General features: G+C 40.4%; 2 protein-coding genes across 2 annotated transcripts in view; both read right to left on the reverse strand.

Annotated features, from left to right (window-relative positions):
- Positions 1-3,640: 3,640 nt before the first annotated feature.
- Positions 3,641-55,860, reverse strand: XK (X-linked Kx blood group antigen, Kell and VPS13A binding protein). The gene is made up of 3 exons (XM_059050028.2): positions 55,301-55,860; positions 48,237-48,499; positions 3,641-7,507 (listed from the first exon to the last, which is right to left on the reverse strand). Exons 1-3 carry the CDS (start codon positions 55,543-55,545, stop codon positions 6,681-6,683), a joined length of 1,335 nt encoding a protein of 444 aa, XP_058906011.1. The 5' UTR covers positions 55,546-55,860; the 3' UTR covers positions 3,641-6,680.
- An 11,173-nt stretch (positions 55,861-67,033) lies between these two features.
- LANCL3 (LanC like family member 3) overlaps positions 67,034-72,089 on the reverse strand; it is a 94,301-nt gene continuing 89,245 nt past the window's right edge. Inside the window, exon 5 of the mRNA XM_059050029.2 lies at positions 67,034-68,563. Coding sequence (XP_058906012.1) covers positions 68,404-68,563 — 160 coding nt within the window. The 3' untranslated portion in view covers positions 67,034-68,403. The remainder of the gene's footprint in view (positions 68,564-72,089) is intronic.

A 72,089-nucleotide genomic window follows, 5' to 3' on the forward strand; every position in this document is an offset into this window, starting at 1 on the left:
GTGAGAGAGTGGCAGGGACATATATACACTACCAAGTGTAAAATAGCTAGCTAGTGGGAAGTAGCCGCATAGCACAGGGAGATCAGCTCGGTGCTTTGTGACCACCTAGAGGGGTGGGACAGGGAGGGTAGGAGGGAGGGAGATGCAAGAGGGAAGAGATATGGGTATATATGTTTATGTATAACTGATTCTCTTTGTTATAAACCAGAAACTAACACGTCATTGTAAAGCAATTATACTCCAATAAAGGTGTTAAAAAATCTGCTGTATAAAAATAAAATAAAATTAAAAAAAATACCTTTAAAAATAAAAGGAAAAGAGTAGACTGTAAGTACGCCTGAGAAAAAATTCTGTCACTGAAAAAACTTTCTAGGGTAATAATCCCGAACAGGGAGTGATAAATTTGGAGATTGAGACTGACACATACACACTACTATATATAAAATAGATAACTAAGAAGGACCTACTGTATAGCACAGGGAACTCTACTCAATACTCTGTAATGGCCTATATGGGAAAGGAATCTCAAAGAGTGGATATATGCATACGTATAACAGATTCATTTTGCTGTACACCTGAAACTAACACAGCATTATAAATCAACTATATGCCGATAAAAATTAAAAGAAAATAATTCTCAACGTTTTCAATTACAAAGGACGTCTTTTAAGGTGACTTCCCACATGATGGTGGTTGAATTTTTAACACCTGTTTATGGTAGCGACTGGAGGGGTGATGACGAAGTTACTTTAAATACAGTGACACTTTTTTTTTTTTTGCGGTATGCGGGCCTCTCACTGTTGTGGCCTCTCCCGCTGTGGAGCACAGGCTCCGGGCGCGCAGGCCCAGCGGCCATGGCTCACGGGCTTAGTTGCTCCGCGGCATGTGGGATCTTTCCGGACCAGGGCACGAACCCGTGTCTCCTGCATCGGCAGGCGGATTCCCAACCACTGCGCCACCAGGGAAGCCCACAGTGACACTTTTAATCAGTCCTGTTCTATCACTCACAACAGCATCCCCATGGGTGTGAAAGACTATTGTACAAATGTGTGCCAGACATCTCTGGATAGTGTCAAACATCCCTAGTTAGTGGAGAGGAGCGCAATGCCTCTGCAGTTCTTGGAGGTCTGCAGCTCTACAGCTGGGCATCGTTGTTCTAAAACATTCTGCCACTCCATTTAAGAAGGTCACCTTGTCAGGAGAAGGCGACACCAGGGAAGCAGTCTCCTCTGCAGTGGGGTGGTGGTGGGGATAATCCTGAAGCACCACTCCAAAACAGAATTTCTAAATCCTGTTTTGTTTCTTGAGTGCTATCGCTCCTGAGAACCTGACTCATTAACTGTCGAATTTAGGTAATTAAAATAGGAAGCAGACTGATAAGAAATTAAACCAGTGTGCATAATGCAGATGTCTACGGAGGATGATATTCCCAGGACTCTAGGAAACAGGCTAATCAGGTTTCAATCAGGAACTCATCATTCGGAGAGAGAATTAATTCAGGATGGGAGGCAGGGAGAGAGCATACGCCCAGGCAGAATCTCAAAATCTCTCTGGATGAATCTCTCCTTGGCAGGAGGCAAATGCTGAAACCTCACACAGGGGAGTCTGGATGAGTTTTCTGATAACCTGCTGCCAAGAGATGCTGCTGCTGCATCCTGCTGCATACTCCTCAAAGATGCTCTGGGTACCAAACCCTGCTTAAACCTGCACTGTTTTAGACGTCCTTGGCCCGATAATTTCCAGCGAAACCACCACACAGAGAGGGTGATAGGGAGGCGTGAGGCATCCCCTCAGGCAGGCTTCTGCAGCAGACACACCTTCTTAGCAGGTTAGGGACCTAGTCTGATAGGGTATCTTGTGCGCTGGGAAAGAAGGGATCAGGGATGTTTCTGAATTCTCAGCTCTGTAGAAATCTCTGCTGATATGAAGTGCCTTTTTCGAAAAAGAGAAGAGGCTCAAAATATCACTCATATAGTGTAGAGTTGGTATTTCTGAGCTCTTTCCCAGCTGGAAAGATGTTCATACAGAATACAGTCTCCTGGAAGGGGGCACCCGGAGAAATATGGTCACGGAGGAGTAATATATGCTGTACTTCCCTCACCCCCTTCCAAATCTTTACAAACTTGCGCCTGAACACTGTAAAATGAACTATCACAGTGGGGCAGGGACAGGGCGCGAGCTACAGGTTCATATATTAAGCAGTCAAGACTCGGTGGTTAAAATGGAGATTCATGAAAAAGAATTACCCACAGTTTGCCAGTAAGCATCCCAAATTTATGCTTTTAAGCTATTAGTACTGATAACATGCATGTTTTCTTCAAATAGATTTTCAAAGTCTGCTATCATTTTCAGAGCATTCATAGGGAAGTTAAAATTTACTCATAACTTTAAATAAAGAGAACCCATAAAAGAGGGCTGAGTAGATTCACATTGTTAGGGAAGCTCTGTGAAAACAAATGAAGTAACTGGTACAATTGTTAAAACAGAATATGAACTTTAGATTAGATACTAGTATTGTATCCATGTTGAATTTCCAGAATTAGATCATCATTCTGTGGCTACGTAAGAGAATGCCTTTGTTCAGAGCATAAGAGAATACACACTGAAGTATTTAGGAATAAAGGGTCAAAAGAGGGAAAGTAAGAATTATAAAGCAAACATGACAAAATATTAATAGGTGAAACTGACTGAAGGATAAATGAATTCTTCGCACTATTCCTAAGGCTCTTCTATCAGCTTGAAATTTTTCAAAATACAACATTTACAAACACCAAATGAAGTAATTTTACATTGACCTACTTAAACACTACACTTGTTGACCTTCAGTTTTCTCAAGGGGTTGATTTACCACCAAGAGATCTTTTTCAAAAGATTTATCCTATAGCCAAGTCTTTCCAAATTGCAAGGTCACCTTCAGAGGAAAGGAAATTATTGCAACAATCCTTGTCTATCTCATGCTCCAAAAAGATCCCTTAAATAATTGATTGCTTTTTAGATTCCACGTATAAGTGAAATAATATGGTATTTGTCTTTCTTAAACAAAAAAACCCCCTCATAGATACAGAGAACAGATTGGCGGTTGCCAGAGGGGAGGGGAGTTAGGGGGTGTGGGTGAAATTGGTGGAGGGGATCAAGAGGCACAAACTTCCAGTTATAAAATAAATAAGTCATAGGATGTAATAAACAGCATGGTGATGGAATGGTAAATAGAATTATTGCAGTTATCATTTTGCAGTGTATACAAATATTGAATCATTATGTTGTACATCTGAAACTAATATAATGTTATATGTCAATTATACCTCAATAGAAAAAATAAGGTCTTTGGACACGCAGAAAAAACCTGATATTTTTTCCAACCACAGATCGCCATTTACAATTTGACTATTCGTTTACGTTAATATCAAGTCGCTCATTTGATATTTTATATTTCTGGATCAGTATACCACTTATGTTCGAGCAGAATTTTAGTATTCAGCAGTGCAGCTTTAACAAATGGAGTAAATGCTTATAAAACAAAATTTCCAGGTGAGGTTACAAAAATCATAATTAATCACAACAAAACCATTTTCAAATTTGTTTCTAAAATAGTCCCTGAAGTCAAAAAGCCATGAAAGGACGATATAAGGAATGAAAAGGAGAAATTGAAAAATTAATTTATTATATGAAGAAACATAAACAATATTTATTAGAGTGAATGGCTGTGGAGAAGCAGCCTGCAAAAGCTCACATCCACAATGTACTGGCTGAGGAGTACTGACACATACAGTCATAACCATAGCACTAATAATGTTCTAAGGTTTCCAAGAAAATGCTGTATTTGACAATCAATTTTAAAGTTTATTTTTCCCATTTACAAGGCTGAAAAAATTATACCCACATTCAATTAAAGTCTAGCGGGATCAGGCATTCAAATTGTAAAGCAAAACTAACAAAAGATGCTGCTATATCCTTTAAGAAAGATGACATACAAAAATGATAAGCTCATTTGTTATCAAAAGCAATTTCTCAGATTTCAGTGGGTATTTTTCCTCCAAGTACCATATGTTTGGGTGCTAATTTTTATAAGCAACTGATGGTAAGAGAAAGGGCAACTGTTGAGTTCTCTCCAAGAGTAAAGGCCATTTACACTTGCCCTTCCGTAAGGCCAAAGGCCGACATATTCACTTAAGACACTCATATGAATGACGCTACTTGTTTCTTCTCTAACAGTAAAAAAAAACACAAAACAATAACCTGTTATGGATTTGAATAACTATAAAAACAACTCTTTTAAACATGCATGGCACTTCAAAAATATTTTCAAAGCATTTTCACACCTATTATTTAAGTTGTTCTTCTGACAACCCTGTGAGGTAGCCCAGGCAAGTATATCATGCAAATTTTGTGGGTGAGGAAACTGAGGCGTAGAACAATTAACTAACTTGCAGGGTTGGACAGGGAGATGCCAACCTCTACACTGCACTGTCTCCAGTAATGAAGAAAGTCTAAACATGTTTGATGATCTTATTTCAATATATTTCGAGGAAATATTTCACCTCCATCCAGCCAAATGATAATGAATCAGTTGGAGTATCTGTTGCGACAAGTTATGGCATGTAATTAATTAGACAAAGCACGGAGAGTTTTAAAAATTGGAATTATTACTGAAAAAGACATTTTAACTCTCAAGATAGGAGGAAATTTGCTGGTTTGTTTGTCTTTAGGGCAACGTAGTTCTGCAGTCTGAGCTATAATTTTGCCATTTCAGAGGTATAATACAAATAATTTAAAAACAAGATTTCTCAGTTCACTATGACTTAAATTGTGGCCATGAAGAAAAAAAGCAGTGGTTTCTCTCCCCCAGAGTGACTAGACATATATGGCCCCAAAGCAGGGGTATCTGCATATCAAGAGTTAAAGATGAAAAAATGTCCAATTTAGTTACCAAACCTCTTTATCCTTTTAAATGTGGCTTATAATTGGGCTTTAGGAGTGTGACAGACCATCACTGTCAGTTTGGTTTGGGGTCACTCAATATGCTTACCTATATTCTACCTTAAAATGATTTTAAATGTATTTGAAGGCCCAGATTTTGTAGTGGTTCTTGAGACAGGCTTCCAAACCAAGGCTGGGGAAGTACCAGTCTCTCAATCCCTGGCTAATTCTGACCACAACTCCTACTCAAACTCACCATTTTAACCTGTCCCCTGACAAACTAGCTGTTAGAAACTCGATGGGTCAGAAAGTTCAGCCATTATGGGTCCTAAGACTGTCAACCCTGATCGACCTGCAATGTCCAGCCTCGTCAGTGACAGGTCACCTGCTCTCAGGTGTTTCATTATCAAGGCTTTTATGGTAGAAATAATGGTACTAGATCCAGGCATTTTTCCAAGACAACTGAGGATATACTACAAATCCTTTTATGAAAGAAATACAGTTCCAGATCAAAGGAGAATTTATACTGAAGATAGGAGAGTGTAGGAGGATAAAATTGAAGTTCTTATTCAAATTAACTCAATCATACCAAATCAAAATGCATTCAGTGAAAGATAAAAATCTTCTGGTCATGTCAGCTGTTTGCAAAATTTAAGTTTCTGAAGTCAACATCTAACTGAAGGTGGGGAACCCTTTTCCTTCAAATAATGAAAATTAAAATGGCCTATATACATATGCTAGGTGAGAAATGTTTGTGGTGTTTTCTAGAAGAACTTAGGTTAACCAAGGTAACTCTTGTCTAAAACTTTCCTGACAGGCAAGGAAGAGGTGGAGTAAAGATTATGAGTTTTATTTTCTTCTTTCCTAAGAAGGCAAATCCTAGCAAATTCTACTAGAAATTTCCCAGAACTGTAAGACAGGACTGAACCTCGATGAGGTTAAGCCTACCTTCTAGCAGATTCATCTTAAACCATCACAAGAAGTTAAGAATTCTGCTTATAAAAGCCTAAATCACTTTGATATTTTAACAACCCTCTTGATCCAGAGTTTCTTCAACATATTGAAAGAACACAACTTTCCTAAAATTCTAGGGCTTCCATAACCAAATTTAGAATTCAACTTTGCATCCATGGATCCTTGAGAATAAAGTCTCCAAATCCAGACTTTTGAGTCAATTAGAGATAGCAGGCCAAGGCTGCTACAGTTGGTTATGTACAAAGAGCCCTAATGAGATGAAAATAGAACATCTGTCTATTCAAAAACCAAACTTGAACAGCCCTCTCTGAAAATTCTGACAGGAATGTTGTGGCTGATGGCAAAACCCCAGTAACCATCTGTGGTCATCAGACAGCTCTTGGGTGAAAACTATGTTCAGGGATAATAAAACATTAGGCTACCTAGACCAGCAATCCAGAAAACTAGAAAACAAGCCAGCTCCTGCCCTCATTCTACCTGATGGATCTAACCAGCCCAACTCAGATATCATGGGTACTTTGTCAATGAAAAGGCCAGTAATGCCTGGGAGAACATGGTCAACTGCGAATGGTGGTGCCTTAGGCTGCCCCTGCAACACTCAGGGGTTTCCCTGGCTTCTCTCCATGGTTCCCACATGCCCGCCCAAGAGGTCTCCAAAGGGGAGAGACTCACAAGGAGTTGAGAGATAACTTCCTGCTTTGTTAACTGTGCAGGGCCCATCACTTGCATGAAGAACAGGGATCAACCCAGCAAACAATACATCTGTGCCTCAAGAGACTCAGGTCCCATTAAGCAGAAAAGAGCTCATCGGCATTCAAGATCTGGCTGGGCATAGAACTTATTTTACTGCTAGAAGGGGTTTCCTCTCTGTCTGCGGGTGACCTTAAATCTGTCTTTTCTGCAGACTCAGAGGATTTCCGCCGCCTGCAGTCACAGCAAGCACACTTTAGCCACTCCTGAAAGCTTTCAGAAACACTAGAGGAAAAGAGCTTTTTGCAAGGGTGGAAGAACTGATAGAACACGATCATGAACAGAATGGCCGTGCAGTACCCAACGAGCAACTGCAGGATCAGCAGGGGTGCGCACACATACACATAGATGTCAGTCTTGTAAAGATACCACATGAGGAGGAGGAAGGCATTCTCGATGAATCTCAACATGTAGTACACCAGCAGCTGGTACCAGTTCTGGGACTTGCTGATGAGGTCGGGGTTGTTGATTTTCAGCTGTACCGCTGACCAGCAGAACATGTTGATCCCGGCATAGAGTAAGGTGAGGAAGCACAGCACGATGGTGGTGCCCACCCGACTGAGGGCCTTCTCGATATTCTCAGGGAAGGGGGAGCCACTGCACCAGAAGAGGATCCAGGGGTAGAAGAGGAAGCTGAGGAAGTTGATGAGTATGTCTATCACCACCCAGGTCTTCAGGACAGAGGTAAAGAGGACCAGGACAATGACTCGAGTGGCAATCTCAAAGCTCCTCCAGAGGAAGATAGAGACATAGGCCAGGGGCTTCACTTTGACATCATATTCATCGTATTTGATCTTGATGGCTAGGATGTTACAGCGCAAGGCTCCATACACGATGGACAAGAGGGAGAGGACCATGAAGAGACCTGAGGAGAGAAGAGAAACAGCACTCTCAAGTCTCACCTACACCAAGAATGCTACTGTGGTGGCCGCTGGCAGTCCCCTACCCATATTCCTTGGACCCCTCTGTTTCATGTGCACGGGCTGGCTTCCAGCTGTCAGTGTCTGCTCACTGCACCTGAGGGCTTTACCCAGGGCTGCAGAAGCCTGCTGTGCCCAGGTGCTGGGCAGGCTGAAGTGCCCAGGAATTAATACCCCTGGGAGAGCCCTTCACCCCAATCCTAGCCCTGAGAAGAGCTGGAATGTAACAAGCCTAGTTCCCCGACCATTTGGGTAGAATAACTCGGAGGTGTGTGTTCTATACTGTTTACTGGTGTTTCCTCATAGGATTACTTTCTAGTCACCCACGGTGATCGCTGTCTAATAACGTTGTCACCTTTATTGGCCGCCTTCCCTTTCCTGTCGCACTTCCCTTCTCCCACGCTTCTTATACCTTCCTCCAGACAGACATGCACTCAAATGCTTGTCTCAGGGTCTGCTTCAGGGTCGAGACTAAAACACCTTTCAGACCCCATCTGCTCTGTCTGAATATGTGGAGTCCTTTACATGGTACGTTTTGTTTCCTCAATCAGCTTACAAGCTCCTGAGGAGTCACAAGTGACCATGTCTGATATTTCTTCTTGATATTTCAACATATACCAGTGTAGAAACTGAAACAGAAAGCACCCAATAATAAATTGTTCATGAGTTCCTCTCTATCTGTAGGACCTTTTAAATTTATATACTGACTATAGATTGCTCACTTTTCTTTGCTCTTCAGTTATATTCTTAAATTCCACATAGTGCTGAAGAAATGAGAACCTCACTGTTACTGAGAGTCAATCTGTTTTGGTCTAAAAGGCCTTAATGTTTCAAAAGGTCTCAACTCTGTTTATTTCTTAAAATGACTCATGGCTAATGGGTTTACCCGGTTTATACCGAGCAGCAGTGCTAGGGGACAAGATGTGGCTCATTTGAATGGAGCATGGTACTATGTTTCAGAGCATGATACTGCTGGCTGTGAGTTCTATTATCTAAAAAATGTACTACCAACCCATGAGCACAGACTGTGTGGTCAAATCTGAAATACAATCACTTTACTGCAGGCTGCCACGACCTCCAAATATTGGAGCAGGGAGGAACCGAGAGTCTGGCTGGGTTCTGTTTTCTCCCCCATAAAATTGAGATAATACCTTTCATGCCTACCTCCAACGTACGTATAACAAAATTGTCTTTACTTATAATTTAAAATGCATGGGAATAAAGGGTTCATTTTCTTATTTAAGTTCTGAATCAATGGAAAACATCTACATTTGATGGGCATAAAAACTCGGAAGCTTGGGTAGTTAGTTGCCTGGGAGAAGCTCAGTTTTACTCAAAGCATCAACTCCTCTCATAGTCTTTTGGCACTGATTTAAATCATCGATATCATTCTCTGAAAAGACTCATCTACTAATCAAATTTAAAAGATAGAAATACTATCACAGGAGTAGCCTGGGGAGTAATTGGACTGAGTTATTTTTTCTGAGAGGCTAGCTCAATGGAGCATTATAAAGCAGTACATACTGCTGATACACTGTTTGTTTTTATTGAAATACAGTTGATTTACAATGTTGTGTTAATTTTTGCTGTACAGCAAAGTGACTCAGTTATACATATACATTCTTTTTTATATTCTTTTTCATTATGGTTTATCCCAGCTGATACACTTTTATATGTATGGCTACAAATTTCTACAGACCTTAAGAATTTAGTATTGGATCCTTTTCTTTTAGTCCTTCTGTTTTTTCTACTACAAGAAAAATAACTTCAAATGTAGAATATGAGCTAAGCATAAATTATGTATTCATACACATGCAGTATTTACACTGTTATATTTATGGTACTTTATCTCCAAGTTACTTATTACTTTTAACAATGCAATGACCCAAACAATTTTTTAAGCGTCTATCCATTTTTCTCGTTAGGTCAATTATTTCCAAATTACGTTTTTTTTTTCTCTATCAAGAGAGTTAGCCAATTATTACCCAGTTGGTGCTTAGTAAGAATTAACTGCTGAAGCCTTCTGAGAATGCAAAGAAATTATTGTGAAATCACTGACTTCAATCATCATTCCCAATGTTGGGTGCTCCCTGCAAAATGTTGCCCTAGAAAGAGGCCAGGAAGAGAGATATACTTGGGAGACAAGAAGCTTGAACAAAATGCTTGGAATGTACATTTCTACCTCTAGAGTTAAGCTGTTATCTAATGAATGACTAGGATGACATTTATGCAAATACCTACTTATTCAGACTTAAATGGAGAAAAGTTCCTGACATCATTTCCCAACCTTCTCTTCCCACAGTCAACACAACAGGGCATCAGTTGGTGGTCCCGCCCTTTTAAGTGGCACGACATAGAAGTCTAACAGCCCCAAATAATCTTTTTTTCTAAACATCTTTATGGGGTATAATTGCTTTACAATGGTGTGTTAGTTTCTGCTTTATAACAAAGTGAATCAGCTATACATATACACACATCCCCATATCTCCTCTCTCTTGCGTCTCCCTCCCACCCTCCCTGTCCCACCCCTCTAGGTAGTCACAAAGCACCGAGCTGATCTCCCTGTGCTGTGCGGCTGCTTCCCACTAGCTATCTATTTTACATTTGGTAGTGTATTTATGTCCATGCCACTCTCTCACTTCGTCCCAGCTTACTCTTCCCACTCTCTGTGTCCTCAAGTCCATTCTCTACATCTGCATCTTTATTCCTGTCCTGTCCCTAGATTCATCAGAACCATTTTTTTTTCAGATTCCATATATATGTTAGTATACCTATTGGTTTTTCTCTTTTTGACTTACTTCACTCGTATGACACACTCTAGGGGCATCCACATCACTACAAATAACTGAATTTTGTTTCTTTTTATGGCTGAGTAATATTCCATTGCATATATGTGCCACATCTTTATCCATTCATCTGTTGATGGACACTTAGGTTGCTTCCATGTCCTGGCCATTGTAAACAGTGCTGCAATGAACACTGTGGTACATGTCTCTTTTGGAATTATGGCTTTCTCAGGGTATATGCCCAGTATTGGGATTGCTGGGTCATATGGTAGTTTTATTTTTAGTTTTTTAAGGACCCTCCATACTGTTCTCCATAGTGGCTGTATCCATTTACATTCCCACCAACAGTGCAAGAGGGTTCCCTTTTCTCCACACCCTCTCCAGCATTTATTGTTTCTAGAGTTTTTGATGATGGCCAATCTGACCGGTGTGAGATGATATCTCATTGTAGTTTTGATTTGCATTTCTCTAATGATTAGAGATGTTGAGCATCCTTTCATGTGTTTGTTGGCCATCTGTATATCTTCTTTGGAGAAATGTCTATTTAGGTCTTCTGCCCAGTTTGGGGTTGGGCTGTTTGTTTTTTTGTTATTGAGCTGCACGAGCTGCTTGTATATTTTGGAGATTAATCCTTTGTCAGTTGCTTCGTTTGCAAATATTTTCTCCCATTCTGAGGGCTGCCTTTTCATCTTGTTTATAGTTTCCTTTGCTGTTAAAAAAAGCTTTTTAAAGCTTTTAAGTTTCATTAGGTCCCATTTATTTTTGTTTTTATTTCCATTTCTCTAGGAGGTGGGTCAAAAAGGATCTTGCTGTGACTTATGTCATAGAGTGTTCTGCCTAGGTTTTCCTCTAAGAGTTTTATAGTGGTCTGGCCTTACATTTAGGTCTTTAATCCATTTTGAGTTTATTTTTGTGTATGGTGTTTGGAAGTGTTCTAATTTCATTCTTTTACATGTAGCTGTCCTGTTTTCCCAGCACCACTTATTGAAGAGGCTGCCTTTTCTGCACTGTACATTCTTGCCTCCTTTGTCAAAGATGAGGTGACCATATGTGTGTGGGTTTATCTCTGGGCTTTCTATCCTGTTCCATTGATCTATATTTCTGTTTCTGTGCCAGTACCATACTGTCTTTATTACTGTAGCTTTGTAATATAGTCTGAAGTCAGGGCACCTGATTCCTCCAGCTCTATTTTTCTTTCTCAAGATTGGTTTGGCTATTCGGGGTCTTTTGTGTTTCCATACAAATTGTGTCATTTTTTGTTCTAGCTCTGTGAAAAATGCCATTGGTAGTTTGATAGGGATTGCACTGAATCTGCAGATTGCTTTGGGTAGTACAGTCATTTTCACAATGTTGATTCTTTCAGTCCAAGAACAGGTATATCTCTTCATCTGTTTGTATCATCTTTAATTTCTTTCATCAGTGTCTTATAGTTTTCTGCACACAGGTCTTTATCTCCCTAGGTAGGTTTATTCCTAGGTATTTTATTCTTTTTGTTGCAATGGTAAATGCAAGTGTTTCCTTAATTTCCCTTTCAGATTTTTCATCATTAGTGTATAGGAATGCAAGAGATTTCTGCACATTAATTTTGTATCCTGCTACTTTTCATATTCTCATTGCCTATGTGAGTGTGTGGAGTGGAGGGGGGAGGTTGGAGGTCATTTTGCTGTTTTTATCTTTTATTAGAAGGTAAGACATCACTTTGGGTAAAGCTAAAAGTAAGGCTTTGGCAATATTCCAAACCCCTGCCACACTTACAAAGCTTCTTCCCACTGAATTCCAGCCAAACAAACTCCTTCTAAAGGAACTCTTCCTATTTCACAGAGAAATTGTTATTAGGAATGAATTTGCTAATTTCCTGACTTGACATCAAGACCTTAATCTTTGTGTTAAGTGGTGGAGAACATTTTATTCCTCAGGATTCCTCTTCGGAGGGGAATTCTATTTGTAGGACAAGGCAAGCACTTTCTGTGTGGCTTATCCTAGCATTCATTATAATAGCCTCTCAATTTTTTGTATGTAGGAAAATTTCTATTGATATAATAATAATGCTAAAAGGAAGAAAGGAGGGAGGGAGGGAGGGAAGGAAGGAAGGAAGGAAGGAAGGAAGGGAAGGAGGGAGGGGAGAAAGGGAGGGAGGGAGGGAAGGGGGAAGGAGAAAGGAAAAAGGAAGAAAAAAAAGGGTGAGGGAGGACCCTTCCCTTTACCTTACACTCCTTTCTGTCTACTGCCACACTCTCTTTGACACTTTTCCTCAACCCTCTTACCACTAATCAAAATACTCATTTTCCAATCCTCAACTCCTTGCAGTCTGGATTCTAGTCGTGCTCCTTTCTCATCTGTCTGTAACATTTGACATTGTTCATTCCCACTTTCTTGAAACTTCTTCTGTGGAAGTGATCATATCATTTTCTCCTAATCATCTTCTCACTTTTCTTGCCGTCCCTTCTCAATTTCATTCATAGGCACATCTTTCTCTTCTACTCAGGAACCATGGTTTTATTTTTCTCCTTCCTACCAGATTTCTCTTCCGAGATATCTTTATAGGTGCCTCAAAACAAAACACAAAACAAAACTTATATTTCCTTGAAAATCTCCTCTTACATTCCCTCTAGCAGCTCACAACACCATCACTCCAGATCATTCTATCCAGAAATTTACATGTTAACTAGGACTTTTCACTTTCCTCTCCCATCCCACTCAAATAGATCTCTAAGCTCTTGCTACTCAGTGTGGCTCATGGATCAGAAGCACTGACATTGACTGGCGGTCAATGAAGTGCTTTAGCTTAGACCCTGAGATTCTGAGTCAGAATCTCTATTTTAACACGATTTCCCGTTTTTCTCAGGCTTTAATGTATGACCATTAAAGTCTGAGAAGTACTGCTCTAAGTTCATTTCCTCCTCCCTTTCTGGCTCTGTCCCTTGTTAACTCTCATAATGGCTCTTACCACAGGATCTTAACTCATTTGTTTCTCTGCCAGCAGCCTTCCTCTTCTCTTCGTCTGCCTGGATAAACCCTACTTGTTCTTCAAGGTTCAGTTAAAGTGTTACTGCCTCAATGATGCCTTTCCTCAGCCTTTATTCAACTATATTTATTCAGTTGTGCTAAATGCTTCCAAGACTCTTCTAAGCTCAGTTAACTGCCACTCTATTGGGAACTCACAGTCACTTAATGCATACGTCTCTTTCCTCACTTGGTACCTTTGGTTTAGTGCAATCTCCTAGAGGCAGCTACTGTTTCATACAAATTTTTATTACCAGCACCTAGTACAGTGACTGGCACAAAGTTGGGAACTGATATGTCTGTTGAATAAATGAATTAAAAATTGTACAATCTGTGACCTGCCCTTTTTTTAAAAATCACTGAGTGAGGAATTGAAGCTCCAAATCTCTCACAGACACGACTGAAGTGAGCCATGAGAACTCTCAAAGCCCCTTCCCAGATGGTGACTTCTGGGGTTATGGGCTTCCTATGCAAATACATCTGCTTTATGTGCCTTTCTCAATCAAGAAGTTGCACGTGTTTCCAGCACTTCCAGAGAAATAGGATCCAAATTAGAAAAGGTCTTTGAGATTTAAGTTTACACTCTAAAAAAAAACTCTTCTAGGTACATGAGAGGCTTGCAAAACAGGGAGATTTAGGAACAGTGCAGTACTTTCTGACCACAGGAATAACTAAGGAAGCTACGTCTTGCTTCAGGATGTTGGGCCCAGCCAGGATTACGACAAGTCTGGATTATCTCAGCAGTGTTATCTTCCTTGTCAGTTATCCAGATCACTGTTCTTGCTGGATTCCATGACTTACTCTTACTTGAGTTACCTTTGACCATGTATTACAGGACCCAGTGTTCTGCTTTAATTCCACCCCAGGCCCTGACAACTGGTCAGCAAACTTTTTTTTTTAACATCTTTATTGGAGTATAATTGCTTTACAGTGGTGTGTTAGTTCCTGCTTTATAACAAAGTGAATCAGCTATACGTATACATATATCCCCATATCCCCTCCCTCTTGAGTCTTCCTCCCACCCTCCCTATCCCACCCCTCTAGGTGGTCACAAAGCACCAAGCTGATCTCCTTGTGCTATGTGGCTGCTTCCCACTAGCTATTTATTTTACACTTGGTAGTGTATATATATCCATGCCACTCTCTCACCCTTCCCCCTCCCCATGTCCTCAAGTTCATTCTCTACGTCTGCGTCAGCAAACTGTTAATGAAGAGAGTGAAAATGAGAGAGATCGTCATCACCATGAGCTTGTACCCACATCTGCCACCTTCTCTCCCCAGTTGCTGTCATAAATATTGCTTTGGTCCTTTATTGTAACAGCTTTATTGAGACATAATTCGCATACCATAGAATTCACAATTTAAAGTGTACAATTCAATGTTTCTTTTTTGTTAACAATAATTTTATTACCAGTTATTACTGAACAATTATGATGTCCCCAACACCATGTACTTTACATATATGATCACATTTAATCCTTATCAGTTGGTTCTAGTTTATACCCATTTTCCAGATGAGAAAGATGAGGTTAAATAGCTTTCCCAATGTCATACAGCTAGTAAGTGGTCATGCTGGAATTCAAATTGAGAACTGTTTGTCTCTAAACTCTTTTTTTTTTAGTTGGAGTATAGTTGCTTTACAATGTTGTTAGTTTCTGCTGTACAGCAAAGTGAATCAGTTATATGTATACATATATCCCCTCTTTTTTTGATTTCCTCCCCGTTTAGGTCACCATAGAGCACTGAGTAGAGTTCCCTAAGGAGGCAAGAAAATACAATGGAGAAAAGACAGTCTCTTCAATAAGTGGTGCTGGGAAAACTGGACAGCTACATGTAAAAGTATGAAATTAGAACACTCCTTAACACCATACACAAAAATAAAATTAAAATGGACTAAAGACCTAAATGTAAGGCCAGACACTATAAAACTCTTATTAGAGGAAAACCTAGGCAGAACACTCTTTGACATAAATCGCAGCAAGATCCTTTTTGACGCACCTCCTAGAGAAACGGAAATAAAAACAAACATAAACAAATGGGACCTAATGAATCTTAAAAGCTTTTGCACAGCAAAGGAAACCATAAACAAGATGAAAAGACAAACCTCAGAATAGGAGAAAATATTTTCAATGTTTCTCTAAAAGTAGATTCGCAGATATGTGTATCTACTTTTAGTATGTTTCATCATCAGAGTCACGTTTAGTATGTTTTCATCACGTCAGAAAGAAACCCTGTACACTTTAGCTCTCATTCCTCTACCCCCCTCCCCCACCCAGTCCTAAGCAACCACTAACTACTTTCTGTCTCTATAGATTTCCCTATCCTGGACTTCTGTATGAATGAAATCATATAATGTGTGGTCTTTTTGTGACTGGTTTCTTTCACTTAGCATAACATTTTCAACACTCATCTATCTTGTAGCAGGCATCAGTCCTTCATTCCATTTCATGGTCAAATAATATTCCATTGTATGGATATACTACATTTTGCTTATCCATTCATCAGCTGATGAAAATTTGGGTTGTTTCCACCTTCTGGCTATTGTGAATAGTGCATCTACAAACATTGGTGTATGATTTTTTTAAAAAAATTTGGCTGCATTGGGTCTTCATTGATGCACACGGGCTTTCTCTAGTTGTGGCGGGCAGGGGCTACTCTTGGTTGTGGTGTGCGGGCTTCTCATTGCAGTGGCTTCTCTTGTTGCGGAGCATGGGCTCTAGGCACGTGGGCTTCAGTAGTTGTGGCTCGTAGGCTGTAGAGTGCAGGCTCAGTAGCTGTGATGTGTGGGCTTAGTTGCTCTGTGGCATGTGGGATATTCCTGGACCAGGGCTTGAACCCATGTCTCCTGCATTGGCAGGCGGATTCTTAACCACTGCACCACCAGGGAAGTCCCTATGAATATGTTTTTTATTTCTCTTGGGTCTACAGGAGTAGAATTGCTGGGTCATAGGTAACTTTGTGTTTAATTATTTGAGGAACTGCCAGACTGTATTCCAAAGTGATTTCACCATTTTACATTCCCACCAGCAGTGTATGAAAGTTCCAATTTCTCCACACCCTCACCAATGTTTGTTATTATCATTAACTTCAATTTTTATTATAACTTTTTGATTCTAATCATCCCAGTGGGTGTGAAGTGGTACCCCTTTGTGATTTTGATTTGCGTTTTCATGATGACTAATGATGTAGAGCATCTTTTCATGTGCTTATTGGCCATTTGTACATCATCCTTAGTTGCTTTGGTTCTTAACTATAGAACAAACTCATAATAGATTTCACACTTTTTCATATGTAACCCAAAAACTCTACCAGAATTCAAAGGCCAGATTTGCATAGACTTATTTAAGAACAATATATTAGCTTCACCCTCAGGTGTTAATGAGCATTTAAAATGAAAAAAAGAGTACAATTCTGTCTTCTCGTGCTTTTTAACTTCCCTTAAAAAGCCATTAAAAAGCAAAAAAGAGGATTTCCATGCTGACAATGGCAGATTAGTTTGTTTTGGTTCAATATTTCTGCCAAGAACAACTGGACAAACACCTGTTTAAAGGCATCAGAGATCTACCAAAGACAGCAGTCAGTACTTTTGGGCCAAGATCTTAAAGAGAAGAAAAGTCCTAAGAGAAAATTCTGAAGCTGCTCTTCCCCTTGAGCCATTGCCCATATGATACTGGGTACAGTATTATGGAACGTGAACACAGCTTTCAGCAGTCTCTCAAATCTGGTGGGTGTGGGAGCAAATATTGATATTGTGGCCCTATAATGGTCCTAGAGACAGCCAAAGCTTTCTGGTGGGAACCCCGAAGACTAGACACTAGGAGTAAGGGTGACCAGAAATAGATAATCCCTCATAAAGGCTGAAGTACACATTTCAACCAACTCAAGTTATGACTGGATCAATTCAATCTATATCTAACCCAATTACCTGCCATAAACAAAAGTAAAATCTTCCTAGAGAAATAGAACTCATCCAGAGACTCAAAGTATCTCTTTTTTTTTAATATACGCATCTGACATTTAATTAAAAATAACATGGCAGGCCAACAACAAAAACAAAAAAATAATCTAAATCCAGGAATTAAAACATACCCATAGGAAATAGAGATATTGTAATTATCTCACATGGACTTAAAAATATTCATAATTACCCTGAGGAAACCATAATTCAAAAAGAGTCATGTACCACAATGTCTACTGCAGCACTATTTACAATAGTTGGGACATGGAAACAACCTAAGTGTCCATCAACAGATGAATGGATAAAGAAGATGTGGCACATATATCCACTGGAATATTACTCAGCCATAAAGAGAAACAAAATTGAGTTATTTGTAGTGAGATAGATGGACCTAGAGTCTGTCATACAGAGTGAAGTAGGTCAGAAAGAGAAAAACAAATATTGTATGCTAACACATATATATGGAATCTTAAAAAACAGTACTGATGAACTTAGTGGCAGGGCAGGAATAAAGATACAGATGTAGAGAATGGACTTGAGGACACAGGAGGGGGAAGGGTAAGCTGAGACAAAGTGAGAGAGTGGCATGGACATATATACACTATCAAATGTAAAATAGATAGCTAGTGGGAAACAGCTGCATAGCACAGGGAGATCAGCTCAGTGCTTCGTGACCACCTAGAGGGGTGGGATAGGGAGGGTGGGAGGGAGGGAGATGCAAGAGGGAAGAGATATGGGGATATATGTATATGTATAGCTGATTCACTTTGTTATACAGCAGAAACTAACACACCATTGTAAAGCAATTATACTCCAATAAAGATGTTAAAATATTCATAATTAATATGTTTAAGAAATTATGACAAGACAGAGAATTTATCAGAGACTGGAAATGATTCTAAAAACTCAAATGAAAATTCTGGAACTGAAAAATACAATAAGGGCCATTAAGAAATCAACAGATGGGTTTAATAGAATAGAAATCACTATAAAGATTATTAGTACTAAGCAGAAGGCAAGTCAGAAGAAAATGGAGAAACAAAAAAGCATGAGAGATTTATGGCAAAGTGAAAATGTTGGAAAGAGAGAGAGAGAGAGAAGAGAAGAAAAAGAATGGGTCAGAAGCAATATTTAAAGTGATAAACTCTAAGAATTTTCCCAAACTGCTAAAATATCAAACTAAAGCCCAAATAGGATAATTACGAAGAAAACCTCAAGTAAGCATGTTAAAACTGCTGAACATCAAAGTGAAAACCTTAAAAAGCAGTTAGAAACAAACGAACAACCAAAAATCAGATGAATTTCGAAGGAGCAACAATAACAAGAACAGCTGGCATCTCAACAGAAATAACGGAAGCCAGAAAACAAAGGCATGGTAACCTCAAAGTGGGAGGAAAGTAACCACTAACCTAGTCTTCCAAACACAAAGATGAAGGTAAAAGAAAGACATTTTATGACAAAACAAAAATGAGGGTATTTTTCACTAGTAGATCTACTCTAAAGAAAATACTAAAGGTAGCATTTCAGACCCAATGAAAATGATCCCACATGGAAGCATGGAGTACAGGAAGGTCTGAACAGGGACCAAAACTCAATTTTTATAATCAGCCAAAAGACTTGCATAGTCACTTGACACACACACACACATACAAAAAAAAAATGGTCACTAAAAACATGAAAAGGAAGTCAAGCTCATTAGCCATCAGGAAATGCAAATTCAAACTAAAATGAGACACTACTACATACCCACTATAATATTGAAAGTAACAGCAAGTGTTGGCAAGGATGTGGGGCAACTGGAACTCTTATACACTGCTTGTGGGAGTGTAAAGTGGTATAATGACTTTTGCAGTTTCTACTAAAGCTAAACATAGGCATTTCCTGTGACCAGCAATTCTACCCGAGTACAGATGTAACAGAACTGCATATATATATATATATATATATATATATATATATATATATACATATACTAAAAGGCATGTACGAGGATATTTTCAGCAGCATTATTTTTAATCCCAATCTGGAAAAAACCTAAATATTAATCAAGAGAAGAATGTATCAATTCATTGTGGTATATTCATACAATGGAATATTACATTACACAGCAATGCTAAAGAACAAAGTTCTGCTACAAGTCACAACATGGATAACTCTCACAAATATAATGTTGAATGAAAGAAGCTAGACCACTGATTCCATTTATATCAACTTTTTAAAAACCAGGAAAAATTAATCTGTGATGTTAGAAGTCAGCTTTCTTTCTTTTTTTTTTTTTTTTTTTTTTAGTATGCGGGCCTCTCACTGTTGGGGCCTCTCCCGTTGCGGAGCACAGGCTCCGGACGCGCAGGCTCAGCGGCCATGGCTCACGGGCCCAGCCGCTCCGCAGCATGTGGGATCTTCCCGGACCGGGGTATGAACCCATGTCCCCTGCATCGGCAGGTGGACTCTCAACCACTGCGCCACCAGGGAAGCCCCAGCTTTCTTTTTTAAATTTAATTTTTATTGGAGAATAGTTGATTTGCAATGTTGGGTTAGTTTCAGGTGTACAGCAAAGTGAATCAGTTATACATCTATATCTATTCTTTTTCACATTCTTTTCCCATGTAGGTTATTACAGAGTACTGAGTAGAATTCCCTGTGCTATACAGTAGGTCCTTGTTGATTATCCATCTTATACATAGTAGTGTGTATATGTTAACCCCAACTTCCTAATTTATCTCTCCCCCCACCTTTCCCCTTTAGTAACCATAAATTTATTTTCTAAGTCTGTGAGTCTGTTTCTGTTTTGTAAGTAAGCTCATCTGTATAATTTTTAAAGATTCCACATATAAGTGATATCATATGGTATTTGTCTTTCTCTGTCTGGCTTCCTTCACTTAGTATGATGATCTCTAGGTCCATCCATGTTGCTGCAAATGGCATTATTTCATTCTTTTTTATGGCTAATATTCCATTGTATACATGTACCATGTATTCTTTATCCATTCATCTGTCAATGGAGATTTAGGCTGTTTCCATGTCTTGGCTACTGTAAACTGTGATGCGATGAACAGCTGGGGTGCATGTATCTTTTCCAGTTATAGTTTTCTCTGGATATATGCCCAGGAGTGGGATTGCTGGATCATATGGCAGCTCTATTTTCAGTTTTGTAAGGAACCTCCATACTGTCCTCCATAGTGGCTGTACCAATTTACATTCCCACCAACCGTGTAGGAGGGTTCCCTTTTCTCCACACCCTCTCCAGCATTTACTGTTTGTAGACTTTTTTTTTTTTTTTTTTTGGCTGTGCCACATGGCATGTGGGATCTTAATTCCCCAACTGGGGATTGAACCCGCACCCCCTGCAGTGGAAGCACAGTCTTAACCACTGGACTGCCAGGGAAGTCCCTGTCTGTAGACTTTTTGATGATGGCCATTCTGACCAGTATGAAGTGATACTTCATTGTAGTTTTAATTTGTGTTTCTCTAATAATTAGCAATGTTGAGCAACTTTTCATGTGCTTTTTGGCCATCTGTATGTCTTTTTTGGAGAAATGTCTATTTAGATCTTCTGACCATATTTTGATTGGGTTTTTTGTTTTTCTGATATTGAACTGCATGAGCTCTTTGTTTATTTTGGAGGTTAATCCCCTGTCGGTCGCATCATTTGCAAATATTTTCTCCCATTTTGTGGGTTGACTTTTTGTTTTGTTTATGGTTTCCTTTGCTGTGCAAAAGCTTTTAAGTTTCATTAGGTCCCATTTGCTTATTTTTGTTTTATTTTGATTACTCTAGGAGGTGGGTCCAAAAAGATACTGCTGCAATTTATGTCAAGGAGTGTTCTGCCTATGTTTTCCTCTAAGAGATTTATAGTATCCGGTCTTACATTTAGGTCTTTAATCCATTTTGAATTTATTTTTGTGTATGGTGTTAAAGAATGTTCTAATTTCATTGTTTTGCATGTAGCTGTCCAGTTTTCCCAGCAGCACTTATTGAGGAGACTGTCTTTTCTCCATTGTACATTCATGCCTCCTTTGTCGTAGGTTAATTGACCATAGGCGCGCAGGTTTATTTCTGGGTAGAAGTCAGTTTTCTGCTTAGTGGTTACCTTTTGGGAAGAAGGGTTGGGAAAGTGACTGAGAAGAGGCAAAGGGAGGCTTCTAGGAGTGCAGGTACTCTTCTGTTTCTTGACCTGCATAGAGGGCTACATGGGTGTGTTTACTTCGTGATACTTCATCAAATTTCACCCACATGATGAGTAAAATTTTCTACATACATTGTATACCCCAATAAAAATCTTTATTTAACAACATTTAAGGGCTTCCCTGGTGGCGCAGTGGTTAAGAATCCGCCTGCCAATGCAGGGGACACGGGTTCGAGCCCTGGTCCGGGAAGATCCCACATGCCATGGAGCAACTAAGCCCATGCACCACAACTACTGATCCTGCACTCTAGAGCCTGCGAGCCACAACTACTGAGCCTGTGTGCCTAGAGCCCGTGCTCTGCAACAAGAGAAGCCACCACAATGAGAAGCCCGCGCACTGCAACGAAGAGTAGCCCCCGCTCACCGCAACTACAGAAAGCCCGTGCACAGCAACGAAAACCCAACACAGCCAAAAATAAATAAAATAAATAATTTTTAAAAATTATAAAAACATTTAGGTGCATTACTACTATACTTACTAGGCAACTCAATAAATTTTTATTAAATTGAATTTTTTTAAAGGCAAAAGACTATACTTTCATTATTGTAATGAAGTTATTTCAGGAATAGTTTTCTTCCCTACCTTGGCAAAATGCCAAGGGGAAAACAAAACATACTATAAACACCTACTTGAATCACTATAGCAAAACTGGTTCTACAGATGTAACCAGAATGACATCCTAATACTGTAAAACACATCTTAAACTTCTAGTGCCTAAGACCTTACTGTTACCAAAATGTCTCTTGACATTTTGGTAAACTGACATGTGTCAGTTTACCAGATGTTTAGTCAGAAATTGAGAACCTTCCTTTCAATACACAGTTATATTTTGTTTAGTATTCAGAATTGTCAGAACAAATTATTATGTCATGTCATTCACAGTACATGTGATGTGATTATTACTGTTTACAATCCCTAAAGAGCCCGAATGATGTTTGGTATTTTTCTCCCCGACATATTTCAATTTCTTACCTAAGGAAACTGGATGATAAAATCTCTTCCAGCTCATCTCTCTTATGCTCAAAAAAATTACTGTAGTCTTCTCATGCCAGGGACTATTGTAAGCACGTTACAGGTACTGATCACTTAATCCTAACAATTCTATAAAGTAGATACTGTTATTATCCTCATTATGCAGATGAGAAAATAGAAACACAAAGATGCTACATAATTTCCCAGAAATCACTCAGCTAGCAGAGTTGGAATTCATACCTAAGCAGTCTTGCTCTAGAGTCTTGGTCTTAACCAATAGGCAATTCTGGCTAAATAATTATTAAATATAATGAGGCCTATTTCCCTAGCAGTGGTCTTTTTTTTTTTAACATCTTTATTGGAGTATAATTGCTTTACAGTGGTGTGTTAATTTCTGCTGTATAACAAAGTGAATCAGCTATACGTATACATGTATCCCCATATCTCCTCCCTCTTGTGTCTCCCTGCCTCCCACCCTCCCTATCCCACTCCTCTAGGTGGACACAAAGCACCGAGCTGATCTCCCTGTGCTATGCGGCTGCTTCCCACTAGCTATCTATTTTACATTTGGTAGTGTATATATGTCCACGCCACTCTCTCAATTTGTCCCAGCTTACCCTTCTCCCTCCCCGAGTCCTCAAGTCCATTCTCTACATCTGCGTCTTTATTCCTGTCCCCTAGCAGGGGTCTTAGCTCTACTTTTTACCTCTTTTATCAATGGGAGGCAAGGAGCAGGAGTCTGCTACCCTTGAAACTGTCCAGGGCCTCAAGGAGTCTGAAGAATCTCCCCCTACCCCCTGCCTAGAGTATTTTGGGGAGTTGCCCAATTCTTCTTTACTCCAACTGAGCCCAAATTTCATATCTATTTTCTATTATATAAGTAGTCTGTATATAAAAACTTCCTGAAATCATGCTATCTAGGTACCTAGGAGTTGGTCAGCCTCATTGCACTAAGCTGGTTTCTGGGAATCACCTCCCAAGGCACAACCGATGATCAGAAAGAAGAGGGGCAGGTTCCCCTATCTGCCCTACCAATGTTCTTATCATCCTGCCTCAGGCAGAGAGAAGAGGCATCAGTGAGTTGAGCTAAAGAAAGGAACACCCTTGTCCTCCATAGCCAAACAAAGGAAGTTAGTACCTGACCTATGTGCAGGACCCTCTATCAGGTTTTCTAACAGCAAAATAGTTAGCAGGACCACTCAGAACCCCAAGACAACAGTTCTGCATTCTGTTGCGGATTCCTACCTCTGGCAAGGCAGAGCAAACCCTCTCAAAACACAGTTACTCATGTACAGTGAACTTTGTAGATAATCAGACACAGCCACTTGAGCCTCCACAACTGAAATAATCTCTTGCATTTTCTGCCTTCGCCAACACTTGAACCATAGACACTCACAAACACTTGCACACACATCCTTACCCCCACTAATCTTTTCTAGTATAATTTTCCCCCAAATCTATCTTCCCTTCCCTCTTTTCAGATGCTTTATTCTGTTCTTCTTATTTAATAGTCTTGTTTTATATGCATTCATAGCTATAAACAACATGAAAACTTTAAAAAAATATGTAGGAAATAAATAATTTTAAAAATGGATAAATAAATGGCTTGGAACTTGCAAAGAAGACCTCAGTTCTCCTGTGTATGACTGTACCTGTTCAACACGCCCGATTCTAAGCTGCACCACCAAGACCTACTTACTTTACAGAGAAATGAGTGAGGAATCAGAAGGTCCTATGCTGGATTCTTCAAACATACGCTCTAGAAGTAAACATGAGAAGCTACATAAGCAGCACTGCCAGGCTCCAGTGAACCCAAGCACAGCCTTGACAATGCACTTATATGCAGGGTGGGGAGGAGTGTGTGTCTCCTCACTGAATAGTAGTAAGTAACTTCCACTGGCTTGTGGCCACAGATTCCAGAAAAGAAAATCGGAGCCTATAACCAGGCAAAAGCCAAGCCTGAATGAAAAGTGTTGGTGGTATACAGAAGCATTTTTCCCCAGTGCATTTGGGGGTGAGTTCAGTTTTGGAGCAATGCATATGAACTCACCCACAAGTCTTGCACACTTCATATTGTCTTACACACTGACATCCACCATTACACAATCATATAGACCATTATTTAGACTGCTATAGCAGTTACATATACTATACTGAGTATAGCTGAAAATGCTCTTTGGTGTAGTAAAGATTAAATAAACAGTTAATATTCAACTATATATCTATCTCACATCTTTCTTGGATTTGCAATAGTCAAATAAATTCATCTGGGTATAGGTAGATGAGAGCAGTGTGGGATCCAAATCACAGACATCTAACAAGGAGTACAAGTCTGAGAAACTTTCATACTGGAGCAGTCAATACAGTACACCTAAATCAACCTTAGGGTACGAAGAAAACAAACTACAGTAAATTTTTTTTACTGCTTTATTGAGGTATAATTTACATACAAATAACTGTACATATTTAATGTGTACAGTTTGATGATTTTGGACACATGCAAGTAAAATTTTTAGAAACTGAAATTTATTTATTTTTTTAAACATCTTTATTGGAGTATAATTGCTTTACAATGGTGTGTTAGTTTCTGCTTTATAACAAAGTGAATCAGCTCTACATATACATATGTTCCCATATCTCTTCCCTCTTGCGTCTCCCTCCCTCCTACCCTCCCTATCCCACCCCTCTAGGTGGTCACAAACCACCTAGCTGATCTCCCTGTGCTATGCGGCCGCTTCCCACTAGCTATCCACCCTACGTTTGGTAGTGTATATATGTCCATGCCACTCTCTCACTTCGTCACAGCTTCCCCTTCCCCCTCCCCATATCCTCAAGTCCATTCTCTAGTAGGTCTGTGTCTTTATTCCCGTCTTGCCCCTAGGTTCTTCATGACATTTTTTTTCTTAGATTCCATATATATGTGTTAGCATACGGTATTTGTTTTTCTCTTTCTGACTTACTTCACTCTGTATGACAGACTCTAGGTCCATCCACCTCACTACAAATAACTCAATTTCATTTCTTTTTATGGCTGAGTAATATTCCATTGTATATATGTGCCACATCTAGAAAATGGAATTTAAAATAACCACAAACTTCAATTTGCCCATGTTTAACCAAATTTCTAATTAAAGGATGTTCTACTTTTAGGTAAAAGAGAAATATTCATATCCCTAATAGAATACAAGCTCAATAAAAACAGAAATTTTGTTTTATTCACTGATGCCTGGCACCAAGTACAGTGCCTGGCACACAGTGGGTCTTCAATAGATATTTGCTGAATAAGTTAATTGATAACAAGGAGTTATTATTAAATTTAAAAAAAACACTGTATTCAAGCCAGTGTTACATAGCTTCCTCATTTACCAAACCATATGCTACAAACAAGTTCCAAATGGTGCACCTCAATCATTGAAGAATGTTTCTAATATTTATGGGCTCTTCTCCAAAGAGAGGTATAAAGATAACAAATATAAAGCTGAAAAACACACAAGCAAAATATATTTCTGGATGGCCTATGTTTACCAGAAAATCAAATGCCCAGAAATCTCCATTCCCTTTGGATTGTTTAACTAAGTTTCATGGCACATTTGACACATTTGTTCTGCCAGTCACTCTTACTTTGAAAGAGAAGAAAATGGATGACCAACTCTCTGTTCAATGTATTATCATCCTTTTTACTAAGCATTCACTAAAATAATTCAAATGTATTTCTAAAAGGCTTAAAAATGAATAAGAAAACTTTGAAATCAAAGACTAATAAGCAAGTTTTCTAGATTCTTTCTAGGTATTCATCACTTTACACACACACACACACACACACACACACACACACACACACTTCCTTTAATTAACCTTGACATTTGGATCCTGGTCCACATACAAAAGAACAACTCAGAAAATGTTTACAGAAGCAAATGATAACAACTGCATGTCCTTAAGTAGCCAATATTCAGAAGGTCTAAAGTCATGAATTTTATTGTCTTACTTTTTCCTAAACATAGTGAATATATGCCATTGTAGTAACCTTGTTATAAGATGCTTTGAATTTATGTTTAACATTATCTTCCCTAGAGAAAATTCAATTTCATTCTATCCACTGAGCCCAAATTACTTTTCGGTCTCTTGAGGCACAATTAGAAATACCAGAAATAGCTTCCGACCTGAAGCAAGCATTAAAAACTACTTATCTCTGGAAATATAAAGGTTGGCTATCTAAATCTTCTTTTTCAGGCTCTTACATGCGAAAAACCTGCAGAATCAGCCTTAATAATGAAAGGTCAGCAACACCAATGACTATTACCCATATCATAATATAGCTGTGAGAGCCAGTGTGACCCTTTCTATGTGTTCCCCTTGTCCATGGGCAAATCTCCAGCTCTAAGCCAACCTAAGGGTAAGGCGATCTTTAACTGCAGAGGATGTGGAAGGGTTGAGTATGTCACATCTGAGAAATGAAAATGTGAATTAGGTTCAACTTTTTTAAAAAGTCTTTAGTATGTCCACATGCCTGACACCAGGCTAGGTACTATTAACCATGTGTTTAAGGCATTAAAAAAGGTGTTTGTAGGGCTTCCCTGGTGGCGCAGTGGTTGAGAGTCCGCCTGCCGATGCAGGGGACATGGGTTCGTGCCCCGGTCCGGGAAGATCCTACACGCCGCAGAGCGGCTGGGCCCGTAAACCATGGCTGCTGGGCCTGCGCGTCCGGAGCCTGTGCTCCGCAGCGGGAGAGGCCACAACCGTTAGAGGCCCGCATACCGCAAAAAAAAAAAGGTGTTTGTAGTATTGTATGAGGGATGCTATTATTTATGCATATTTTTCTCAAATTAAAGTTCCCATTTTGGGATAGTTTTAAAAGTAGACATACAAAAGTTGATTCTTTGAAAAGATCAACAAAATCGATAAACTCCTAGATGGACTAATCAAGAAACAAAAGACACAAAATGAATTATGAATACCACAAATGAGAGAATAGCATTACAGTCCTAGACATTAAATTATATAAGGGAATATTACTAAACAACAGTTGCCAATAAATTCAGTAACTTAGGTGAAATGGAGAAATTGGTAGAAAAATAAAAGCTTACCAAAAGTGACACAAGATGAGGTTAAAAATCTGAACAGCCATCTAGCCATTAAAGAAATTAAATTATTAGCAAAACTTTCCTACAAAGAAAAATTAATTCATCACTGCTTTACATCAAGACCAGAAAAGGTGCTGAAACACCTTACTCACCTTTTGTAAGGTTACAAGTTTCATTAAAATCCATTAAAGTTACCAGTGCTATACAAAAAAAGAGAAAAGTAGGCACATACTCCTTGTGGACTTGCTTTCTGGTGCAGGGACCCTCAAAGGGGACCCTCTGTAAGTAAACAATAAATTATAGTAATTAACTTTCATAAGTAATATAGTAAATTAACCTTTAATGAGCATTTCACCAAGGGTCTGCACCACATACCAACATTTTTAGATCATGTTTAATTTTCACAACAATCCTGTGAAACCTGTGTTGACAGATGCAGTTGTGATAGATGAAGAGCCAAAAGGTCTGTGAGGTGAGACTGGTCACACAGCTATTCGGTGGCAGAACAGGCCATCTGCCCAGACCTTAGTCCAGCACATTTAAACAAAGTAACAGCTGTGTTCCACTAATAGGCTGCCTAGAATGATGCCTCCTGAATTTCCCAGCCGCTGATGCCCCAGAGCTGCAGAGAAACTGCCAGCAAGAACGTAACATTATACACTTTGGGCTCAGGCCTCCCCAATCCCCCATTGCCTGATAGTGTCTTCCCATGTGTCTCTGCCACCTAGATTTCTCAATGAGCTCCCATATTTCTTCATGGAAATTCAATTGAGAGCCTACGTAGGCCAGCAAAAAGAAACGAGGAGAACGGAAAAGGAAAGAAAAGGGAAGCGAGAAGAGAGGGAAGGAATAAAACAGCCTTTAAAAAAAAACATTTCAAAACACTTTCATATCCATCATCTGCCTTATATTCCTACCCTCCTGAGGAGGCAGGCAAGACAATCATTGTGCTTTACAAAAGGAGAACCTGAGACATAAGAAGCCATGTAAATCAAAAGGAGGAGGAGGATGGAGAAATAGTGTTAGACAGGAGAACAGGGGTTGGCAAACTAAGTCCTATTTTTGTACAGCCCAAGAGCTAACAGTGTTTTAAACATTGTTAAAGGGTTGTGAAAACAAAAACAAAGAAGACTGTGACACAGACCATAGACGGCCTGCAAAATCGAAAATATTTTTTATCAATCCCTTTTAGAAAACTGTTGCCTGCAATAGAATACAAAGCCACAAAAAGAATGAACTAGCACTACGTTCATCAGCATGTATAGTTCTTGAAATATTATGTTGAGCAGAAAATGCAAATTACATAATGATATTTGCAGTATGAGCAAGTTTAAGACCTACGAAACCAATATATATTATTCGTAGAGACAGTGCATGTGTAGTTAAGTTATAAATCATGCATGAGAATGATAAAACTCTGAAATCATGACAAGGAAGGGTCACAGGGTGCCCAGCTGTACTAGTAATGTTTTGTTTCTTAAAGAAAAAAAAGATAATTCTGAAGCAAACATGTCATGTGAATATTCGATAAAGCAGGCAACTAGGTATATGGGTGTTTGTTATATTATTCTTTATTCCTGTCTACGTGCTTTAATATTTCATTAATGTACAAAGAAAACATATCTGCAGTTAATAAGTGAGTAGATATTATAGATATCGTGTGTGGTTTTCAGCAAGGCCTCCAGAAAAAGCCCAATAAAGCAAAGAAAGCCCTCTCATGATGTCCTTGTGAATGAGTCAGAGAAAATGCATATGCTAATATGAGTGCAGTGGAGATGGATTTGCAACCGCATGTGCAATCTGCTCTCATACGCTTCACTACGTCCTTTCAGGCTAAAGGGCAATTGTCAAGGCGTCCACAGGGCTGTGGTTTTGGGGCTTTCCTAGCCTCACTTTCTTGTTAACTATTGCATGAAGACATAAACTTATAGTTGGGATAATACTAGGAAGACAAGAGAATCATGATTCAAAATTATTTGGACAGGATGATATCCTGGGCTTGAATCCAAGAAAAGGAAATATAACAAGTAAAAATATCAAGCCCTACCTTTATATACGTAAAACTATACTGAGCAGGTACAGGATGGGTAAATCTTGATTTAGCTGCTCTCAGTATGAAAAAAGAACTGGGAGAATTTATAGGACCATCTATCAATATTAACCAACTGTGTGATTCAGCTCTTCCAAAAGCTACATTTGGGCACATAAATAAAATCACAGAGTTCAGATTAAAGCAAAAATAAAATAAAATAAAACACAGTCCCACTGCTATAAGCTCATCAAAATAAGTCTGCAATGTCACATGCAATTATGAATGCCACGTGTTAAGAAAAAAGTGACAAGTCAGATTGTATCTCAAGTACAGCAACCTTGATGGCTACCAAGCATGCCATTAGAGAAATGACTGGAGGGTCTGGAGATTGGAAAAGAAAAAGGAGACAGGAGAGTTGTGAATATGTGCATATTTGGAGATCTGCCATGTGGTAAGGGGAAGTAGTTTTTGTTAGTGGTGCTTTAGCGGGGAAAAATCAGGTCTAACCATCAGGCTGAAGACTAAAGGAGGCTAATTTCGATATAATATAAGTGAAAATGCTCTACTTAGTAGTGTCACCTTGGTGGGGTACTATCACGAAAGGGATTTAATTTTCTCCCCCAATCTCCTCTCAACTGTGCTTTGTGGAAATAGAATGTGGAAGAAGTGACAGTGTCCAAGTTCTGAGCCTAGACCACAAGAGGCTTTGCATGCTTTGACTCTCTCAGAGCCCTGCCACCACAAGGCCAGCCTGCACAGGAAGTAATCACTTGGAAGAGAGCCATTCCAAGTGCGGCCATCATAGACCAGTTATTCCCAACTGACCCCCAGGCTGAGTGTGAACTCATGGGTAAGCTCAGTCAAGATCAGCCTAGCCGGGCCCAGACCAGAACTGCCCAGTTGACCTGTAGACTACTGAACAACAATAAATGCTTATTGTTTAAACCACTAAGTCTTGGGTAGTTTGTTACTCACAATAGCTAGCTGATACAGTGGAGACACATGGCACCATAGTCTCTCCTCACCCAGGCTATTCACTCAAGTCTCCCTCCTTCAGAAACCTACAAATGAGAAGCAGGCCTCAGTCTCTATGATCATGAATGCTCCTAAACTCCAGGGCACCCACAACAAGCTATCTCTGAGGGAACCAGCAGTGGGCTGGACCTGAGGGCTCCCAGCTTAGAAGGCGGGGAGTCAAGTGCTTGGCTACCCATGTGATGCGCATCCTCCATCTTGGAATCTCACTTTAGGTGGATTTTAGGAGGGCAGGGAGTGGCCTCTACCATAAATAGCATATTACAGAAACCCCTATTCTCTCACCCCTTCCCCCAGGTATTTCCTTATAGAATCTGAGAGTGGGGATGCAGGGGGTTGACCCTGGTAGGGCTGGTTTGTCACTCTTGGAAAATCCTGAATAAAGGAATCTGGCCAATTCTTAGTAGCATTTTTTTCTGAATGTGGTGTATCCAGCACCTGGGACTAATATCATTTTTTTGATAAGTCTCATTTAACTTACTATATAAGGAAAAACATTCTAACAAGAGTGTTTTGTCAATGGAACAGTGCATTTTGAGTACTGAGAGCTCTACTACTGAACATAATCAAGAAGAGAGAGGCTGGTGGACCAACTTTGAGGGACACTAGGAAGGGATTTCTACACAGAGTGCAAAGTCAGACATGACCTCTTAGATCCCTTCTACCTCTTAACATTCTACAACTCTGTGCAAAGCAGTGTTGGCTAAAAGAACTAGCTGTGGGTCAAGCATCCAAAAACCTGGGTTTGGGTCTCAGCTTTAAGTTGGGCCCTTAAACTTCTTGAATCTTGGTATTGCAGATACTATGGGCTTTCCACTTAATTGGTATCCTTTTTCAACTCTTCCTTGAAGGCAAAACTCTAATTGTGATTACATGCTAACCCTCCCATGTGTTCAAAAAAAGATGATACCAGGTTCAGCCCCTGGAGTAAATCAAGATTTGTGTAAGACCAGTCTCCTATTTTTTGTGTGTGTTACAAATAGAAAAAATGATATTTGCATGGTGTATTCACTGGGTTAACTGGATGAGTCGATCTATCCATTCTGGGCCCTATCATACCTTAGAGACCTCTGCATTCTACTTTCTATCCCTGTGTCTGGGGATCAGTTTAGCATGCACATGTGACCCATGTCTGGCCAATGGAACCTGAGTAGAATTATGCTGAAGGAAAAGGTATTCATCCCCACTAAGAAGAAGTATACAGGAAGAAACCTTCCTCTTCTTCCTGACTTGGTCATACCTACATATGATGTCTAGGCCTATAAAGACCTGTACGTATTTTAAAACATGGCTCCCCAAATTCTTTACTATTCCTCCCATCAAGAAGTAGAGTTATGTCTCCTCTTCTTGAATCTGAGATCTTTTGACTGCTTGAATAACAGAATATGGCAAAAACGACTGCCAGTTTCTGGGCCAATGTTATTAAGAAACAAAACTTCCACTTCATGTCTCTTGGAACACTTACTCTTAAGACCTAGCTGCCATGCTATGAGGAAATTAAGGCGAGGCCCACATAGAAAAGAACAAGCTAAGCAACCAGGAGGAAACACAGTACCAAACTGTCAGCCAAGTGAGTAAGCCATCTTGGAAGTATCAATAGATTCTACAGCCCCCAGTCAAGATGCTCCAGCTGATGCCACATGGAGCAGAGGTAAGCTGACCCTGACAAGACTTGTCCAAATTACAAACCTGAGGGCAAAAGAAATGACTGTTGTTAATTTAAGGCAACAAGGTTTCTGGTGGTTTGTTACGCAGCAATATATAAAAGATACACAGCCTTCTTGCGATCATGAGGGGAGAAAGACACAAAGATAGAAAATGCCTAGGTCCTTGATGATACTGCTGTGCTGATAAATGAGCCAATCATGGGTTCACTCTGCCTCTGAATTTATTATACAAGGCAATAATTTTTTTAAGTCTCTTTTACTTGGGTCTTCTATCACTTGCAACTTGCGATATCTTAAATGATACCCTGTTTTTTCATCTATAAAAGTGAGATTAATATAATTGCCCTGCTTGTTATTTTTCACCATTCACTGACCGTATATTGAGAACCTGTATGTGCCAAACTAAGCATGCAGAAATCAGTAAGACAGAGACCCTCGGCTAGCCCTAGTAGCTCATGCCTGACCATCCTCCCTGCCCCCAACAAACACTAACAAACATTCATTGTGGAAACATGAAGAACACAGATAAATGGAAAGCAGAAAAAAATAATCCATAACCTCTGTATCCTAAGACAACAACTAATTGACATTTCATTTCAGACTATTTTTGAAGTTTTATATTTTGTGTATGTTTGTGCATATGTGTACACACATGCAAAAAACTGAGAAGATGTTGTGGCAGAAGTTTATAAGCTTATAACATGAAGAGCAACACACATGCTTGCACACGTGTACACACACTCACACACCCACACAGCTATCCTTCAACTTCTTTCTCAATGGGCCTCTGAGAATGTATGAATTAAAGCTATTATCTTTTTTAATTAAAAAAATTTATTTATTTTTGGCTGCATTGGGTCTTCATTGCTGCACGTGGGCTTTCTCTAGTTGTGGCGAGCGGGGGCTACTCTTCGTTGCGGCGTGTGGGCTTCTCATTGTGGTGGCTTCTCTTGTTGCAGAGCACAGGCTTTAGGCATGTGGGCTTCAGTAGTTGTGGCTTGTGGGCTCAGTAGTTGTGGCTTGAGAGCTCAGCAGTGTGGCTCGCGGGCTCTAGAGCACAGGCTCAGTAGTTGTGGTGCACGGGCTTAACTGCTCTGCGGCATGTGGGATCTTCCCAGACCAGGGCTAGAACCCGTGTCCCCTGAATTGGCAGGCAGGCAGATCCTTAACCACTGTGCCACCAGGGAAGCCCTAAAGCTATTATCTTTAGATTAGTTCATAAACTGCAATTGGTTCTGGAAACAGGCAACATATTAAATAAGTTTTTTTCTGAAGCTAAACAATGTGTCTGGCCAAGGTATATCTCGGGGCAGTAAACTGAGTAAAAGAAGGCAACTGTGTCATGTTACCAAAGTTAAAAGAGCTGTATTATAAATTTAAACCTCTGACTCCTGGAGTATTCAGCCTTCCCTCAAATATAGGAGAAGTGAAATAGTAGGGATGAGTTTTTAAGAGTGCTTTCCTAGAAATCCAAGATGCAAGAAGCACCTATGAAAGCACTTACTGAAACATCCTATGCCAACTACCAACTTCTACACATTCAACTCACTTGTCTAAGAACTACCATAATATTTTTATATCCTTATCAAGCCCTCAAATCAAACGAACCCTCTATTTTCCCTCATCCAGCTAAGAATCCTTGGTGCCCAGCTTCATTCAATCTGTTACACAAACCTCTCTATTCTTGCCCCTCTATTCTTTTGCAGCCTCCATCACAACATGTACCCTGGAGGAACTTAACTAACTGCCTTTTCCACAGCTGCACGTGCCGGGCCTGCTGTGACTCAAATGACCACCTCCACTCAGATGACTACACTAATGGCAGAGCCTGAGACACGCATTTGGATGCAGGCAGTTCATCTGGGAGGGGAGCCTAGGAAACAGAGTGAAGGAGGGAAGGAAGGCAGGCTCATAAAGACTACATACACTATTAAGCTGGTTACCACTGTGGCAAATGGGCCTCATTCCCACTGGGGATCCACAAAGGACCATATATACTGGACCCCAAACTATCCATCTTAAGGACAGAGGCTGAGGTTTTATCCATAGACTACTATCTCCCTTAGTCTGGAGGTGGCCCTGCAGGCATTACCTTGCCCACACTTCTCAAGTGTACCTGAGCTGTGTTCCCTGGCATAGGAGAAAACCCTGAGGTAGAAAAGAAGAGAAGCACCTCAGGGTGTGTTGGGACACAGGCTTGATGTGGGATGCTAGCAATGCACACAGAACTTTTCACCACAACTGCACTAAAATCAAAAGGGCCAAGGACAAGTGACTCACAGTATCCAAGAGCCTACTATAAGCCCCAAATTCAGCTCTCCAGGCTATATGTCCATTCTAAATCCTTGAACTCCATGGGCTATCTCCTCTCAGATATCCCACAGGTATTTCCAACTCAAATTGACAGAAACTGAGAGGAGTCAGAAGCACACCCATGGATCCAAAATTTTTAATAACATCTGCTGACAGCAGCAGCATGGGGCTCCCTCAACTATGAGTGGGTTTGCCAGTGGATGAGGCTCTGAAGGGCCCTGTCAGGCTCTGGAACCCAGAAATTGCATCAGCAATACTTCCTGAATTGGAAATTAGACAGATGGTCCCATTCCTAAAGAAGAGGTGGAGTTCAGGGTTGGGCACTGCCCTTTCCACATGTTGGGGGCAATGCACCTCCTGTGGTGGTCATGGGCCTTGTTGCTTGCCAGCTCCAAGATCCAGGCTGTCAGGTCACAGATACACATGCAAAATGCATTATCCAGTAGAGGTTCAATTGTCTCCCCTCTCACAATGTAACAAAACCGGTCTTGTTTCCAATTACACACTTTTTTCAAAATTCCTACTCAACATTCCTTTGTTCCCTTTTGAACTGCTTTTAGCATCTGTCCATTCCCTCAAGAGTAACAAAATCTTTAATGTGTCCATATCTATATGAGCAACAAGATTTCATCCTTTTTGAAAAATATCTTTTAACTGCTTTGGCGCTCACAATGAGATACCCAATAGATTCACCTGTCAGAGCCAGGTAAACACTGTTCACGGAGAAGTGCGCCTTGTATGCAGTTAAGGCCCAGACGTGTCTTTTCTTGGCTCTGCTGGGTGAAGCCAGAGCGCAGACAGAACTGTGTTGACTCTGTGTTCCTCTAACTTTAAATTGCCTCTCTACTAATGTCGTGTTTCGGTTTTGTTTTCTTCCATTTATCGCCATTAAGTTATTCCACATCGTTGGCAGAAATGGATGGGGATTTGGTTTGAGGGTCTGACCATCTGGAGCCCTCTCTAAATGGGTTCATGGTTTAGAGAGATTCAGGTCCATACGATTCAGGTCCCTGCTAGGTGTGAGGCAACAGAGAATCTGGTTTGCCAGATTTATTTGTTAGTCCATTTTTTAGTTCATATCAATTTAAAATTTCATGCCCTTTGGGAAGAAAACAGCTCTTTGAAATCTGGACTAGGGAGATTTTCTGTTTGTGTTTACTCTTGATCCGTGACTGAAATTGTAGAACTGAAGCTATTTCTCTGCGGCTGTATGTCTGTGTCTGCAATTCAGAAATTTCTTAATCTTTGTGTAAGTATGTAACATTTTCCTACCTTTGGATAGTATTAATACATTCGATTATAAAGTCTCTTAATTTAAAGGACCTCTGTTCTGACTGGCATATCTAAATAAACAATTGCTTATATAAATTGAATATAACTAAAATTTCCTAAAATACAAAAATTGAACATGGATGCATCCAGAGACTGTCATACAGAGTGAAGTAAGTCAGAAAGAGAAAAACAAGTATCGTATATTAACTCATATATGTGGAACCTAGAAAAATGGTACAGATGAACGGGTTTGCAGGGCAGAAATAGAAACATAGATGCAGAGAACAAACGTATGGACACCAAGGGGGGAAAGTGGCAGTGTGGGGGTGGTGGTGGCAGTGGTGGGATGCATTGGGCGATTGGGATTGACATATATACACTGATGTGTATAAAATGGATGACTAATAAGAAAATAAATTTTAAAAAATTGAACTACTAGTATTTTAAATGTGTTAGATTTTATAATACTTTAATAGTTCAAATTTACATAATTTATGTAAATCTTTGACAATGACAACCAGTATAATATTTTGGGTTTAATGGCAACTAGGTCCTCTCTGATTCATCAGTGTTAAGTATAATACAAGCATACATTTTTAAGCCTCTTGGCTATATTTTTCTTAAATTTGTATAGGTTTATGATCAAATGAGCTAGAATTACTCCTACTGAAGGTCTAAGATTATGAAAAAAAGTCAATTTATGTTTAAGCAAATAAGTCATTGTTCTGACAAACCTGTATTTTCCACAGTAATGAGATTTTGTAGTATGTCCCCTTGAAGAGCATTTCCAAAATCTTTAGATAGCTGAAGTCTTTGGACTGATATTATGAGATAATTTATAGAAATTCAATGGATGCCTAGAAAATGTCTAAGAAAGGATACTAAAACATTGATTACTAAGCATAATTTGAGTTTATATACTTTTGCTTCTTATTTATATATTCTACAAAGAGGCTATACCTTTGAGTTTGTAAATGAATATGTTCATTTCTGCCATGATGTGAAACTATAGAAAGGAATTGCATGGCTGAATAAAGCTGGGTTGAATGTATTCATGAGTTCTACTAAAATGACAGAAATTTACAATGATCAACCCCCGAGTTTTCTCCATGAAATACAAGTGAGTGCTTAAAAGTTATAATTAATTTATGTAAATGAGACTCTACATGAATGAGTCTCTACTAGGAGTCTGAAGATAATGAGACATTTTAAAAATGAAGGGCAGAAAAGGGAATGTTTCTGTCCTGAAGTAAAATGACTGGTTCCAGAATGGAAAAGAGGAAGAATGGTGAAGAAAAAAACCTGAATGAATATAGAAAGCTGTAAGTTTGTGGAAAGAGAATCTGAAAAGTAACACATATCTGTGTTAAAACTTTGCCAAATCTGCCTCAGTTTTGATGGGTTTACTTGTAAGATTGTCAAAAAGAGATTGTGGGTCCTTTAAAATGAAATATTACATTGAAGCAAACCTAGAATTTATTTGCTCTCTGTGAAAATGAGAAAGTTTTTTTGGAGTACTGGTCTGCTCCTAATAAGAGGTTACTCTGCACCTGTATTAGTTTCCTATGGCTGCTGTAACAAATTACCACAAACTTGATGGCTTAAAACAACACACATTTATTCTCTTACAGTTTTGGAGGCCAGAAGTCTCAAATCAGTTTCTCTGGGTTAAAAATCAAGGTGTCAATAAGGCCATGCTTCCTCCAGAGGCCCTAGAGAAGAATCCATTTCCTTGACTTTCCAGTTTCTAGAGCTGTATACCTTGCATTCCTTGGCTAGTGGCTTCTTCTTCCATCTTCAAAGCCAGCAGTGTAGCAACTTGCTCCAGTCCTCACACTATCATCTCATTCTGTAATTAAATCACCTCCTGCCTCTCTAAGGACACTTGTCATTATATTAAGGGCCCCCCTGGCTAATCTACAATACTCTTCACCTCAATCTCTTTATCTGGATAGTCCTTTTGGCCATATAAAGTTCACAGGTTCTAGGGATTAGAAACTAAATATCTTTGGGGTCATTATCCAGCCGCCTACCTCACCTTCTACGTAATCTGTCCAAATAGCAGATATTCGATATCTCACCACAATAACACTTTGCTATGACTTTATCATGCCCTTGATTATTCTCTTTAAAGTAAAAGAAACAATAGAAGTTCTGCATTTACAATTGTGCTAATGATTTTTTTGTATTTAATTAAATGCTATATTGTTACTTTATTTAATAAATAACCCAGCTATAATCATTCATGTACTCAGACACCCATGATCTTATCTTAATTCTCAAACCTCCTGGATATTTTTCAATTTTGCCTTCCAACACTGAATCCAAAATGAAAAGTGAAATGAAACTTCACAACATCTTTTGGACTTAAAACTGTCTGAGATTTCCCAGAGGCCCCTAGAAAGTAAAAATGATTTGTTCTTTCACCTTATAAAGAGAGGTGTTAGAAATAATTTGCTTTATTTCCTATGTTAGTATTGATTAGTTGCATGAAAAAAAGTCAAATCAAAAGAGGTATTAGCCTTCCCTAGATTAACTGTGAATAGGGAAATATTATTAATATAAATATTTCAGAAGTTTTATGTTATAAGTGAAGTTCTTGGACATTTGTCAGCACACTTACTGTCCATTATATGTTTCTAATTATCAGAGTCCTGCTGGTGCCTTCCCTGATGGTGTTAGGTAACAAAGTTATAGTGTTTTTGGTCATATTTAAGTAAATTAAAAAAACAGTTGGGCACACCTCTCTTCTTAAATTTTACTAGCAATTTCTAGACCAGTGCTTTTAATGCTTTTTTTTTTTTTTTTGCAGTATGCGGGCCTCTCATTGTTGTGGCCCCTCCCGTTGTGGAGCACAGGCTCCCAACGCGCAGGCTCAGTGGCCATGGCCCATGGGCCCAGCCACTCTGCGGCATGATAGACCAGTGCTTTTAAAATGAGGAGGCACATCAAACCCTTCTATGGAGTTTTATTAAGATAAAGATGTTTAAAATCTACTCTAGACTTCACTGAAGACAGGCTTAATCATTACGTTTATAGATATTTTCCCCATACCTCTTTTTTTTTTGGATTGGCTTTATTAACCTATTTTGCATGTCACTAAAATTTTCCTCTTTAACTGTACCATTTTCATTATGCACTCCTACCAGACTTTTCACCTGTGAAAATTATCACAAGTCATAAGTGACTCTCAGACATTTAAAGTCTCTGCCATCTCCAGATACATTTTTATTAACTCTGAGGCTACCCTGAAGGCCCTACAATCAGCTACAGGACAGAAATCTTGTCTTCAACAAAGCAGGACGGTCTCAGAACTCTGTGGAAAAGGACAGTAACTCATGTACTTAAGAAAAGGCTGTTGAGCACAGGCTTCTGATGTCATCACATAATCCCCTTTGAGACCATGTCAGTGGACAGAGTCAGAATTTCAAGAACACCTTAATTGAGAAGGAAATGGATTCATCACACGGCTCTCACACTGTCCAATGGAACAAGGCCTAGGTATATGAAGTCTGAAAATCAGTCCTTTGATCCTAATCTGTCTGGCCTCCAAATAAAACACAAGTGGAAGTTCTTGAGAGTGAATTGTTGAGAATGTTTTCCTAGATACCCAAGACACCTTGACACCTCTATATTGAAGAGTTTGGCTTCTTTTCCCCAGGGGAGACCATTAAACCCTTTCTATGTTGAGACCACCCATTTCTCAGGATACAGTAGAGGAGGCTCAACAACAGGGAGCAGGGCTGGGCTCTCGTCCCTACTGTGGGCCCACTTGCCACCTGACCTTGGGAGAGCTGATCGGCATCTCTGGGCCAAAGTGGCCTCAGCTGTAAAATGGAGACCCTAAAAAACAATCCCTGTCCTCTGTGCCCCACTCACCCACTTTCAGTAGAGAACTTTCCTTAGGAAAAGATCACAGACTGGTAACTGTACATGTCGAGCAGATCTTTGAGATAATTTAGTCCAACCTCCTCATCTTATAGCCATGGAAGCTGACATGCCCCAAGTAAACTACACTTACGGGAGACCAGAACCCAGTTTCCCTTCTTCTTTCACTATTTTGCACTTTTGTGCCATGAAGACTCTCTCTTCCACAGTTCAGCTGAATTCTTCTCATCCTACATCTCAGAACCCAAGTATCTCACAACCACAGTATCTAACCTGTCTCCCTGCTGCAAATTGGTTTCCTTTAGTAGATTTTGCTTTAACAGAAGTTTAGACAGATTTTCCCCACAGTGATTCTAAAACCCTAAATATCAGAGAAACCAATCTTCCGTGTTCACGAAGAACTGTAGAGAAATACTAAATGATACAAAATGAAGTTCCTTAGATTTAAAACCATACCCCTAAAAGAATAAAATAAAATAAATTCATTATCTCAATCTGTTTGAACTGTGGATTGCGGACTGGTACTGGTCAAGGAGCTGTTTGTTAGTGGCCAGCTCCAAAAATGGAAATTGAGAGTCAGCATTTAGGAACATAGCAATCTGGCTTCACCCCAATATTTAAGTGAGTGGGCTCATCCAGTGAATAGGGTCTACACCAGTCCTGGAGGTGTGGTATTCCAGTGATGATTCAAATGTGAGCTGTATATCAGTCATGCATAATAGGACCTCCTATCAGTTCATAAGGAATTAGAACAAGAACAGATAATACTGGCCCTACACTAAAGGCAGTTTGAGAAGCCCTTGTACTATAATACATCATCAAATGAGAAAATTGATCCTTCTGAATACTGTGAACTGAGAATTAATCTGTGGTGTGAGTAACAAGTTCAAGTCTCTGTAGTGGCCAGACAGTTACTAGAAGTGAGTGAAGTGGGTGAGACATGAAATCCAAAAGAGACAAGTGGCAGACTAGAGGCCTGACCTTAATGGGACAGCATCTCGTATCTCCAGTTCACTGCAACCACATGGACACCCAGACATTTTGATTTCACGAGAGAAGCCAGAAATCCAGATATTCAGGGAAAAAGTCTGTGATTTTAAATGTCAGCAGCTTATGAATTTTCTTTTAAGATGTCTGTGTAGGACTAACAGATGCCAGCCAGATTAGGTCTGTAAGCTGCCACTTTGCAATTTATACTTTAGGAAAGAATGTATTAGAGGTTACTAGAAGGTCCCTCATTTTAAAATTCTAATTCGGGGCCCAAAAGGCCTCTTCTAAAGAGTCATAGCCACATGACTGCAGGACCTGTCAGACTCGGGGACCAGGGGAGCCTGGGCCTTCAAAACACCTCTCTTCTCAGAGGTTGTCTTCAGTGGGAGGCCAGCCTAGGTCCCGGGCCTCGTGTTCATGCCAACAGCAAACCGACGCTACTCTCCAAGACCTTTCCAGGCTCGACTCGTGGGCTCACGTCATCCCACACGTGATGTTTTCCCGTGTGCTGACCTGTGTCTGGTGTCTGACCCTGGCTTGCCCTGACACTGCTTTTGATCACAGACCTGGTTTGGTAGCCACACCCTCCCCAGCCTCTGTCCCTACTCGCACTCCGGTTCTAGTTTTCCCACGCCCAACAGGGCGCTGCTCGCTCGTCACTGGTGTTCTCTCTGCAGGGCTCACGTCAGAACAAATCCTTCTTCACCATCCCTTCCCACCTGTTCAAATTGCACAAAAAGCCTAAACTTGGGTGCCTCGTGCTTTCCCAGGGGCAGTGGTTCTCACCCTCTGCCTGCCTTCCTCCCCCGCGTGGACGATGCCCGGTCCCGTGTAGGAGGGGATTTGGCAGGGGGCACAGTTAGACTGATGACGTGCTGGCCAGGGGGCCCCGTGTCTCCTGTGAAAGCCACAGGCTTTCGTGAAGCACGATTCTGAAAGGGATGGTGGTATAGCTCTGCCTGATTCTCCATGTCCAGGTGACTCTGCAGAAGGTTTGCCAACACGAGGTCAGTGAAGCTCAACCTCCAAATTTGGACATCAAACAGAGAGTCTAAAAGAGCTCAGGAAGCCTGGCTCCCTGCAGGTGTCCCAGGGACCACTAGTGCTGACTATGGCATGGACTGTAAGGGGACCCCCTGAGCACACAGACCTGCTAATCCAATGTGGTTTACCCACCTACTATGACTTTTCTGGCCCTTAATGAATTCCTCTGGTGTGACTTCTGGTCAGGCATCCAGGAGACTACGCTTTGTGCTAAAACAAGCCACGGCCATAAGCCAAAATAAACAGCTTTTCCTAATCAGACACTATTTAACAAACATGGCAGGATTTGAGTATCATGATTGATTCCCTAGAACCACCCACCATGGAGGCATCTCCCTGTTGGCTGAAGGTCACTGGAAGATGAGAAACCATGCCCTGGACAACAAGAGGCTCCACTTCAGGGACGGGGTAGCACTGTTGGTGCCATGATGTGACCAGCTGAAGGTGACTCTCCACCTGCAGTCACCGGGGAGAGGCCTGCTGGCCACTCACGTGAACAGAAGGGCACCAGTGGGGCTTGGCTGAGGCCAGGAGGCCTTCACGGCTCTTCTAAAGAATCACAGATTTGTGCGGTGCACATCTTGGCAATGAGGCTTCTGTAAATATCTGGCTGAATGAGCACCAGGTGTCAAGAAGTTTCTTGGATTAAACAAGCACTTACTCCACCGAGCTCTAAGCACACCCAACACTGTTACTCTAGATACTGCTGTGAAGTTGGCAAAGGCTCAGTCAGCTCCAAGCCTTATTAGACGGTACAAGGAAGCAGAGACGGTGAGTCACCAGGCAGAGGGGCGCAGGCAGGGCGAGGGCTGTCTGGTTCCCAGATGCAGCCCTGGCTTCCCCTGCTGCACGGGAGGCACTCTCACTCTCGTCCCCCCACGAGCTTCGAGCTTCGGCAGGCCGGAGTTTTCACAGCCAGAGGCCCAAGCATCCAGCAGTCACATGAGAACCAGGCCTGGCGGCACCTTGGGGAAACCTGTCTGAGCATCTGGTACACGGGGAGGGAGACACAGGCAGCCATCTGTTAAGGGCGTGCCCTGTGCCAGGCTCTGTGTTAAGCCGCGGTTTACAGGTACGTGGTGACTTCGTCTTTGGGAAAATCCCAAGATGGAGGAACGCTGATTATCCCCGTTTTACAGGTGAGGAAGCTGCTGCCCACAGGAAATAGATGAATGTCCAAGGTCATGTAGCCAGAAAGTGGGGAACTGGGATGGTGAACCCAGGTCCACTGATGCCACTGTTCAAGCTGGCTGCGCGGCCTCTGACCAGTCCTTTATGACAGGCCAAGAGGCAGCAGAGGGTGGCCCTTCAGCATATGATGAACAGGAGAGAATGCCAGATGTTGACACTGCTAGGAGAGCAATTAGATTTATTCTTCACTTGATGTGACAACTTCTTTTTTAACCTAACACAGCACGTAGAGTGTTTATAAGAATTGTGTGTACTTTTGAGTCTATCACTTGGGACAGGATTTATATACTTATACATCTTAAAACATGTATTCAGCCACTGCTAACTCTGTTCCTCTCTCAAATAAATGAGCAAAGTTTAGGTGTTTCATCTGAGAATGAGATTTTTAATTGTGTTTACAATGGGATACATTCAAAAGTAAGTCTAGTAATATTTAGTAATCACAAGAACTGCTTGAATTGCAGATGGTAGGTTTATGTAATATTACTATTTAATTTACCAGTGTCCACAAGAGAGGACAGAAGGGTATCTTCCACAGAGAGTATCACAGCACTAGCTAATAAGCCCTGTCTCAAGTCCTTTTTTTTTTTTTTTTTTTTTTTTTTTTTTTTTTTTTTTTGTGGTACGCGGGCCTCTCACTGTTGTGGCCTCTCCCGTTGCGGAGCGCAGGCTCCGGACGCGCAGGCTCAGCGGCCATGGCTCACGGGCCCAGCCGCTCCGCGGCATGTGGGATCTTCCCGGACCGGGGTACGAACTCGCGTCCCCAGCATCGGCAGGCGGATTCTCAACCACTGCACCACCAGGGAAGCCCTCAAGTCCTTTTTTTGTAATGAGGCAGGACATAAAGAAATAAAATATGTCAGGAACCTGGGAACCATTTTTGACGTCTCTCTCTGCCTCACCTTCCCATTCAATCAATCATCACCTTAATATGGCTCCAATAACCCATTAATATGGCTCCAATAACCCATTTCTCCTGTTCCAGCCCAAGCCATTATCATTCTCAACTTGACCACTGTAGCAGCCCACTTCCTGGACTCCTTGTTTCTCCCCTCACCCCCTTCCAATCTATTTTCCAGAGTAACCAGCTTCTAAAACTAAATCTGATAATGATACTGTGTTGTTTAAAAATCATCAATGGCTTCCTATTGCCTCTGGGATAAAGTCTGAAATGCTGGGATGCCCTTTCCTGGTTTTTCTTCATTTGACTCCTCCTCATCTACCAGATTTTGGTTTCAACTTAAGTTCCTCGGGAAAATTTTCCCTCATCTCCCAGACTTGGTTAGATTCCCCCGATAGACCCTTACACAGGACTCTCACTTTGCAGGATTCACCTGAAATAAAATAAGTATATGACTATTTGTTTCATGTTTCTCTATCATGTTCCAAAAGGATAGGTGCCGGTCCACCTTATTCACCACTTTATCCTCAGAGCCCAGCACAAGGTCAGGAACACAGAACATATTCAAAACATATTCATTGACTTCATGAATGAATTCACATAAATCTAACCCCAAATCCTGCCTCCTCTGGTAGACAATGAGTACAATTTCCAACTCAAATAAGATGGAGGTAATCAGATCTACCTCACAGGGATGCCGTGAACATGAAACACAATCATGCCTATCACAGTGCCTAGCACAAAGCAAGGATCTGAGAAACAGTCATCATTACTACCAACAAGACCACCTTGAGTGGAAGAGACAAGGGCACTTTGAGATCCAGGCAGGCCAAATGGCAGGATGCGGGGGCCTTCATAGAACACAGTAACCTTGGTGCACTCACCTGGGCCTCAGACCAACCTATCCTCCAAGGTCCAGAGACTTGATCAAGCCCCTGAGAGCTGACTAGCCTCACTCAAAGACTGAAGCTCATAGACAGTGTCCATTATTCACTGACTATGGGGGAAAAAACTCTCCAATAGTGTATGATTCCATTTATATGAAATATGTACAATAGGCAAATCCATAGAGACAGAAAGTAGGTTAGTGATAGCCAGGGTCTGGGGAGGGGAAATGAGGAGTGACTGCTACCAAGTATGGGATTTCTTTTCTATGTAATGAAAATATTCTAAAATTAGATAGTGGTGATGGTTACACAACACTGTGAATATCCTAAAATCTACTGAATTGTACTCTTAAAATGGTGAATTTTATGTTATATGCATTATACTGCAATTAACAAAAACCTCTCCAATGGACCACGTGGCTGGCTCCACCTCCCCTCTAAGCTCTGCCAAGGCCAAATTCATCAATGTTTGCTCAGTGAGCAAACAGAATCAGAGAGAAGGGGTTATAAAGACTTTGAAAGTCGAATGGGGTTAGGTTCTGATGGACTTCATGTCCCTCTCCTGTCAAAAATGGACATTTCTATCGGTCTGGACACATGGTGTGGCAGATACTGTTAGCTGCCCACTCAATATCCATTCCTCCTCTTATAGTTTAAGAAAACATAATTTCCTTGTGGGTGGCAAGGGGCCCAACCCTGGGCAGGTTGTGACTAGTCTAGTCCAGTGTTCCCAAACTTTGCTGAAAATAAAAATTACCTGGAGCATTTATTTAAAAAACAAAAGAGAAAAAGTCAAGAGACATATTGTAGGCTCCCATTCCATACCCAGCGAATCACAATTTCCAGGTTATCTGTAGATTTTTAACAGGCCCCCACCACCTCCTGTGACTCTAATCAACATCAGCGAAGTTGAAGGAATGTTGCTGTAAGCCACTGGTGGCAATCATTTCTATGCCCAGCTTTCCTAGCATTTCTTGCACCGAGGTGACCATGTGACCAGTCCTGGTCAATGAGACCTAAATAAATTCTATTAGGGAGGTTTCTAGGAAAGCTTTTACTTACTAATAAAGGAAGAAAGACACTCACCCTTCTGCCTTCATCCCCTCTTTCTACCTTGAATGCAGCTATGATGGATTCTATGCAGTAGCAACCCAAAAGAAAGGCCAATGGAATTTCAGGAACATCAACTTTACCATTGTGAGCAGCTGATATAATGCCAGCAACGGCCTAACTCCAACTTCATCTTAGATAAGCAAAATAATGGGTTGTTTAACCTTGTAGTCAAGTGTTTATTCCTTGCACCAAATGCATTCCCAATCATATGATAGATATTGCCAATGTTTGCCTCTGTGACACACCCCAGCCTGTCCTCCAGTTATAACTGCCTTTCCCCTTCCGGGTGAGGGCTCCCTTCCTCAGATATGTTAAGGCAGTGATTAGGGTTAGTCAAAACTTATACAAATGGCAGTCATCTATATTTTTTAAGAGGACCATGCCCACTTCCTTTCTCTCTATATATTTGATTGATCTTTTAATTCTCAGAGGACTTATTCCAAGTTCTTGGGGGGCATGTCACAGATATTCTTTGTAATACTGACATTTTATGAAATATCTCATATTTTATGAAATAGACATTTCATTTTCCTGAATAGAATTCTGTCTGAAAAACTGTAACTAGGGTTGGCAAACTTTCTGTAAAGAGCCAGACAGTAAATACTTTATGCTTTGTGGACCATACTTTCTCTGTTGCAACTATGCAACGACTCAACTCTGCTAAAAAACAAAAAACAAAAAAAGCAGACATAGAGAACAGGTAAATGAAAGGGTGTGACTGCATTCCAATAAAATTTTATTTACAAAAACAAGCAGTGCCTGATTACACCCATGGGCTGCTGTTTGCCAACTTCTGAACTAAAAGACAATCTTCATTTTCAATAACTTGAGAAAAGAATTGAATCTACTTGTAAAAATCAGATAGGTTATCACCACATCTCTTGCTGTGTTCCTGCCACATAGAAAAATAATGAACTGGGAAAAGGGAATAGTGGCATGCAGAGGACTCACCTTGGTCAATGCCCATTCTAGTTATAAGTCCTTAGAGAACAAGGATGCTGCTACATTTATTGAGCACCTACTGTCTACCTGGGGCTGTGGGAGGCATTTTCACATAAATGTTAATCCACCAAGGTCCAAGATCTCAACCTAAAGTCCTGATATATCTTAAGAATCATGGTCACTCTGAGGCAACCTGGATAAGGGATACAGTTGTAACATGCAAATATCCTGTGACCCAGCCATAAATTAAAGTGATTTTACCATCCAGCCTAGATTATAGGCAGAAAGAGGATAATACTGAGGGAAGTGAAATTAATGAGTGATTTATTTTAAAAGATTCCAGTTTCAGTGCTTTCTTAAATATGTATTATTTCAGCCTAAGGCTTTTAACTCACTTTTGTTTATTATCTATATAGCAAAACTTACCAGAATATCTGGTTTTCATTTACTAATATTAATATTTGTGAAGGATTATTTCCTCTTTTCATATGAAGGTTTTTTGCTTGCATCCAATGCATGTACAGGTTTTTTCTTTAACATCTGGCTTAATCAAAACCTGCCCTCAATTTGATGATGTGAGAATAGCCCAAAGGTTAGAGAACTGTGTTCATTTTAAAGCTGAGATACCTATTAGAACTTCAAGAAAACAGGAGAGTGCTCTTGATTCCCTCATTCACCACAAAGAATCTCTTACAACCAACTGTGTCTCAGCTCGTTTACAACTATCACTGAATGACAGAGGCAAAATCCAAAGAGGCACAGCCTCTGGCAGCTGTATTTTCAGCCTAAGGCAAGTTGTATTTTCCAAATGGTCACAGCAGTGAACTTCTAGAACTCTGCCATTCCCCAACAAAAGTCAGAGTTTCCTTTCCTCCCTTTCCCTTGAACCTCTACAGGATTCCTGACCCCTTCAACAAAGAAAATGCAGCAGAAGTGATGTTGCAGGACTTCCAAAGCTGGATCACAAAAGGGATACTCTACCACCTGGCCCTCTCTCACTCTTAGGATACTTGCCCTTGATAGCAGCCACCATACTGTGAGGAAGCCCAAACTAACCTACAAGGAGAGATGAAGTGGGGAAGATCTGAAGCCCCGAGCAACAGCCAGCATCGACCATAAGAAATGCGAGTGAATGAGTCCTCAATGGATTCTAACTCTGCATCTTTGAGCCACCCCAGCTAATACACAATGGAGCATAGGTGAGCCCTTTTGAGCCCTGCCTAAAGTGCAGATTCACAAGCAAAATAAACGTCGTTATTATTGTAACTATGTTTTGAACTTAGTAACTGGAACACAGATTTAGGATTGAATGCACATATAAACGAATTTCGCCTAAAACAAAATAAACCTTATGTTTTGCTCTCCACTTTGATTCCAAAATACAAGTAGAAAAAAAAAAATATACATACATCTTCCGATAGTGACGTTCTGCTGCAGGGCGCTTATATACAGCTGCAGGGTCAGCTGAGGGGCTGAGCCCAGGAAAGCCTGGATCACTGATGCCCGGCTGAACGCAGATCGGTGGGTGAATAGCTTGCCCTCTGCCTGGCCCACTTCCTTCTCAATTTCCTCTGAGAGGCCATTTTTTGGCATCTGTCGCTTCTTGGTGATGCTGACATAAGGCTCTTCGATGTGGTTTGACTGACAATAGATGCAGAAGACTTCAAAACACCTGGAGACAAACCAGCAAGTCATGATGATCAGAGGCAGACAGGATTCTGTCTTTTCTCAGTTACCCTGCTTTCACTTAGCCTGATTCTCAAAGCCTTGACTTGGTTACTCTGAACTGTAGCCCCTCCTCTAAAATCATCCTCTCTAAGGACCAGTTCTGAGCATGCAGTCCTCTTGAGGCCCTCCACCAGGCCAAATGGTCTGAGTGTGAACCAAATTCAGAGGTGACACCGAAGGCCAGAGGCAAGGAAACCAAGTAGAGAATGGAATGGGAAGTGGTTCAGGCTCCAGAGCCACAGAAAAACATTCCATTTCCCTTCCTGACACATTAGCTGTGCAGCCCTGGACAGGTAATTTAACCCAAGCCCTTTCCCTCAATTACAAAGCAGAGATAAAACCTACTTTGCTGCACTGTTATGGAGATAATACAGTATATGGGTATGTGTGTATGCACGTATATACACACACACATATATATGTATGTATATATATATATATATATATGCACATATATTTTTTTCACATCCAATAGATGTCCCAAATCACATCAGTTAAAACAGCAGCTACAGGACTTCCCTGGTGGTGCAGTGGTTAAGAATTCGCCTGCCAATGCAGGGGACACAGGTTCAAGCCCTGGTCCAGGAAGATCCCACATGCCGCGGAGCAACTAAGCCCGTGTGCCACAACTACTGAGCCTGCGCTCTAGAGCCCTTGAGCCACAACTGCTGAGCCTGCGCACCACAACAAGAGATGCCACCGCTCACTGCAACTAGAGAAAAGCCCATGGGCAGCAATGAAGACTGAACGCGGCCAAAAATAAATAAAATAATATAAATAAATTTATATATATTAAAAAAACCCAGCAGCTATGGTTGGAAGATCCCCCAGTACAGAGCAGTTTCCCATCTAGAATTCCCCTGAGTGAGAGGCCCGTGTACCACAAAAAAAAAAAAAAAAAAAAAAAAAAAGAATTCCCCTGGAAGACCACATTACCATCTCTGCTCTCTTAAGCCTTTACGGGACATGACTAAAGTCAATCATGCCTGGAAGCTTGCCAGCTCTGTATTATCTATGGAGTTTCAAGCCTGCCCTAGGGATGGAGCCTTAAGCAATCACCGTTCTAGACTGATAGAGTACCTGGCTTTTAAAATTGGATTTCCCTCTTTAGGTAATGATATGGATATCGAAGAGAGGAAGAGTACTGACGTATACGATTTATACACACACACTCACAAATGGATTGAGGGATTGATAGAGGAATGGATAGATTCCTCTATCCATGTGAAATAAAACGTTAACTGTAGAATCTAGGTGACAAGTACTTGGGTGTTCACCGTACAATTCTTTCAAGTTGTCTTCTGTATGTTTGGAAATTTTCATAACAAAATGTTGGGAAAAAATATTTTTTTCCTAGGAATAAGAAAAATGTTCATGGCCTTAGGTTTAAAAATTGTTAAAGGACATTTTTCCCCAAACGTGCATTTTTATAACAACCTTATAATGCTGCCAGAAGATTTTATGGCTTCTTTTATTTTATTGAGTATTGTTAACTTTGTACTCTCACCTGGAGGCAACCAGGGCAATAAGAATACATGCATAATTCGATATAATAAAATAAAACCTGATGTAAGAAACGAAATGCAGGAACTTCTTTAGTGAGTACAAAGTGGATATATTTTGTGATTATTATCTTTGTTCATCTGTTCCTGAGAGAACAAAAGGTACATAGTAGTATGGGGGGAAGGGGAGGGAGAGCAACAGCCAATTGTCTGCTACATTTTGTCCACTGGGGTCATGGACACTTTATTACATGAAAACATGTAAAACAGCGTGAACCAGCTTGTTCAGTTGAAAACAATGAAGTTCAAGGTTTTGAGTTCAAGACCAGCTGATCTAACTGAATTTGTTCTGAGGAAAAACTCAAATGTATGACTGAGGACTGTTTGAGGCCTAGCAACTTTACACTGTTGGACCACTGACCACAACAAGGACTAAAAGACAGAATAAACTGACCATCTTCTTTATTTTCAAATATGTGATGAATGCAGATGCACTCTTCTAAGTGCTGTGGGGAATGCAAAGATAGCTGGATGCCCTGCCTCATTCAGAGGTGCTCACAATCTAAGCAAGAATATGGGACCTATACATAATAAGGATAATAAATAATTAATACAACTAATATTTATATAGCACTTTCAGTTTATAAGATATTTCTCACATATTTACTCACTTAGAAAGAAAGCCTACTGCAAAAATTTGAATCATACCATTATTTGTAATAGCAAAATTCTGGAAATACTCTAAAGGTCCTCAAATAAAACAATGATTAAATAAATCCTAATATATGTATTCAATGAAATATTATCCAGTCCTTAAAATTGACAATATACACATACATATATATATATAAAATATTTCCTATATTTGGTAAGCAAAAGGAGTAAATTACAATGGAATATATATAGATAATTCCATTTTTAATAAAAATAAAATTATATATATACATACACACAAATCACACACACATACACACATATACACATAAATAGTGAAGTGCCTGAGCTGGCTCATACTGACTCATGAGACAATTAAATAGTTTGGAATTTTTTTTTTTTGGCTGCATTGGGTCTGTGTTGCTGCACACGGGCTTTCTCTAGTTGTGGCGAGCGGGCTTCTCATTGTGGTGGCTTCTCTTGTTGCAGAGCACGGGCTCTAGGCACACGGGCTTTAGTAGTTGCAGCATGCAGGCTCAGTAGTTTTGGTACGCAGGCCCTAGAGCACAGGCTCAGTAGTTGTGGCACATGGGCTTACTTGCTCTGCAGCATGTGGGATCTTCCCGGACCAGGGATTGAACCCATGTCCCCTGCACTGGCAGGCAGATTCTTAACCACTGTGCCACCAGGGAAGCCCAATAGTTAGGAATTTTGTGAGCCAGTTCTTAAACAACTTCGTAACTTGAAATAGGCCAAAATGGAAATATTTAAATCATAGAAATCAGCAAACACTGCAAATCAGGGCTTCCACCCCCGGCCCTGCCACCCCCCAGACAGTTTACGGTTCATCACCTTACCACTGTAAAAATATTAGTAAGGATATACAACAAAACATTAAGAACTGTTTTCTTTAGTTAGCTGAATTAGAACTTTAAAATTTTTTAGTTGTGTTTATCTGTTTTCTGCCCTTCTGTAGTTTCAACAACAAATATATTTTACTCGAATAATAAAATCAAGCTCAGAATTTTTAAAGACTAAAACAAACAAGTGAAACACCAGCACATGTTAAGAGCTGAATGAATAAAATGAAGGTTCAGAGGAAAAAGCAATTCTCTGGATGCTGAGGAGGGGCTGTGTTTAATGGAAAGCATTTGCAGCCTACCAATGGAAATGAAAGTAGGTCCCAGAAGGAGCTAATCACAGAGGTGGCCCTGAAACCCAGATGTACCCCCTTGCAATCCACTGTTTTTCCCAACTAATAAAAATCTTAGCACAGAGTTTCACATGTAGTAGGTGTTTAATAAATTTGTGAAAGGCCCCCTAAGACTTCTGCTATTTGCCACTACTGGTTAAGAAAACTGATAAGAAACACACTCTACTATTCTTCTTGGAATTCTGCAAGACTCATACAATTACTCCAAATGTTTTTTGTTTTGTTTTGTTTTACTTGAGAAGTTGTCTAAATGTAGCCATAAATTAAGTATTTTCATCAAAATCATTCAAGGTAGTTTTTCAGTATTGTGTAGACCAAGGTTTGGCAAACATTTTCTGTATTTACAAAGAGCAAATATTTTAGGCTTTGCAGGCCCTGGTCTCTATTGCAACTACTCAACTCTGCCACTGTAGTGCAAAGGCAGCCACAGACTACACAGAAATGAATGAGCATGGCTGTGTCCCAATAAAACTTTATTTACAAAAACAGGCCATAGGAGGATTTCACCTGTGGGGCATAGTTTGCTGATTCCTAATGTAGGTAATCAGCAGGATGATCTATTTTTTTTCCACTTTATCCCATTTTTAAGCGCCATAGTGGAAGGAGTTTATTCCTTAGCTGAAACCATGCATGTTGGTGTCAGCACAAATAATCTGTGGTACCAGAGACCCTCTAAGGTAGTTAATAAAAACACGTTTTCAAAAGAAATACTGATTATGATTTCCTATACGCCATGTTATCTTCCTATGACACACATGCTCTGAGAAGCTACACAAGAACCAAACTGGTTAAAAAGAAAGAAAAGCCACTTGCATAATCTCACTGAGCCTCAATTCTCAACTGTAAAAAAAAGATAATGACAGTTAACTCACAAGGTTTTACAGTGGATGGAATTAAATACTGTATGTAAAAGCACTTTGCAAGCAACAACAAGATAACTCTTCAAATTTAGGCTATTATTATTTTAAAGTCTTTTGAAAGTTTACTAAAGAGAGAAGTACAATGGTGAATCATTTTGCAATGTTCTATAAAAAATACTAGACTCACAGATATAGAGAACAAACTAGTGGTTACCAGTGGGGAGAGGGAAGGGGGAGGGCCAATATAGGGGTAGGAGATTAAGGCGTACAAACTATTAGGTATAAAATAAGCTATAAGGATATATTGTACAACATGGGCAATATAGCCTATATTTTATAATAACTATAAATGGAATATAACCTTTAAAATTGTGAATCACTATATATTGTACACCTGTAACTTATATAATATTGTACATCAACTATACTTGATTAAAAAATTACTAGAACTTCTTAGCTTTCACTTTATTTTATTTTATTGTTTTTAGCTTTTACTTTATAAAGCCAGATTTTTATGTACCATTTTTCCTCATTATACCAGTGAAGAAGAATGGGGGAAAATTCCTTGAACCTGTAACTCATTTATATTTACTCCTTCTCCCAATTTAAAAAATTAACATAACTGTAAAAGAATGATAAACAAATTTTGCTGTTGTTAAGAGGTGCTCTTCCCCACTCTGGTTTTCCAGAATATCTATTATCATTCACAGTAAGACTGTTCTTAAAATAGAAAAAAATAAATTCAAGACATTATTCAATGTTCTATTGTTCCAACCTAGGCTTAATGAGGAAACAACCCTTCAAACTGCAACTACAGTTTTAAATATAAGACTGATATAAATGAAATATGGTGCTCTCCCAATGTCTCCCTAAAGAAGGAGTGGGGCCTAGTTTGTAGTCTTTAGCCCATAATCATTACAGTGTAATGTAATGCAGCTGAACTGAGTGAACTCAAAAACATCATCTCACCTAAAAAGAAAATGACTTTGGTTAGTTAGTACCCACCCCAAATTAAACAGAGCTAAATTATCCCAAAACAGTTTTAAAATATTACTAAGTCCAATCGATAAGAAGGGAAAAGAGACTCTCCTTTGTTTGGGGGAAATAATTTTGATCTTTATGTGAAGCTGATGTTTTAGAGTTAGGATAGAATCAAAGAGTCAGCAGGAAGAACTTGCAATAAGATATTAAGTCACGCTAATACACAACATCAAGTTGCTTTTCTTTTCATCTGGAAGCTAAGAGGCTTGGAACCACATTTTGCGTATCTCAGCATGGGTCCAATATCTTCTTGAAAGAAATCAACTGCATTAGAATGAAAGCGCCCTTGTTAACGGAAGCGCGTTGTTTATTCCTTTGTTTTTTATGTTTTATTTTGTTTTTCCCCCCAAAAGACCATGACCCAAAAGACAATGACCTATTCAGAATTTTCTGGAAATAGGTCTCTTTATGGTGTTGAAACTTTATTTATAGTTGAGAAGTTATCTCTCCAAAGCACCAAACTTTTTCTTTCTTTAATAAAGTTAAAATATTTTTACTGTAAAAACTGAAACATGTAGAAAGTATAATAAAAGAGTAAATGATGCACTTTTCTATATTTTTCAGGACAAAATGAAAATCACCCATAACTCCATCATCCAGAAATTACCACTCTTGCGTCTCTGGCCTTTCCACCTCTTCTACCACCTACATCTAAAGTTCAGTATTATAAATTTGTTTCTAATCCAGAGAGAAACCCTTTGTTTTGCTTTTCCTACAGAGATGAAAGATATCAAAACAACACATTTAAAACTCTCTTCATGGTCCTTAGATAAGCCAAACTCCACTTCATTAGCAGGAATTTCTTTTTCTACTTGCTTTGTGTTAATATAACTTAATTTCCAGAAATGTCACTAACAGTTTTTCTTAACGCCCAGCAAGTGTCGGGGTCTTCATGGCACTTGTGTTTCAACTTCATTGACTGCGTTTAGAAGTTTGGCAGGGCCCCGAAGACATTTCTACAACCCCGTATGTTCCACATCCGAGAGAAAAGAATAATGTGTGGATTTCTAGAGTCATGTATGAGAATTACGTAAGTTAATATTTGTAACACGCGCAGAACAGTGCCTGGCACACTCCACGTGTTTGATCAATTTAAATTCAATCAGCTGTATACACTTCTACTCTAACGGCCATTTAGAACCCACTTCCTAAGGGCCCGTCACGACACAAACTCGTCCTGCCAGATCCCACCTGATCTCAGGGAAAGCATGTCTTTTATGAGGTCAAAGTGTATAAAACTGACCTTTCTGTTCGTCAAATTCAGTTGACTATCAGCAATTTCCTAAGCTCGCCCCTAACAGGAAGGCGGTACGCCCCGGCTCGATTCCCACTCTCCCAGGTTCCTGTCGCATTCCTGTGACAGCGACGGTGGAGCTCAGGAGCCGAGCGGGCCGGCCTGGGCCCGGTCCGCGACTCAGGCCACCTGTCCCCTCCCTCGGGAGGCCCGACCCCGCCGCCGGGGGTCCCGCACGCACCTGAAGAGTGGCCCGAGCTGTAGCAGGTGCAGCAGCAGCACGAGCGGCCGGTCGCGGCTGAAGTCGCGGTGCACGAAGAGGAGCGTGAGCTGCACAAGGGCGCAGGGCAGCAGTGAGAAGAGCAGCGTCAGCGCCTGCCACATGCCGTCCCCGCCCGAGCGGTAGGTGCTGCTCAGGTACAGCGCCGCCGTCGTCTCGGCCACGAAGAGGAACACGGACGCCAGCACCGAGCCCGGGAATTTCATCTCCGCGCGTCAGCGGCGCGCACCGGCGACAGACGCGGTGGCGGTGGCGGTAGCAGTGGCGGTGGCGGCGGCTGCGGCTGCGGCTGCCCCGGGGGCTCCCGGCATGCCCGGCCCCAACTGCTCCCGCGCTTTACGTTGCCCGTCAAGGGCGCGAGACCCGGGCCCTGGAGCTGGGCCTGGGGTCAAGCAAACCGCCGGGGCTGGGGCGGGGCGCGCGGCCGGGTCGGGACACGCCCACGCGCACCGTGCGCCGCCCGCGCGCCTCAGCGCCCGCCGCGTCTCTGCGGTGACGATCCGTGGGCAGGCCGCGAACCCGCGCCCAGCTACAGCCCGCGCCGAGTCCCACAGGAGGCGGCGGGCCCCGCCGGCCCCGCGCGCAGCCGCTGGGTCCTAGAGCCCTTTGGTCGGCGCTCGCGTGGGAAACCGTCACATCCCTTCGAAAACCCGCAGCCCATGGGGCCCCGAATCGGTGTCAGGATGCCTTTCCAGCCCAGTCTCTATTTTCTGGACCTAAATAACGCCTAATTCCTCAAACGACCAGCGTTTCCGGTCACTTAAAAATAAGCAGACCACACAGATGCTTTTCAAAGTACAAGTGTATTATCACGCACCCAGGATGTACCTTTTCACTGGGCCAAGTCTGAAGCATTGCTTCCAAGGTGAAAGACCATCAGTGATAATCCCTAAGAGCCAACGCTTTCTTTCCCAGAAAAACTGCCTTCAAAAATATATTCCTCTGTGAGCTTCCCTGGTGGCACAGTGGTTGAGAATCTGCCTGCCAATGTAGGGGACACGGGTTCGAGCCCTGGTCTGGGAAGATCCCACATGCCGCAGAGCAACTGGGCCCGTGCGCCACAACTACTGAGCCTGCGCGTCTGGAGCCTGTGCTCCGCAACAAGAGAAGCCGCGATAGTGAGCAGCCCGCACACCGCGATGAGGAGTGGCCCCCACTCTCCGCAACTAGAGAAAGCCCTCGCACAGAAACGAAGACCCAACACAGCCAAAAATAAAAATAAATAAAATTAAAATATATATATATACATGTATTCCTCTTTAACTGATTAAATCAGCCAGGCGAAGACCAGGACCTAATAAGGAAACGGTTTTCTAGCCCATGCCATATCTCCCTCTACTTGCTGCCGTGTGCCAGCCCCAAGACTAACACAGTTCCTTTTCACTTATTGGAACTGTGACAATCTTCTGGACATCAGGATGGGGTCAGCCCACCCTTGTCGCTCAGAGCTTGAGCAGTCACTAAACCTCTCTACAACTCGGGTTCTAACTGTTCCATAAGAAACTGGACTTGAATAATTGCAAGATCCCTTTCCCTGCTGAAATTAGGTGATTTCATCCATCTTCAGGCATCTCTGGCATTTTTCTATTTAGGAATATGATGGAAACACAAATAAAATGTGAAGATTCAGTAAGAATCAAGACAAAGATTGTAGAGAGAGAGAACATGAAGGGCTGTTTTTCTTCATACTTCTGTGGCATGGGAAAATCTATTTATAAGAGTTAAGGGGAGGTATTCAGCTCACAGCTAAGTGCCAGGCCCATTCTCTAGAAGGATTACTAATATCTATTTATAGAACCCAGCAGGTCATCATTTCCTGGATCAAGATACACACACTGTCACAAGAACAGAATAGGCAGCAACACTCCACAGAGTATTCGTGTAATATTTTATTTGACACTGTCTTAAGTGTTAAAGGAAAAATTAATTTGTAGCTTAAACTTATTAGAGCACACTCAATATTTAGCATTAGATTTTATTTTTAAGGCAAAGGATTATCACAGGTTTTATATTATTACGTAAGCTGTACATAAATATGCGGGGGGCAATAAGCCAATAAATAACGTTGCTTGAAACACTACAGAGTCCAGTTTATGACGTATTATTCTCTATAGTACAAAACACAGAGAACACATTTGGAAAGATCAGAGTGTTCAGAACATCGTAACAGCGGTTTTAAAGACAGTGAGGTGCATCTCTAAGCTTCTGACTCAACCCTGCTTCCAAAGAGATTTCACTATACCATGCACTGACTGTGAGCAAGTCCCCCACCTAAGGGGAGGCAACATCAACTGACTGTAGCACTTCCCCTTCCAGGAACAACCAATAACAAAAAATTTGATGAGCATTGGCAAGTTGATCCTTTTCAGTCTGCACACCAGCTAACTTGCCCCAGTGACTGTGTCTTTATGTATTATCGTTTTCCATTTTGTTCTTGAGAATAATGTATACATTCAAGCTTATGATTGCTAGTTTCCCTGTGAAATACCTAAATGGATTTTGACTAAAGATCAACTGAATGTCACCTATTGCATTATACTTTCTTGCTTGGACTGAAATACCCATTATTTTCTTAAAATATTATATACACAATAATAGCTAGAAAGTGGTTTTTTTGGTATAATAATATGTAATATACCAGAATACTTCAGAATTTGGTTTTAATATAAAATACAGTACTACAGCATTTTGTGATATGGCAAAATATCTGACAGAATGTTCTGCTCTAAATTTAGATCTAACTGCTACAGATATGTCTTTGAAAGCACTTCAAAGTACCCCTAAAGAAATATAATTAGCAATAGGTCGTAGAACCTGTTTTTGGCAAAAAAGTCATTTTTGAAGAAGCCTCTCATTTTGTGTGCAAGACGTTCAACATTTTAGTTATATACAACACATAACTGGTGTGGGATTTAATGCTATTGGAAATTAGAATTTTAAAGTCATGATAACTAATCTGTATTATTTGGTGTATTTTAAAATAAATTTATGTTCTTAACTGCATTTGTGCTGAGGCAAATGTATTGTAAAGAGTACAATTTTATTAATAATATGAATTTGTTGAGCAGTTCTTCAAAATTCAATAGTACTTTAAATAATAGTATATATTCATTCCTAAATATAGTTAGGAATAAGCAGTTATATTCTATGGACAGATTATTCTTTTGCTTCCCCACCAAATAATTAAGGAATTACACTAGTTTACTAGTGAATGTGAAATGTATCATTAGAGAGGTGAGCTTTTTTTTCCTCCAATGATACAATCATATTTCTGTAAGTATTGTGAATTGTGCAAAAAAGTCTTTTTGGTGAAGTAAATTCTATTCACTTGGGAAATGCACATTCCAAAACTAGCACGTGGTGTTTGACTATTCCCCAGTATATGGCTTTGCTAAATGATTTCCCCTAATAATTGGATTCTACAAAATCCATTTAAAAATTAGTGTTAATTTAGCGCCATTAAATCCATGAGACTAAAATTCAGACTTCTTTTCCAAGTAGAGCTCCCCAGATGTTCAAAGTTGGGAAGGCTGTTACCTTTTTAGGGAATGGACTGCCCTTCCTAATCAGACAGATTCTAAAGCCAAACTTTTGCACTTAGAATGTTCCACTCCTACTTCTGGAAAGTCTATATGAAACTCATGGTATAATTTGCGTTTTCAAGAGCGAAGGGATTCTACTGCTACTAGAGTCTTCAGAAGACATCTCTAATACTGAAATACTAAAGTGCTATAAAACAGAGACAAAACAGATCATTTAAATCAATCTTATTTAAATACATCCACCTATAAGCATTATACAGTCAACTTGGACCAAATTCAGCGACAGAAGTTATTTAACTGGTAATTGCCACTTAAGTACAGATCGTAAAACAAAACTTACAGGGGAAGCGTCAGAGGTCCCACTAAAACAAAGGCAAAAAGATCATTTGCTAAAGATTGACAGTTGTCAAGAATAGTGTATATCTTCTTCAAACTGATTGCTGTCACAACTACTTTACACACTTAACAGTACACATTAAAGCATGTAAATTAACACCACACACAATATTTTTTTAAAAAGCATTAGCAGGAACAGTATTACTCTACTTATGAAACTGTATTCCGTGTTTACACATATACACATTCAGATGTTTCTCCCCTCATCTTTGTAGAGTGTTCTTCATTTCTGAAAGAATGAGAGGAAGGTGTGTATTTGGGTACTTTCTGAAAATCTGTCCATGTACAAGACATTACAGCCATCTGCTGCTTTCAATTTAGTAGGTGGTTCTAGATCAAGAAGACATATCTTGGCTCTCAGGTGATTCTGAATACAAAGAATAAGTAGAGATAGGCTCTGAAAAGAGTGGAGGAGGGGAAGACACAGTTTTCCTTACGCAGATACACTTGTGGCCATTTCCAGAATTCTTGTCCCCAAAAGTGTAGTAAAGAATGACCTCAGGTTTTTGTGAGGGCAAGATAATTAATAGGAATAAATACTCAGGGACAGAACCATTGTTCTGGTATCTTTCATGGGCCTGGCGGGGTGAGCGTGGGGAGGCAAGGGGGTGTTAGAACACCCCGGGAGGAAAAAAAAATATTATAAGCATAACATAAATGTACCATGCCAGACTAACCATGTTGTTATAGTGGTAGCTGGGTAACAGTCACACGCAGGAGGTGGAAACTTACAGACACAGAAGTCAACTTCCAATAGGCTCCTTTACCCAAGAGAGTTTTCTCAGAGTCTGTGCTGTTAGCACACCATGTAAATCTCCAAAAGGGGGTACAAGAAGAGAACTTTCCTAACTTATTTCATCACCGAATCTCTTTTTCCACAGGGCAGCTCTTGATGCTAGTGTCCTACACTTGGGGAAACACCGCAGTACTCAAGTAACATGTAGCATTTGGTTTCCATTTTCTCTTGTAACAACAAAAATACACATACGCTGTAGGAGGACCTTCTCAATACTGTGAAACAGCAGAGGGATGCTAGCGCTGCTGTCCAACGCAACAGCCAACCCACATGTGGCTCTTGAGCACTTGAAGTGTGGCTAGTCCAATTGGAGATGTGTAGTAAGTGTAAAATACCAGATTTTGAAGGGTCAGTACCAAAAACTGTCAAATATCTCATAATAACTTTATATTGATTACATGTTGAAATGATAATATTTTGGATAGACTGAGTTAAATCAACTACATCATTAAAGTTAATTTCACTTTTTTTGCCCTTTTAATGTGGCTGCTAGAAAATTTTAAAACTACATATGTGGCTCACATTTGTGGCTCTATTTGTGAAACTCACATCTGTTCTCTTCTACAAGATGGCTACTAACGGCTTTAACCCGGCAGCATAAGTTTTAACGAAAATGAATGCTTAAGATAGACAATTGGAAGTATAGCTAGAGCCCTCATTAATTTCGTGGTAATTTATTAGAGAGCAGTTAACACACAATGAAGAGCTACTCATTAATGTTTACGCTTGCATATATCTGTTCATTCAGATACATCTCTGAGCTAAATGTGGGGTTTTATTTCATATGTGATTCTGACTCTAAGTCAGTTTCTCTCCCTCCCTCTCTCTCTGTTTCACACTCACACAGACACACACACGAACTATTTCCTATAGGGACCAAAAAAAAAAAACCCCAAACAGGAAACAAACAGGAAGTCCTTGCAAAATGTGTTTTCACAATCTTTGGCAATCAAGGCTTGTGTATCTTTTTCCCTCCCTCCCTCTCCTTCCTGGATATTGTGTGTGGAGGAGAAAGGCAAGGAAAGAAAGGGTCATCTGCTCTTTTAATCATGCTATTCACCAACCCCCACCCCTGGCAAAGAATAAAAATATGGATGATTTGGTTTCCATTTTAAATTATTTTTTCAAATTCAGTTCAGGGGGGTAATGGGTATACAAACGCAAAAGAGGTGCAGGAAATTCTGCAGATAAGGGACTTTGCCATTTGTGGAGAAGTCCACGTGGAAATGACAAGGTTCAGTACTTTGAGAAAATAAAAACGAATATATTTTCCACCCCACAGGCATCATCCATCAGGCCTCAATTCATTACCACTTGCAATTAAAGAAATAAGGAGAAAAAAAAAAGAAACAAGGAGAGAGGGCACCCTCCCCCAGTATGAGATTTATGATCATGCAGGAGGCCCAGATATTTAATGTAGCATGAACTTTGTTTTTTTAATTTTCCCCACAGCAGTACAAATAACATGACCAGGTTTCCTTATGGAGGAGAAGCAGGATAAAGGCAGCTGCTGTTCTCCTCTCGTGAACAGCTGCACTCGGCTAGCCTGTCTTGGACCTGTGATCTGACTGCAGAATGGGTCCAACTGCTTCTGCCGCTGACCCTGAGATCGGCCCTTCCACCCAGAGGGGAGTCCAGCCTTCCTGAGCCTGGAGCTCGTAGCTACCAACTGACATGGATGGAAGACAGAAGGAGAAAGCCTGCCCTCCCAGTTGACAGGAGGTCACATGATTAAAGCAGACACAGAAAAAAAAATCAGAACCTACTATTTAAGTGGAGAAGGACAAGAAGTTGCTGAATCAGGGGTGGTTTGGGATCAATGGTCCCAGGAAGCAGTAAAACCCATGACTAAGATGACTTGTTATTTTTTTAACATCTTTATTGGAGTATAATTGCTTTACAATGGGCATGTTAGTTTCTGCTTTATAACAAAGTGAATCAGTTATACATATACATATGTTCCCATATTTCTTCCTTCTTGCATCTCCCTCCCTCCCACCCTCCCTATCCCACCCCTCTAGGGGGTCACAAAGCACGGAGCTCATCTCCCTGTGCTATGCGGCTGCTTCCCACTAGCTATCTATTTTACGTTTGGTAGTGTATATATGTCCATGCCACTCTCTCACTTCGTCCCAGCTTACCCTTCCCCCTCCCCGTGTCCTCAAGTGCATTCTCTATGTCTATGTCTTTATTCCTGTCCTGCCCCTAGGTTCTTCATGACATTTTTTTTCTTAGATTCCATATATATGTGTTAGCATACGGTATTTGTTTTTCTCTTTCTGACTTACTTCACTCTGTATGACAGACTCTAGGTCCATCCACCTCACTACAAATAACTCAGTTTCGTTTCTTTTTATGGCTGAGTAATATTCCATTGTATATATGTGCCACATCTTCTTTACCCATTCATCTGTTGATGGACACTTAGGTTGCTTCCATGTCTTGGCTATCATAAATAGAGCTGCAATGAACATTTTGGTACATGACTCTTTTTGAATTATGGTTTTCTCAGGGTATATGCCCAGTAGTGGGATTGCGGGGTCGCATGGTAGTTCTATTTGTAGTTTTTAAAGGAACCTCCATACTGTTCTCCATAGTGGCTGTATCAATTTACATTCCCACCAATAGTGCAAGAGTGTCCCCTTTTCTCCACAGCCTCTCCAGCACTTATTGTTTCTAGGTTTTTTGATGATGGCCATTCTGATTGGTGTGAGGTGATATCTCATTGTAGTTTTGATTTGCATTTCTCTAATGATTAATGATGTTGAGCATTCTTTCATTTGTTTGTTGGCAATCTGTATATCTTCTTTGGAGAAATGTCTATTTAGGTCTTCTGCCCATTTTTGGATTGGGTCATTTGTTTTTTTGTTATTGAGCTGCACGAGCTGCTTGTAAATTTTGGAGATTAATACTTTGTCAGTTGCTTCATTTGCAAATATTTTCTCCCATTCTGAAGGTTGTCTTTTGATCTTGTTTATGGTATCCTTTGCTGTGCAAAAGCTTTGAAATTTCATTAGGTCCCATTTGTTTATTTTTGTTTTTATTTCCATTTCTCTAGGAGGTGGGTCAAAAAGGATCTTGCTGTGATTTATGTCATAGAGTGTTCTGCCTATGTTTTCCTCTAAGAGTTTGATAGTGTCTGGCCTTACATTTAGGTCTTTAATCCATTTTGAGTTTATTTTTGTGTATGGTGTTAGGGAGTGCTCTAATTTCATACTTTTACATGTACCTCTCCATTTTTCCCAGCACCACTTATTGAAGAGGCTGTCTTTTCTCCACTGTATATTCTTGCCTCCTTTATCAAAGGTAAGGTGACCATATGTGCGTGGGTTTATCTCTGGGCTTTCTATCCTGTTCCATTGATCTATATTTCTGTTTTTGTGCCAGTACCATACTGTCTTGATTACTGTAGCTTTGTAGTATAGAAGATGACTGGTTTTTAGCAGCATTAAACGTGCCTCCACAACTCACGCTAAGATGCTCGGCTGAGGCAAGCTTTCCTCCACCCACCCCCTTGCCTGCCTTCTCATTTGCTTTCCTTGCCAAGTTTATGCCCAAATCACCTGGCCTTGGCGAATATGAGGCTTTGTCATTTTTCTATCGATTTGGGACAGTATTTCCTTCCAGGTCCCCAAAGGAAGGCCTTATATGCCATGGAGAGTATATTTCTATTGCTCTATGTCATGCAGTTCTGAGGCCTGAATTAAAGTGCAGACCAAACTCAACCCCAAATTACTTTCTTTCCCAGTTCATGTTTTCTCTGCAGACCTAGCCTGCAGCTCCTTTTGTCAAGTTACTGGCACTGTAATCCTGTTTCCAGTGAGCAAAATAAATATTTCCATTAAAAGGAGCTCCCCAGGGGCTTCCCTGGTGGTGCAGTGGTTGAGAGTCCGCCTGCTGATGCAGGGGACGCGGGTTCGTGCCCCGGTCCGGGAAGATCCCACGTGCCGCGGAGCGGCTGGGCCCGTGAGCCATGGCCGCTGAGCCTGCGCGTCCGGAGCCTGTGCTCCGCAACGGGAGAGGCCACAGCAGTGAGAGGCCCCAGCAGTGAGAGGCCCGCGTACCGAAAAAAAAAAAAAAGAGCTCCCCAGTGAACCAGCCTATTCCTTTGTACTCAGCCCCAGTGAATCAGAACTTTCTGAGGCACAAATGCTATAGTCAGGATTGGTTCTAGAATATAAAGAACATACTTTGTGTTTACCCATCAAGTGATCCAGACTCCAAGCTCTGCATCCAGACAGGGATATTCCATTTGACTGAAAAGCTTACTTGAAGTCATAATTGAGCATGGTTTTGTATGCACGTAATACGTACTTAAAATATAGCTTCCCTTTTTTTTGGGGGGGGGGTACGTGGGCCTCTCACCACTGTGGCCTCTCCCATTGCGGAGCACAGGCTCCGGACGCGCAGGCCCAGCAGCCATGGCTCACGGGCCCAGCAGCTCCGCGGCATGTGGGATCTTCCCGGACTGGGGCACGAACCTGTGTCCCCTGCATCGGCAGGCGGACTCTCAACCACTGTGCCACCAGGGAAGCCCCCCTTTTAAACATATAAAGGAACTGCTTATTATAAAACTCATATCCATTTTATCACTGACTATGCTGTGAGGTGGAGAGGGTGATGGTGATGATGATGGTGATTACAGCTGCCCATGGAGGTCACTGAGCAAGGATTTGGGATTTCCAAAACAGGGCTCTTTGCATTACTGAATTTTTTTCTTTTAATCATGTGTTTCCTGAACATGGCTATAAATCACAAACTTACATTTGTTGCATTGAAATTATTGAGATTTGCTCTCTACAGAAATTGAAACAATTTGAACACTGTCTTGATTAAAATCTTAAGTGTGTGGGCTTCCCTGGTGGCGCAGTGGTTGAGAGTCCACCTGCCGATGCAGGGGACACGGGTTCGTGCCCCGGTCAGGGAGGATCCCACATGGCGCGGAGCGGCTGGGCCCGTGAGCCATGGCTGCTGAGCCTGTGGGTCCGGACCCTGTGCTCCGCAACGGGAGAGGCCACAACAGTGAGAGGCTCGCGTACTGCCAAAAAAAAAAAAAAAAAAAAAATCTTAAGTGTGTCAAAGAAAGTTAAAGACACAAATTGCCATGGAAAAGTTCCAATTTAGCACAGGCCAAGAAAATGACTCTGTTTCTCAGAGTTATCAGAAAGTGAATACAATTATCTTAATAGTGTAGTCAATTACCTAAAGAAGCACAGGGGAATATATGCTCTCAAACCTCTGTTCTCAGTTACCAGGTTACAAATGGAATAAAAAAGTAAAATCTGATGACTGAAATGGGATTAGGCAAAATAAAGATACATTGGGGGGGGTACATGAAAGAGAAGGTACATAATTGTGTTAATGAAGCAAAATACACGGAGTTGTAATATTTTCCAAAACTTCCTGTTCTCCAAGTATAAGGCAGTCTCCCCCATCGTTGAGAGATTCTTTCAATCTATCCTCAAATTTCCACTGTTACCTTCAGGTTTATAATTGTTCATATCACATATAGTAAATAACATTAAAGTTATATTAGTGGTGGTGAAAATACCCTCATAGCCTTCAAGAGGCAACACACTTCAGCGCTATTCAAAAAAGAATATGATATTGAAGGGAACAGGTTGGTTAATTAAACAAGAAGTGACATGCCACACTTTTCTACAGCCACACTAAAGGGTCTTTTTCCACCTCTTGGGAAAACAAGATAGAAGACCACCTACCCAAACTTGTAATTCTACTCGCTCAGGAAAATAAAAACATTCAACATGTTTAAGTGCTAAACAAGCTTACCCTTGTTTCTAATTTACTGAGGGGCCGATTCATAAAGACACAAACATGGCCTTTTCTTGGATTTGGCAAAATGGTTGCCTTTTCACAACGATTAGCACAACAACATCATAGTTACCGTACTGGACCTTAGAAGGGCAGGTGAGCAGAAATGAGTCCAGTTTTTCTGAAGTTCCTAGAGATGAAACTGGTATGTTGAGCTAGATTATCACTTCTTAGAGCTTAGGTCTTAAGTATGAATGGTGGAAGGATAAGCAAACAGAAACAGAAGCTAACTTCCTAGGGTATTTTGTTCACTGCTGTATCCCCAGGTTCTAGTCTAGAATACCGAATACATACACGTGGGAAGTGAAACCCTGGGTCTGAACCCTCATTCTGCCCCTTCCTAACTGTGAGACTTTGGATCAATTACGTAAATCACCTTGAAGGGTTGCTGGACGATGAAAGAAAAGCATGCATTCTATAAAGCCCTGTATATTGAATGCTTATCACCGTCAGCCTCTAGGGGTCAGATGAAATGAATTTAAATCCAGATGGTGGAAAGCAGCTACCACGATCATTTCAAAAGACTACTTTGTAGAAGGCATTTTGTCTTAAGGCTTTCTGAGAGGTCCTTGACCATTCATGAAAGAACTTGTAGAACCCAACTTTGGGAGTCACCTGAAAGCTGCTATTTATGTGGTATTGCCCCAATCTGAGTATGTTCAAAGATGAACAATTGAGGCCAATTTTATATACTTACATCTGAGGATGTGAAAATGAAACAATGAGCTACAAACGTACATGCTTTTCAAAACCACTTTGTCCTAGTTTGTTCTGATGAGTGCAAACATAAAGAGAGTCAGAAAATATCCAGACAGTTCTTACCTTTCTTCAGCCCCAGATTCTTTGAGAATCTTGCGAATGCTAGAGATCCTCTTCCCAGAAAAAAGAGCGCGCACGCGTGCGCGCGCGCACACACACACACACACACACACACACACACACACACATATTTTTAGGCAACAAAATATTCCCCAACTCCTCCCAAAGTTCGTCCATGAATCAAGAAGTTAGGAACTACTGAACTGAATAAGCGCTTAGGTATCTATCTATCTATCTAGATACATATCTAGATATATATACATCCTGATGTAAACCTAAGCACTTAATGATACATATTCTACATCTATCACGTATATCCAAATATTTAATGACTATTTAAATAATTGTTAAATCTTATACAGTATGCAATTTCCTCCTCACTGTGATATATGTAATTGATACTGACCAAATTCTAGAAAATGGATAAACTCATGTTCTGAGTATTGAAGTGACAGATGCTCCCACAATGTTCTGGAAACCACTATTTACTTGAAGTAGCTTTACAGCTTCTATGTGTTTATGGCAGGGCTGAATTTAACATGATAACTTGGGTCACTGGGTATTGTAGACAAATTCTAGTGGAGCCTCTGTCTGGGAGGGTAAGGTGATCAGCCAGTGAGTTCACGCATCTCTTCATCTTACACTATAAAATTGAGCAGTGTTCTTTTCATAATCACTGGGCCCTTTCTAGGCCACTGTGTGCCTGTCCCAGGGGACACAGTATTCCATCCAAGATGGAAATGACCCACCTTCGTAGTGGTTACCCTGATCTTTGAGATGAGTGATTTTTTTCCACGAGTATATTTTACAGTTCATCTAATAGCTTCATAGGGATTACATAAGCATTTTAAAAAGTACAATAGACAGTACACAGCTTATGCTTCAAATTGAGAAAAACACTTGACAGTATAACACTTGCTACAGTATTTGCTAGCCTGTGAATTTTGCTCTTCTAATTGAACTTTTGGAAAGAAAAAGGAACCCAGGAAGAGAGACGCTCTAAGACCTAAGGGTCTTAGAGGAATTTGGGGGTTTAAACTAAGTTATGATATGACCTCTTTAAAGTGCCCAGGGTAATGATAAAAAATAGATTCATATGCAAATTTCTCCATTCATTAAAAATCATGAATTTCAATAAGTAAAGGCAAAGGACAACCAAGGGTTTCCCTTTTTGTCCTTCGGCAACCTGACACGTCCCTCCTAGCAGTTTTAGCTGGGCAATTACTTTAGTTTTCTGATCGTCTTTATTTCTGAATTTAGGGGTGGAGGGCACCCACAAATGGTCAAATTCTCTCTCCAATTGCAAAGGTATTTTTGGCATGTCATTGCCATAGTCCACATTTCAATTTTGTTTTCTATCCCGCAAGTGAAAGACAGATGATTTCTCTTTCCCTTTTTCCTCTGATCTCTGGTCTCACATCTATTCCCTGAACTATTCCATCTCTAGGGGTTTTAGAAGAGTTGTGGTGGCTTTATGTTTGCAGGTTCTCACATTGTTCTCCCTTCAATCAGGTATCATGTTGCCTTCACCTGCTTGCTCCCTCCCTTCCTTCCGACAGCAATGTTAAGGCTCATGGCTGTGATACCATTGAATGTGGCTTATGTGGGAACTGCCTCAGGTAGTAGGCTCAGGAAATCTCAGGAACCTTCTGCAGGGCCACGGTGGGACACGGAGCCTTCTAAACAAAGATGCTGAAGAGAGGGAACTCAGCCTGGTTGGGCTGCAGCAGATCGATCAGAAAGCACACCGTCCCGGAGAAGCCTTCATACAAGCTGTATATACTTTCAAGGACCCGGGAACCAGCCTTGAATTCCTCGGTAAATAAAAATTCAGCAAACCTAAGAGAAGGAGAAAATATGAACAGTTTTCACACGAGAGTTTCCATATTATTGGCCCTGGGTTGCTTCTTCCTCCTCTCTGCTAAGTTCAAGTTTTAGCATCATTCTCTTTCCAGACATGTATAATATCTTAAGGAAGCCTTCTTCCCTGTTAAAAAATGGAGAAGCCTTTATGCCGTTGTGTATGTTTCGCAACAGATCATGTTGGCAAGCAAATACAACTATTTTCAGCATTTGCAAAGCAAAGCAGTTTCTGAGGATTTCATTCCTTCTGTCATCCGATAATTAAAAGTAAAAAAGACAGATAAATAGCCATAATTTTATCTTGAATAGAAGCAAGCTGATATAGGCCTCTGCCTTTAAAAAAGGTAAATATGCTGTGTTTCTGCAGGCATATTATTTCTGAGCTAGGTTTCATTTATATGTGACAGAGCGCAGAGACTGAAAACAAATGGGCAAGATTTTATACAATCTGTGCTTTGGGCAAACAAAAGAATCAGATGAATGGGAAAAGGCAAGCAACATTTTATAATCATGACATCAAACAGCAAACTCAGCTACAAGATAGATTATTTTTAGGACACCTGCCTTAAAAATAAATCACTGACCTCTAAATTCTCTATGAGAGATCTTTTTTCTTTTACCTGTATTTGCTACAAAGCCTATTCAAATCATTTATAATGAGTAACATTTTTAGTAGCTTACAGGTTTTAAAATGCTGTCACCTCTTTACAGACTTGCTATACCCATTCCCATCAACAACCAAAATAATCACCAATTCAGAGGCTAGAGCTCACAGGTTGAAAAGGCCTGACAGCTGATTCTGCTGTAAATTTAGATTATTGCTACTACATAGGGGGTCCTCTAAAGAGTAATTACTTGTTTGATCTTCTTAGGGCTCTTAGAATTGATGGTAGCTTAAAATAAATTAGCAGGAAACATACTGCAATTCTGTCTGGGACAATTTTTCTTTCAACTGTTTTCCTGAATATGCAACAATTTTTAATGGAAGTCAAAATTTTAAACAGTAGAATAGTGATGCATCTTAAGAGTTAATTCAAAATTTGTAATTACACACTGAAACTTCGTGGTATAGCTTCAAGGAGTCTTAACTGTTTTAGTGCTATGGATCATTTGGCAGCCTGGACTCCTTCTCAGAAAAAAAATGTCTTCAAATATGTAAAGAAAAATACACAGGATTCCCAAGGAAATTAATTATATTAAAGCATGGTTAGCAAAAATTTTTCAACCAAATTTGTGATACAGTGATATATGGATTCTTTATTAACACATTAAATAACAAGATCTAGTAGTGGGTCTAATAACTGCTGACATTTCTAAGAGTGATGGGAGTAAAATATATTTCACAATATCTGCAACAAGACTAATAACATGAGAATATCTATGACATCTGTTGGTGACAGAGTTACAGCTACTGCGAATTCAGAATTGAAGGAAATGCTACATTTCAGCTTGAAATGTAATACTTTTCTTAAGTAAATTCACGAATCCTAGATTGTGAAGCCCTGGTGTAGCAGGAAGAGGAAGAGCTTTGGGGTTGCAATACGCAACTCTGATAATTTCAAGTTACATGACCTTTGGCAAATTTCTTAATCTGACTTTAACACGGTGAAGTTGCAGAATTGCTTAAGATTATCTGTAAAGATCAAAGATACCATATATTAAGGCTCTGAGCAAAGAGCAAGCATTCGATACATGGTAAACAGAATTTTTTCACAAAAACATAGTATAACAGAATATTTGTAAAATAGAGACAACCATCCCACCACATTTTAAGAGAAATCCACAGTTAATTTTGCTCCCTCCTCTGACCTTTTTCCCCCCTAGGGTTAGATTTATTTATTACATGATTGAAATCATAGTCTGTATAATATTTAGTATCCTACATTTTTTAATTTAAAAGTAATATGATAAACATTTTTGTGCTTTTCAAAATAACTTCTAAATGATATATAGCAATTTACAAGAGTACCAGCAATGTGTGAGAGTAGCAGTTTCATTGTATTCTGACCTATACAACACGTTATCATACTAAAGTGAAAATGACTGTTTCTTTTTTTTTTTTTTTTTTTTTTTAACATCTTTATTGGAGTATAATTGTTTTACAATAGTGTGTTAGTTTTCCCTCTACAACAAACTAAATCAGTTATACATACACACATGCTCCCACATCTCCTCCCTCTTGCATCACCCTCTCTCCCACCCTCCCTATCCCACCCCCCCAGGCGGTCACAAAGCACAGAGGTGATCTCCCTGTGCTATGCAGCAGCTTCCCACCAGCTATCTAATTTACATTTGATAGTGTATATATGTCCCTGCCACTCCCCCACTTCGTCACAGCCCACCCCTCCCCCTCCCCATATCCTCAAGTCCATGCTCGAGTAAGGAAAATGACTGTTTCTAAAATCTACCCAATGGTGCAAAATTCAAACTAAAAAATTCATTTTTCTAAAACACTCTGTCAAAATAGAAGTCAGAATGGTAATTACGGAACTAAAAAGAATTACAGACACTGATAACATTACATATCAAAACCTATTGACTATGACTAAAACTGAACTCAGAGGAAAATTCATTGATCTGAGTTGTTGTTGTTGATGTTATAAAGATGGAAGGTATTCTAATTAAACACTTTTAAAAAACTGTAGAAAATAACAAAATAAAGGGAAGGAACACTGGAAAATCAAAAATAAAGGCAGAAACCAATGAATTAGGAAGCAAAAGAGAAAAACAAAAATAATTAATAAAAACCAAAAGACAGTTCCTTGAAAGGATAAGCAACATAGACAAAATGCTGGTGTGTCTGGCCAAAAAGGAAAACCATTAGGAATGTGAAATGGCATGTAATCACAGACATGGGAAATTTTAAATCTCATGGAACTATACTGTTAGAACTTTATGTCAAACATTCGAAAGTACATATGAACTAGATGCTTTTTTTTTTTTTTTTTTTGCGGTATGCGGGCCTCTCACTGTTGTGGCCTCTCCCGTTGCGGAGCACAGGCTCCGGACGCACAGGCTCAGCGGCCATGGCTCACGGGCCCAGCCGCTCCGCGGCATGTGGGATCTTCCCGGACCAGGGCACGAACCCGTGTCCCCTGCATCGGCAGGCGGATTCTCAACCACTGCGCCACCAGGGAAGCCCTAGATGCTTTTTATAGTAGTTTATTCACTACCAAAAATAATTCAAAAAGAGGTAGAAAACCTGAATAATTAAATAATCATAGAAGAAACTGAAAAGGTGGTCAAATATTTTTCTGGAACCATAAATTCCAACTCTGTGTTAAAAGAGTAGTAGGCAATGACCAAGCAATGTTTATTCCAGGAAGGTACATATTGTTTGACTTTACTGTTTTAGGAGCGGCCAAAGGAAGGCTCCGCAGTTTGGACCACACCATATTTAACTTTGAGTTATGATGAAGTGGAAATTTCAGTACACTAAACAATTAAATGCAATGCCCAAACAATATTCAGATATTACCCGCACATTTTCAGTCTTTACCTG

This window comes from Kogia breviceps, chromosome X (genome assembly GCF_026419965.1).
Source record: "Kogia breviceps isolate mKogBre1 chromosome X, mKogBre1 haplotype 1, whole genome shotgun sequence".
Lineage (NCBI taxonomy): Eukaryota > Metazoa > Chordata > Mammalia > Artiodactyla > Physeteridae > Kogia > Kogia breviceps.

What these genes read in the sequence shown, in the direction of transcription:
- XK (XM_059050028.2), bottom strand. Translation starts at nt 55,545, where the DNA reads ATGAAATTCCCGGGCTCGGTGCTGGCGTCCGTGTTCCTCTTCGTGGCC. An exon ending in CAGCTCGGGCCACTCTTCAG is followed by an intron (nt 48,500 to 55,300) that starts GTGCGTGCGGGA and finishes GTTTGTCTCCAG; the next exon opens with GTGTTTTGAAGTCTTCTGCA. An exon ending in GAACGTCACTATCGGAAGAT is followed by an intron (nt 7,508 to 48,236) that starts GTATGTATATTT and finishes TTCTCTCCTCAG; the next exon opens with GTCTCTTCATGGTCCTCTCC.